This window comes from Macaca nemestrina, chromosome 20 (assembly GCF_043159975.1).
Source record: "Macaca nemestrina isolate mMacNem1 chromosome 20, mMacNem.hap1, whole genome shotgun sequence".
NCBI classification, from domain to species: domain Eukaryota; kingdom Metazoa; phylum Chordata; class Mammalia; order Primates; family Cercopithecidae; genus Macaca; species Macaca nemestrina.
In genome coordinates this window covers 48431333-48500101 of record NC_092144.1, presented here as the reverse complement: position 1 = coordinate 48500101, position 68769 = coordinate 48431333, and the positions used below count along the sequence as shown (strand labels likewise).

General features: G+C 48.7%; 5 protein-coding genes and 2 pseudogenes across 5 annotated transcripts; 4 read left to right on the top strand and 3 right to left on the bottom strand.

The window, feature by feature from the left end:
- Positions 1–4618: 4618 nt before the first annotated feature.
- Positions 4619–6898, bottom strand: LOC105495377 (interferon lambda-1). Its single transcript, XM_011764819.3, has 5 exons — positions 6713–6898; positions 6420–6497; positions 5186–5335; positions 4997–5080; positions 4619–4901 (listed from the first exon to the last, which is right to left on the bottom strand). The coding sequence occupies exons 1-5, from the start codon at positions 6881–6883 to the stop codon at positions 4776–4778; spliced, it is 609 nt and encodes a 202-aa protein (XP_011763121.2). The 5' UTR covers positions 6884–6898; the 3' UTR covers positions 4619–4775.
- Positions 6899–32611: 25713 nt separating this feature from the next.
- LOC139360284 (interferon lambda-3-like) lies at positions 32612–34064 on the bottom strand. The gene is made up of 6 exons (XM_071086923.1): positions 34055–34064; positions 33775–33956; positions 33402–33479; positions 32993–33142; positions 32804–32887; positions 32612–32710 (listed from the first exon to the last, which is right to left on the bottom strand). The coding sequence occupies exons 1-6, from the start codon at positions 34062–34064 to the stop codon at positions 32612–32614; spliced, it is 603 nt and encodes a 200-aa protein (XP_070943024.1).
- Positions 34065–35659: 1595 nt separating this feature from the next.
- Positions 35660–38050, bottom strand: LOC105495631 (interferon lambda-4-like). The gene is made up of 5 exons (XM_011765394.2): positions 37953–38050; positions 37605–37854; positions 37071–37142; positions 36662–36736; positions 35660–36517 (listed from the first exon to the last, which is right to left on the bottom strand). Exons 1-5 carry the CDS (start codon positions 38048–38050, stop codon positions 36419–36421), a joined length of 594 nt encoding a protein of 197 aa, XP_011763696.2. The 3' UTR covers positions 35660–36418.
- A 9277-nt stretch (positions 38051–47327) lies between these two features.
- On the top strand, positions 47328–47792 carry LOC105495632 (methionine-R-sulfoxide reductase B1 pseudogene; annotated as a pseudogene).
- Positions 47793–54168: 6376 nt separating this feature from the next.
- Positions 54169–56736, top strand: LOC105495379 (interferon lambda-4). The gene is made up of 5 exons (XM_011764821.2): positions 54169–54624; positions 55057–55128; positions 55200–55343; positions 55587–55661; positions 55814–56736. Exons 1-5 carry the CDS (start codon positions 54475–54477, stop codon positions 55910–55912), a joined length of 540 nt encoding a protein of 179 aa, XP_011763123.1. The 5' UTR covers positions 54169–54474; the 3' UTR covers positions 55913–56736.
- Positions 56737–57903: 1167 nt separating this feature from the next.
- LOC105495378 (interferon lambda 3) lies at positions 57904–59702 on the top strand. The gene is made up of 6 exons (XM_011764820.2): positions 57904–58086; positions 58185–58366; positions 58660–58737; positions 58995–59144; positions 59250–59333; positions 59427–59702. Exons 1-6 carry the CDS (start codon positions 58077–58079, stop codon positions 59523–59525), a joined length of 603 nt encoding a protein of 200 aa, XP_011763122.2. The 5' UTR covers positions 57904–58076; the 3' UTR covers positions 59526–59702.
- A 6523-nt stretch (positions 59703–66225) lies between these two features.
- Positions 66226–68769, top strand: part of LOC105495633 (interferon lambda-3-like) — a 6308-nt pseudogene continuing 3764 nt past the window's right edge.

The following is a 68769-nucleotide window of genomic DNA, read 5'->3' as shown; positions in this document are numbered from 1 at the left end:
CACAGTGGCTCATGCCTGTAATCCCAGCACTTTGGGAGGCTGAGGCAGGTGGATCACCTGAGGTCAGGAGTTCGAGACCAGCCTGGCCAACATGGTGAAACCCTGTCTCTACTAAAAGTACAAAAATTAGCCATGCATGATGGCGGGCGCCTATAATCCCAGCTACTCAGGAGGATGAGGCACGAGAATCACTTGAACCCGGGAGGCGGCGGTTACAGTGAGCCAAGATCATGCCACTGCACTCCAGCCTGGGCGACAGAGCGAGACTCTGTCTCAAAAAAAAAAAAAAAAAAAAAAAAATATATATATATATATATATATATATAGCAATAGAAACCCGGGTGTACTATGCTGAAAGATTTTTGGAGGAGGAGGTGATATTGTGGAAATGAACCAGGTGAAGACTTGGTCGTTGGAGAGTGTCCTAAGTAGAGGGAACCACTGAAGCAAAGGCCACCATGAGAGAGGACAAGGAAAAGCTTGTTACTGTGCTCTGGAGATGCAGTGCTTGCTCTGATTGATCAAATTGGAGTCATGTGTCCAGCCAAATGAGGGAGTGGGAAAGGAGGTCATTTCCAAAGGAAAACTGAAGAGCTATTACCAGGAGTAATGGATGCTGGTCAGGCAAAACTAAAATATATCCAGTTCAAAACCTCTTCCGTAAAGCCTTGGCATCTCCAAGCAGAGATCTGCAACCTCGTTTTCTTCCATTGCAACATTCATAATTGAAGAGACTCATATGCCTGGGCTCGGACATGTCCTATATGACTAAAATTTTTATGAAATATTAATTGACCACCTTCTCTGGGTTCAGTGCTGGCCATGCAGAGATGAATTCGTGGGGATACATTTGGCTGCAAGAAACAGAAAAATCCAATTAACATGACCTAAGCAATAAAGACATTCAGTTATGTCATCTAAGTAAGTGTGGAGTTAGGGGTTTCTGAGGTTTGGTGCAATGGCTTATTAATATCAGCAAGGACCCCGTTTTCTACTCTTTTGGTCTACTTTCCTCAGAATGATAGCTTCACACCCTAAACTTGTTGCCTTGTGGTCACAAAATGGTTGCCATAGCTTTGGGCCTCACATCCTTATACCAATGAACTAAGCCGGAAGGAAGGGAACAAGTGGGAAAGAGTTCTGTTTGTATCAAGGAAGAAAAATATGTTAAAATAATGAGAGTTAACAGCAACAAACACATGTATGGGGCTCACCCTTTGCCAAGCTGTGTTACATTTTTTACATAAATTACCTTTTTTTTTTTTTGAGACGGAGTCTCGCTCTGTCACCCAGGCTGGAGTACAGTGGCACCATCTCAGCTCACTGCAACCTCCGCCTCCTGAGTTCAAGCGATTCTCCTGCCCCTCAGCATACCGAGTAGCTAGGATTACAGGCATGCGCCACCATGCCCGGCTAATTTTTTTTTTTTTTTTTTTTTTTTGAGACGGAGTCTCACTTTGTCTCCCAGGCTGGAGTGCGGTGGCGCGATCTCGGCTCACTGCAAGCTCCGCCTCCCGGGTTCACGCCATTCTCCTGCCTCAGCCTCCCAGTAGCTGGGACTACAGGCGCCCGCCACCACGCCGGGCTAAGTTTTCGTATTTTTAGTAGAGACGAGGTTTCACCGTGTTAGCCAGGATGGTCTCGATCTCCTCACCTCGTGATCCGCCTGCCTCGGCCTCCCAAAGTGCTGGGATTACAGGCGTGAGCCACCGCGCCCGGCCATCCGGCTAATTTTTGTATTTTTAGTAGAGATGGAGTTTCGCGATGTTGGGCAGGCTGGTCTGAAACTCCTGACCTCAAGTGATCTGCCTGCCTCAGCCTCCCAAAGTGCTGGGATTACAGGAGTGAGCCACTGCGCCCAGCATAAATTAATTTATTTAAGAAGCCCTTAATTTCATGGTCACTCTGAGCTGCGAGGGAACCTGGGAAAGCAGGTATCAGGCAAAAGAGACAGAAATTCGTGTCCTGGGCGGGGCACCATGCTGCCCCCTACCCAAACTGAGGTTCTGCTAGTCACAGACTTTATAATGTAGTGGGAATGGTTGTGAGGTTGTGTGTGAATTTTTAAAAAATTTACAAATAACTTTTTTACGTTTAACTCCTCTTTCTTTCTCCCTCAGCTTCCCTTCCCTCCCCTCCCCTTCCCTTCCCTTCCCCCCCTTCCCTTCCCCCCTCCCCTCCTCTTCCCTTCCCTTCCCTTCCCTTCCCTTCCCTTCCCTACCCTTCCTTTCCCTTCCCTTCCCTCCTCTCTCTCTCTTTCTTTCTTTTTTTGAGACAGTCTTACTTTGTCACCCGGGCTGGAGTACGGTGGCACGATCATGGCTCACTACAGCCTCAACGTCCTGGACTCGAGCCATCTTCCTGGGACTGGGATTACAGGCACGTGCTACCATGCCTGCCTAATTTTTGAGTTTTTTTTGTAAAGATGTGGTCGCTATGTTGCTCAGGCTGGTCTCTAACTCCTGCGCTCAAGCAGTCCTCCCACCTAGGCCTCCTAAAGTGCAGGGATTACAGGCGTGAGCCACCACACCTGGCCACATTTAACTTGCTTTTGGTTATCAAGGAGAATGCTTCAACTTTTGCCCGTTGGTTGTATGTAATTTCTGCATATGCCTGTACTTCTGTCCTCTGACTCCTAATCAAGAAAATCCTCAAGAATGCAATGGAGGCCAGGCGCAGTGGCTCATGCCTGTAATTCCAGCACTTTGGGAGGCCGAGGCGGGAGGATCACTTGACACCAGGAGTTCGACACCGGTCTGGCCAACATGGTGAAACCCCGTATCTACTAAAAATACAAAAATTAGCTGGGAGTGGTGGCACGTGCCTGTAGTCCCTGCTACTCGGGAGGCTGAGGCAGGAGAATCGCTTGAACCCAGGAGACGAAGGTTGCAGTGAGCTGAGATCTTGTCACTGCACTCCAGCCTGGGCGACAGAGCCAGACTCCGTCTCAAACAAACAAACAATACAAAGAAGTGAGAGTTATAGGATGATAAGAATGGAATTTTGTTCTGAAACCCCTGTAATGTAACAAAAAGTCAACCATTCAGAAACTTTGTTGGGGCTGGGGCGGTGGCTCACGCCTGTAGTCCTAGCACTTTGGTAGGCTGAGGCAGGAGGACTGCTTGAATCCAGGAGCTCGACACCAGTCTGGGCAACATAGCGACACCCCGTTTCTACAAAAAATACAAAAATTAGGTGGGGGTGGAGGCACACACCTGTAGTCCCAGCTGCTTGGGAAGTTGAGGTGGGAGGATGGTTTGAAACTGGGAGGTGGAGGTTGCAGTGATCTGAGATAGATCTTACCACTGCACTTCAGCCTGGGTGACGGAGCCAGACGCTGTCCCCCTCTCCCCAACCCCCCCAAAAAAACTCTGATGGGTCATTTTGGTAATAAATTTCTCGTGACACACCTCACAGTGAATTGTGATGGGCTGGTGGCTGTCTCACCGTTCCAATGATTTATTGCCTTATAACAAACCAAACTTACTGGCATAAAACAAATATTATTATGCTCACAGTTTCTGTGGGTCAGGAACTTAATCAGGGCCCAGTGAGGATGGCTTGTCTCTGCTCCAGCTGGGACCTAGAGTCATGTAAACGCTTCTTCACTCGCATGTTTGGTTCCTGAGCTGGGGTGAATCAGAAGCTGTGCTGGGATTATCATATGGAGTACCTATATGTGGCCTCTCTGTATGTCTGGGCTTCCCACAGCATTGCTGTTAGGTTCCAGGATGTAGCACCCTGAGAGCTTTTCTTTTCCTTCCTTTCCTTTCCTTTCTTTCTTTCTTTTTTTTTCTTTCTTGAGACGGAGTTTCACTCTTGTTGCCCAGGCTGGAAGGCAATGGTGTGATCTTGGCTCACCGCAACCTCCACCTCCCTGGTTTAAGTGATTCTCCTGCCTCAGCTTCCCTAGTAGCTGGGATTACAGGTATGTGCCACCACGCCTGGCTAATTTTTGTATTTTTGGTAGAGATGAGGTTTCTCCATGTTGGTCAGGCTGGTCTCAAACTCCCGACCTCAAGTGATCCTCCCGCCTTGGGCTCCCAAAGCGCTGGGATTACAGGCCTGAGCCACCGCGCCTGGCCTTTTTTTTTTTTTTGAGACAGAGTTTCGCTCTTGTCAGTCAGGCTGGAATGCAGTGGTGTGATCTCAGCTCACCACAGCCTCCACCTCCCGGGTTTAAGCATTTCTCCTGCCTCAGCCTCCCAAGTAGCTGGGATTACAGGGGCATGCCACAACTCCTGGCTAATGTTTGTATTTTTAGTAGAAACAGGATTTCACCATGTTAGCTAAGCTGGTCTCAAACTCCTGACTTCAAGTGATCTGCCTGCCTCAGCCTCCCAAAGTGCTGGGATTACAGGTGTGAGCCACCATGCCTGGCAGTGCACACACATACTTGCACACATGTGGGCATGAACATGCACAGTTACGCATCTTTGGTTAGATTCAAGTTTGGGCAGACACTCATTTACATACAAATACACACACAGTCACAGAAGTCAGGCACACACAAATATATACAATCAGTCACAAATTTTGCCTGCATCACACAGACATCCACACCCAGTCACAGACCCACAATCGCACACACACTCAAGGATTCACCTATCACAGAAGGTTCCAATTCCTTGTTGTTTATTTGTGCATAATGTATAAAAGTAAAACAATAAACTCAGTCCTATGTCTCAGTCAGGGCTGTAGCTTCATAAATAAAGGGTGAGAGGAAATAATTTAAGGAAGGAGTAGGGCTCAGTGCATAAATAAGGTGTGGGGTGTCAGGTGGATTCGGGATGGGTTGACGTTCTCAGACACAGGTCCCCATTGGCGACACATGTCAGGTCCCGTATGAGTAGGCGGAAGAGGTTGAAGGTGACAGACGCCTCAAGGCAGCCAGGGGACTCCTGTAGGGGAGGAGGGGATGGGTCACGGGCTGTCCCAGGGTCTGGGCTCCTATTGGCTCCTCAGACCCTGGTCCTCCTCTTCCTGGGTTGCTCACCTTTTCGGAGGCCTCCTGGAGCCGGTGTAGCCAGTGGTGGAGGCGGCCCCGGGTCCTGGGCCCTGCTGTGGGCTGAGCCTGGATCTGTGGGCAGAGGAGGGCGGTGTGTGAGGCGGAGCCTGAGCCACCACAGGGGAAGGATGCTGCTCAGAACTCACAGACCTGAGCGCCCAGGCCCCGATGACTCACACAGGCCTGGAGCTGGGAAAGGATGTGCTTCAGGGTGTGAAGGGGCTGGTCTAGGACGACCTCTAGGGCCGAGTCAGTGTCAGCGGCAGCCTCCAGGACTTTCAGCGTCAGGGCCAGCTCAGCCTCCAAGGCCCCGGGGCGCTCCCTCACCTGAGGAGAGGTGAAAAAGAGCATGTGAGGGAGAACAGGCAAGAAGACCCAGTTAGTGGGGACAGGTAGGCAACCCTGGGGAAGGACGGTGACACAGTGCATGTGGTGGGGACAGGTGAGGGGTCTGGGGAGAAGGAGGCAGGAGGGGGAAGACTTGAGGAAGGACACAGGGGAGGCAGGATGGTCAAGGAGGCAGGTGAGAGGATAAGTGAAATGGAGACAAATGAAAGGGGACTTACGGGGGTCACAGAGGTTCCCTGGGACAGGGTGGGGACGGGTGAGGAGAAAGCAGGTTGGGGCGCAGTGAGAGAGGGACAGTTGCATGCACAGAGAAGAAGGGTGCGGACAGGTGTGGTGGCTCACGCCTGTAATCCCAGCACTTTGGGAGGCCGAGGCAGGTGGGTCACCTGAGGTCAGGAGTTCGAGACCAGCCTGGCCAACATGGTGAAACCCTGTTTCTACTAAAAATACAAAAATTAGCTGGGCATCATGGCACATGCCTGTAATCGCAGCTACTCAGGAGGCTGAGGCAGGAGAATTGTTTGAACCCGGAAGGAGGAGGTTGCAGTGAGCCAAGATCATGCCACTGCACTCCAGCCTGGGCGACAGAGCAAGACTCTGTCTCAAAAAAAAAAAAAAAAAAAAAAAAAAAAAAAAAAGAAGGGTGGATGGAGGGGAGCATGAGTTGGATGAATGTCAGTGAAAGATGATGAGGGACAGGTGACAGGGGCGGGTGAGAGGGAGAGGGAGTCAGTGTTGGGAACAGACAGGGGGAAGTGGAGTAGGATGAAAGGCACAGGCGGGGGACAGACTGGGGACATTTGGGAGAGAAATGAAGAGTGAGAGTGGAAGTGACAGGGACAGGTGAGTGAGCTAGGGCAGTGGGGCCAACGGGAGATGATAGAAGGGACCCAGGGGAAGGACAGAGTCAAGAGAGCTGTTGAGAAGTGGCAAGGGCACAGGACAGGGGAGGAGAGGTCCAAGAGAGTGAAGGACAAGGGAGACAAAGAAAGCTAAGGGGCCACTTAAGGAGAGAGGGGAAAGGGTCAAGGGAAGGGTGAAGGGGGCCTGACTTCCAACTCACCTGGAGAAGCCTTAGGTCCCAATTCCCGGGGAAGACAGGAGAGCTGCAACTCCAGTTTTTCAACTTGAGGGACTCTTCCTAGAGAGTAAGGGCAGGGGTTAGCCCACAGCAGGATGGCTGGAAGCTAGCTTCTAGCAGCAAGGATCAAGTTAGCCTGACAGCATAGGTTTAACCCAGTGCAGAAAGGATAGAGGTTCGCCATAGTTGGAAGGCTAGAGGCTAGCCCACGGTAGCAGGGCAGTAACTGGGACACCTGTAGAAGTGGAGGTTAGCCCCTAGCAACAGGAACTCACCAAGGCGTCCCTGGCCTTCTTGAAGCTTGCCAACTCCTGCGGTGACAGAGATTTGAACCTGCCAATGTCGCAGCCCTTCCCAGTTGTGGTGGGCTTGGAAGTGGGGACAGGGCCTGCCACGGCCAAGCCTAGCACCAAAGTCACCAGCACCACGATCCAAGCTGCAGCCATGGCTAAATCGCAACTGCTTCCCCAGCGGCATGGCTCTCTGCTTTTTAGCCAGGCAAAATGAGCAATCCACGATGATGTGTGTAAAGTGAAAAGGTAATTGGAAATGAGAATTTCCACTTTGACTTCAGAGGCATGAGTGGGTGGGGCCAGTCTGGGAGCCTGGTGAGGGAACAGGTGTGGGCGGGGCCAAGTGAGCTGGGAGCTGCATCAAGAAGGAAAGAGAAACTGAAATCCTTAGAACTCTCTGGGCAGCTTTCAGTCAAATGGCCTTGAGAAGTCCCTGATGGAGGCTGAGATTAGGGATAAGACTACCTGAATGGCAGGGAGAAAGCTTCTTTTTTATTCTAAATTAGCCAGGAGTGGTGGCAGGCACCTGTGGTCTCAGCTACTCAGGAGGCCGAGACATGAGAATCGCTTGAATCCGGGAGGTGAGGTTGCAGTGAGCCAAGATCATGCCACTGCACTCCAGCCTGGGCGACAGAGTGAGATTCTGTTTCAAAACAAAACAAAACAAAACAAAACAAAAAAAACCTAGTTTTTAATTTTATTATTATTATTATTTTTTGAGACGGAGTTTTGCTCTTGTTGCCCAGGCTGGAGTGCAATGGTGCAATCTTGGCTCATTGCAACTTCTGCCTTCCAGGTTCAAGCTATTCTCCTGTCTCAGCCTCCTAAGTAGCCGGGAATACAGGTGCGCACCATCACGCCTGGCTAATTTTTGTATTTTTAGTAGAGACTGGGTTTTACCATATTGGTCAGGCTGGCCTCGAACCTCTGACCGCAGGTGATCTGCCTACCTTGGCCTCCCAAAGTGCTGGGATTATAGGCATGAGCCACCGCCTTATTTTATTATTTATTTATATTTGTAGAGATAGGGATCTCACTATTTTGCCCAGGCCAGTCTTGAACTCCTGGCCTTAAGCCATCCTTCTGCTTCAGCCTCCCAAAGTGCTAGGATTATAGGCATAAGCCACTGCTCCCGGCCAAGAAGGAGCTTCTGCCATTGATTTAAGAGTGTCCCATTAACAGCCGGGCACGGTGGCTCAAGCCTGTAATCCCAGCACTTTGGGAGGCCGAGGCGGGCGGATCACAAGGTCAGGAGATCGAGACCATCCTGGCTAACATGGTGAAACACCGTCTCTACTAAAAAATACAAAAAAAAAAAAACTAGCCAGGCGAGGTGGCGGGCGCCTGTAGTCCCAGCTACTCGGGAGGCTGAGGCCGGAGAATGGCGTGAACCCGGGAGGCGGAGCTTGCAGTGAGCTGAGATCTGGCCACTGCACTCCAGCCTGGGCGACAGAGCGAGACTCTGTCTCAAAAAAAAAAAAAAAAAAAAAAGAATGTCCTATTAACTAACTCAGTTCATGCTCCTAATGTTTCTCTCAGTAGTTATTTTTATAATTGTGATTATTAATTTTAGGTGTCACCTTGACTGGTTAAGTTTACCAGATAGCTGGTGATGCATTAATTCTGGGTATGACTCTGGGGTGTTTCCAGAAGAGATTAGCATTTGAATCAATGGACTGAGTAAGGAAGACCCATTGTTACCCAATGTGGTGGGCACCATCCAATTGGCCGAGGGCCTGAATAGAACAAAAAGGAAGAGGAAAGGTGAATTTGCTCTATCTTATGAGCTGGGACACCCTGCATCTGCCCTTAAACATCAGAATTCCAGGCTCTTTGGCCTTTGAATGCTGGGATGTGGAGCCGGGCATGGTGGCTCACACCTGTAATCCCAGCAGTTTGGGAGGCTGAGGCAGGTGGATCACTTGAGGTCAGGAGTTCGAGACCAGCCTGGCCAACGTGGTGACGCCCCATCTCTACTAAAAATACAAAAATTAGCCAGGTGTGGTGGCACAGGCCTGTAGTCCCAGCTACTCGGGAGGCTGAGGCAGGAGAATTGCTTGAACTCTGGAAGCGGAGGCTGCAGTGAGCTGAGATCATGCCATTGCACTCCAGCCTGGGCAACAGAGCAAGATTCCATCTCAGAAAAAAGTTGCTGGGACTTACACTAGCTGCCCCCCAAGTCCTGAGGCTTTTGTTCTTGAACTGAGCTGAACTACAAGCTTCCCTGGTTCTCCAGCTTGCAGATGGCCTGTCATGGAACTTATTAGCCTTCCTAATTGTCTAAGTCAATTCCCCTAATAAATCCCCTCCTCTCTCTTTCTCTCTCTCATCTATCTAGTCTCTATCTATCTATTTATCTCTCTCTACGTATGTATGTATGTATGTATGTATCTAGTATCTATCATCTATCTATCTATCTATCTATCTATCTATCTATCTATCTATCTATCTATCTATCATCTATTTATCCAACCATCCTATTCTGTCTCTCTGGAGAACCCTAATACAATAATCATGCCCATTTTACTGGTGAGACAACTGAGGCATAGGAAGGCAAAGTGACTTGCCTAAGGTCCCACAGAGGGTTAGAGGCAGAGAAGGGGTATGATCAGAGTCCTATGCACTTGCTCCCTATTCCATATGCAGTCCAGGTAGAAGATGAGAACCTCTGGGGTAGCAGGCCCACTTCTCCTTTCTGTCCCTCTGGGACGCATGGAAGGGGTAGGGAACTCCTTATTCGCTGGGGGCAAGCGCATTTCCTGGGGACTGGAGGGGCTCCCTGGAGAGAAGGTGGGCGGTGAGTCTGTTTGCCTTGCTATCATCATCCCTGCAGTAATAATAATTGTGTAGCGGGTAAGAAACTGCTCTGATGTGCAGACGTTTCCTATTTTCCACTCCTTTATTTATTTTTTTCTTAGCCCTTTGGTGCAGAAAGTTATTAATCATACTCTTCAGATCTTAACACAAGATCACAATTGGCCCACGAAAGACCCTCCAAGGCTTTTACTCCTCCATTGCCAATTCCCATTCCCATCGCACCCCCACAGACACCTACTACAATGCACTTGATAAATAGCTGCAAAGATGTATCTTTATAATTTGTGATTTTGTGTATGTGTTTCCAATTTACATAAGTGGAATTGTGCTATAAATCTTCTACTTCTTTCTTTCTTTCTTTCTTTAACCCTAACACTGGTTCTGAGATCTCGTCACAAGCTGTGTACATCAAGTTTCCTGTGCACTGTATTTCATGGTGTACACAACCACAGCACTTTTACTTATCTATTCTCCCAGTGATGGACACTTAGATTGCCTCTAGCTCTCCATTACCATAGGCTCACACCTGTCCTCTGGATGGGAGGCTTTCTGGAATATACAGTAGCACACCAGCTGATGTCCTCTACTGTATCCCCTCAGCTTGTGGATACAGTGGTCAGTTTCCACACAGGCTGACAGTTTCCTGCTTCACGTGCTCGGATCTTTCTGCTTCTCTGCTGGAGACCGAGGCCTTTCTACTGTCTGCATGCAGAACGGACTGGAAGTAGCAGGATTGAGTCCCCCAGTAGCAATCCTCAAACAGTGAGGGCTGAAAACAATGGAATAAATACTGTGGCTTCCCTTTTCCTCAGAGGGTCCATTCTCAGGTGACTTCTACGTGATTCCTTGATCTTCTGAGGGTCCCCAGAACAAATGACCTCTAGCTGCTCATAGGAGTAGCCTTTCTGGGGGTTGGAAGTAGGGTGGGTCAAATTAGGGAACCAGAGTCAAAATTTAAGCAGGGGGCCAGGCGTGGTGGCTCGCACCTGTAATCCCAGCATTTTGGGAGGCCGAGGTGGACAGATCACCTGAGCCCAGGAGTTCGAGACCAACCTGGCCAACATAGAGAAACCCTGTCTTTACTTAAAAATACAAAAATCAGCTGGGCGTGGTGGCACGTGCCTGTAATCCCAGCTACTCAGGAGGCTGAGGCACAGGAATCACTTGAGCCTGGGAGGCTGCAGTGAGCCGAGATCGTGCCACTGCACTCCAGCCTGGGTGACAGAGCGAGACTCTGTCTCAACAAACAAACAAACAAACATTAAGGAGGTGCTCACTCTGAGTCAGGGAAGTGCTTTAGGTGCCTCCCTCTACTCCAGACTCTGCACCATTTGTTGGCTTTTTGCTCTTCCTGGCTCTGTTTCCCCACTCGCTTGTGCTTCTGGGGAACAGCTCCCAAATAAGCCACCTGCACCTTTGGCCTCAGGGTGTGCTGTTGGGAGAACCCAAACTGAGGATTGCTGGGTCACAGGGCATACCTGTGCTTGTATGGTCTAATCAGTACTGTTCATTAGAACTTTCTGCAATGACAGAAATATTCTGCATCTTTACTGTCCAATGTGGCTGTTGGGTATTTAACATTTGGCAAGTGCAATGCAGGAACTGAATTTTCATTTTATGTCATTTTATTTAAATTGAATTACTATATGTGGCTAGTGGCTATCATGATGGGCAGCACAGCTCTACATATTCATCCTTGGCTATCCCAAATAGCTGCACCTGCATCCCTCTCTCCAGAAGTACTCAAGGGTCCTATATCCTGGCAATACTGTAGCCTCCCCAACACTTGCATCTGATTTAGATGATGAGATCCTGGGGCTTGCATCTGAGCCTGCCATAGTAGATGAGATTTTTGAGGCTGAGGAAAGACATGAGTCTATTTTGCATGTGGAAGGAATATAAATAATTTGTGGCTAGCCGGCTGACTGTTAAAACATGTCTTTGGCCTGGCACGACTGTTCGTGCCTATAATCCCAGCACTCTGAGAGGCCGAGAAGGGAGGATTGCTTGAGCCCAGGAGTTTGAGCCCAGCCTGGGCAACACAGCAAGACCTCATCTCTACAAATTAAAAAAAAAAAAAAAAAGGGCTGGGCGTGGTGGCTCACACCTGTAATCCCAGCACTTTGGGAGGCTGAGGCGGGTGGATCACCTGAGGTCAGGAGTTCGAGACCAGCCTGGCCAACAGGGCGAAACCCTGTCTCTACTAAAAATACAAAAAATTAGCCAGGCATGGTGAGGCTACTTGGGAGGCTGAGACATGAGAATCGCTTGAACCCGGGAGGTGGAGGTTGCAGTGAGCTGAGATCATGCACTCAGCCTGGGTGACAGAGCAACAAAAAAAAACTCAAACCAAAAAAAAAAAATGTTTTCAAAGTCTTTGGCCCTTTCCCCATTGAGAAGTGAGTTTGACCCCTTCCCTTGAGTCTGGGCTGGCCCTAGTGGCTCATGTGTAACCACAGGTGCTGTATGACCTCCAAGGTGAAGTTAGAAAAGGGTAAGAATCTTTTGCTTAGTTCTTTTGAGACTATCACTCTGGGAAGGCTGGGGACCATGCTAGAGGGCTCTGAGAATACTATGCTTCCACTTTCACTTGGCATCAGCTGCCAACCATGTGACTTAGCCATCTTGGATGTTACTAAACTTTGGATGTTTGTCCCCTCCAAATCTCATGTTGAAGTTTAATCCTGGCCGGGTGCAGTGACTCACGCCTGTAATCCCAGCACTTTGGGAGACCAAGGCGGACAGATCACTTGAGATCAGGAGTTCAAGATCAGCCTGGTCAACATGGTGAAATCCTGTCTCTACTAAAAATACAAAAAAAATTAGCCAGGCGCGGTGGCACATGCCTGTAGTCCAAGCTACTTGGGAAGCTGAGGCAGACAATCACTTGAACCCGGGAGGTGGAAGCTGCAATGAGCTGGGATCATGCCACTGCACTCCAGCCTGGGTAACAGAGTGAGACTCTGTTTAAAAAAAAAAAGTTTAATCCCCAGTATGGCAATGTTGGGAGGTGGAGCTTAGTCGGAGGTGTCTGGGTCATGGCGGCAGATCCCTTGTGAATGGTTTGGTGCCATCCTTGAGGTAATGTGTGAGTCCTCACTTTATTAGATTTCTCAAGAGCTGCTTGTTCAAAAGAGCCTGGCACCTCTCATCTCTCTTGCTTCGTATTTTGCCACACGGTCTCCACGTATGCAGCTCCCCTTTGTCTTCCATCCTGAGTGGAAGGAGCCTGATGCCCTCACCAGGAGCAGATGCCCGTGCCATGCATCTTGTACAACCTGCAGAACTGTGAGTCAAATAAGTCTCTTTTCATTATAAGCCTCAGGTATTCCTTTATAGCAACACAAATGCCCTAAAACAGATACACAGCCCAGCTTCCAGGTCACCTAAACTATGGTGGGGGCTCTATCACCTCTGATTCACACCCCACCAAGGACCCTACACAGCCATTTTTACTCTACTTCTGTCCTAGGGCCTAAGGAGCAAAGGAATTATACCTGCACACGTAGACAATTTCTTCTTTTATGTACAAATGGGCTTTGTGTGTGTGTGTGTGTGTGTGTGTGTGTGTCTCGTTACAATTACTATGTAACAAATTACCCAAAACTTATGATTTGGTCACTGTGTAAGGTGATTAGCACCAGAAATGTGTGAACAGAGCTCTGATTATTGCCTCAGCAATGACAAGATTAAAAAAGAAACCAGCATTTCATAATGCAATGTCTCAAATATCCAGGATACAAGAGAAAATAACTTGTTATACTCCTCATCTCAAGAACCAGGAAAATCTCAAATGGAATGGGAAAAGCCAATCAATAGATGCCAACACTAAAATGATACAAATATTGAAATTATTGGACAATATATATTTTAAAAAATTATTTATTGGCTTTTTAAGATATGGGTGAAATCTCACTCCGTTGCTCAGGCTGGCCTCAAACTCCTGGCCTCAACTAATCTTCCCTCTTTGGCTTTCTGAGTAACTGGGATTACAGGTGTGAGCCACCATGCCTGGCTCTCTGACAATAATTTTAAAGTAATTGTCATAAAAATGCTTCAACAAACAATCATGAATACTTTTGACACAATCTTTTTTTTTTTTTTTTTTTGAGACGGAGTCTTGCTCTGTTGCCCAGGCTGGAGTACAGTGGCACGATCTCAGCTCACCGCAAGCTCCACCTCCCGGGTTCATGTCATTCCCCTGCCTCAGCCTCCCGAGCAGCTGGGGCTACAGGCACCCGCCATCATGCCCGGCTAATTTTTTATACTTTGAGTAGAGACGGGGTTTCACTGTGTTAGCCAGGATGGTCTCAATCTCCTGACCTCGTGATCTGCCCACCTCGGCCTCCCAGAGTGCTGGGATTACAGGCATAAGCCACTGCACCCGGCTGACACAAAAATTTTTAATGGAAAGTTTCATCAAATAAATAGTAGATATAAAGAATTGGGTGGAAATTTTAGAAGAGAAAAATATAAGGACTGAAAAATATAAGAACTGAAGTAAAACTCACTGAAAGGGCCAAATAGCAGAATGGAGATGACAGAAGAAAGAATCAGTAAACTTGAAGATAGGTCGATAGAAATTACTCATTCTGAACAACAGAGAGTAAGTAGTAAATAGATTGAAGTATGAACAAAAGATAGAAAGTAGATTTTTAAAAATGAAAAGAGCTCCAGGGAGGTGGAGGTTGCAGCGAGCCGAGATCATGCCACTGCACTCCACCCTGGGGGACAATGTGAGACCCTGTCTCTAAAAAAAGAGAAAAGAAAAGAGCTCCAGGGACCTTTGGCACATTAGGTTTTAACACTCACATCACTGAAGTTCCAGAAGAACAGAAAGAAGGTGGGGATGGGCATGGTGGCTCACGCCTGTAATTCCAGCACTTGGGGAGGCCAAGGTGGGTGTATTGCTTGAGTTCAGGAATTTGAGACCAGTCTGGGCAACATGGTGAAACCCCATCTCTACCAAAACTACAAAAATTAGCCAGGCATGGTGGCATGTGCCTGTGGTCCCATGGTGCCAGCTACTTGGGAGGCTGAGGTGGGAGGATCACCTGAGCTAGGGAAGTGAGGCTGCGGTGAGCCATGACTGCACTACAACTGGAGTGATGGAGCGAGACTCTATTCCCCCTCACAAAATAAAGATAGCTATATTTTTATAAATCAGGGAGGATAAAGGGACCTAAACTGTAATGTTTCCTTCATTTTATTTGAAGTGATAAAATATTAATACTATTGCATGGTGATGTTATATATATATTGTAATTCCAGAGCAACCACTAAAAAACTATGTAAAGAGATATACTAAAAAAAAAAAAAAAAAAAAAAAAAAAAAACTACAGATAAAGGTAAATGAAACACTAAAAAAATGCTTAGTAATCCACAGGAGGGCAAGGAAAAGGAAACAAGAATAAAAAACAAAAGGAACTGAAGAAAAATAAGATGAGAGACTTAAGTTCTAATAAATCTGTAATTGAATGCAAATGGTTTATATACAGAGATCAGCAGAATATATTTTTAAAAACTGTACACTGTCTACAGGAAACTCATTTCAAATATAATGACATAGGTAGGTTAAAAGCAATGATGGAAGCCAGGCATGGTGGGTCACATCTGTAATCCCAGCACTTGGGAGGCGGAGGTGGGTGGCTTACTTGAGGTTAGGAGTTCAAGACCAGCCTGGCCAACATGGCGAAACCCCATTTCTATCAAAAATACAAAAATTAGACTGGGCAGGGTGGCTCATGCCTGTAATCCCAGCACTTTGGGAGGCTTGGGGAGGGCTGATCACCTGAGGTCAGGGGTTCCAGACCACCCTGGCCAACATGGAAAAACCCTATCTCTACTAAAAGCACAAAAAATTAGCTGGGTGTGGTGGCAGGAGTCTGTAATCCCAGCTACTTGGGAGGCTGAGGAAGGAGAATCACTTGAGCCTAGGAGGTCAAGGCTGCAGTGAGCAGTGATAGCACCGCTGCACTCTGGCCTGGGTGACAGAATGAGACACTGTCTCAAAACAAAACAAAACAAAACAACAACAACAAAAAAACAAAACAAAAAAACAGGAAGAAAAAACCCCCAAAACTTGTGGGATATAACTAAAGCAGTCTTAGAGAGAAGTTTATAGCACTAAATGCTTATATTAAAAATGAAGAAAAGGCTGAATGGATGTGGTGGCTCACGCCTGTAATCCCAGCACTTTTAGGGAGCTGAGGTGGGTGAACCACTTGAGGCCAGGATTTCAAGACCAGCCTGGCCAACATGGTGAAAACTTGTCTCTACTAAAAATACAAAAATTAGCCGGGTGTGGCGGTGCACACTTGTAACCCTAGCTTCCCAGGAGACTGAGGCACGAAAATTGTTTGAACCTGGAAGACAGAGGTTGCAGTGAGCCGAGATGGCGCCACTCCACTCTAGCGTGGATGACAGAGCGAGATTCTGTCTCAAAAAAAAAAAAAAAAAAAAGAAGGAAAAGTCTCAAATTACTAAACTAAGCATTCTCCTCAAGAAACTAGAAAAAGCTAAATAAACTCAAGTCAAGCAGAGGGAAAGAAATCATAAAGAGGTGGAGAAATCAATTACACAGAAAACAGAACACAATAAAGACAAAATCAAAAGCTGGTTCTTTGAAAAGATGAATAAAATTGATAAACTTTTAGCAAGATGGAAGAAGAGAAAAGAGAGAAGACACAAATGACCACTATTACTACAGACCTCATGGACATTAAAAGAATAATAAGGAAATACTGTGAATGAGTCTATGCATATAAACTCAACTTAGACAATATGGACAAATTGCTCAAAACCACAAACTACCAAAGCTCACCTAGGATGAAATAGATATTATGAGTAGTCTTATAAATATTTTAAAAACTTGATCTCTAATTAAAAGGCTCCCAAGAATGAAATCTTTGTGTCCAGATGGTTTCATTATAGAAATCTAGCAAACATTTAAAGAAGAATTGATACCAATTCTTTAGTATCGATTCCAGAAAACAGAAGAGGAAGCAATACTTTTCATTTCATTTTATAAAGTCAGTGTTATCCTGATTCCAAAACCAGACAAAGACAGAATGAAAACAAATAAGGAAAAAAGGAAGCTATAGACTAGTATTTTCCTTTTCTTTTCTTTTCTTTTTTTTTTTTTTCTGAGACAAGGTTTCACTCTGTTACCCAGGCTGGGTGCAGTGGCATGATCACAGCTCTCTGCAGCCTCAACCTCCTGGGCTCAGGTGGTCCTCCCACCTCAGCATCCTGAGTAGCTGGGACCACAGGTGCCCACCACCATGCCTAGATAATTTTTGGATTTTTTGTAGAGACAAAATTTCGCCATGTTGCCCAGGCTAGTCTTAAACACCTGGGCTCAAGCGATCCTCCCGCCTTGGCCTCCTAAAGTGCTAGGGTTACAGGTGTGAGCCACTGTGTCCAGCTTAGACCAATATTTTTTATGAATGTTCATACAGAAAAAAGCAGATCTTATACAGCAATAAAAAATACGTAAAAATAAGTATGTTACCATAAGAATTGAACAAGGACTTCAGGAGGCCAAGGTGGGCAGATCATTTGAGGTCAGAAGTTCAAGACCAGCCTGGCCAACATGGAGAAATCCCATCTCTACTAAAAATACAAAATTAGCTGGGTGTGGTGGCTCATGCCTGTAATCCCAGCTACTCGGGAGGCTGAGGCAGGAGAATGGCTGGAACCCGGGAAGCAGAGGCTGCAGTGAGTCAAGATTGTGTCACTGTACTCCAGCCTGGGCAACAGAGCGAGACTCCATCTCAAAAAAAAAAAAAAAAAGAACTGAACAAGGACTCATGCAGACACTTGTAGACCTATATTCACAACACTATTATTCACAAAGATGGAAACAACCCACGTGTTCATGAACAGATAAGTGAAAAAACAAAATGTGGTATGTACATACAATGAAATATTATTCATGTAAAAAAGAATGAAATTCTGATACATGCTACTATGTGGATGGTCCTTGAAACCATTATGGCTAAGTGAAGTAAGCCAGACACACAAAAGACAAATATTTTATGATTCTACTTATAGGAAATATCAAGAATAGGGAAATTCATAGAGGCAGAAAGGAAATTAGAAATTACTTAGGACTGGGTGAGGAAGGGATATTATTGCTTTACACATATAGGTTTTCTGTTTGGGGTGTTGAAAAAATTTTGAAAACACATAGTGGTCATGGCTGCACACCATTGTGAATGTAATTAATACCACTAAACTGTACACTTAAACATGGTTAAAATGGCAAATTTTGTGTTATATTAGGTTGATGCAAAAGTAATTGTGGATTTTGTCATTAAAAGTAATGGCAAAACCGCAATTACTTTTGCACCACCTTATTACATATTTTACTGCATTTAAAGGTGGAAAAGTCAATCTCACTGGACGAATGATTGTCCAAAGTAAATAAAGATGTTTCACATCAAAGAAAAATTATACATCATGACTAAGTGGGATTTATTCCAGGAATGCAAGGTTAGCCAAATATTTTGAAACTTCTCAATAGGATTCATCATATTAACAGGCTAGAAAAGAAAATCATGCATAAAAAGCATTTGACAAAGTATAACATCCACTCCTGATAAAAAAAAAACTTTCAGAAAACTAGAAATTGAAGGAAACTTTCTCAGCCTGATAACAAAATTTATGAAAAACCTTCAGCTAGCCTCAAAGTGGTGAAATACTTGTTGCTTTTCCTCCTAAAATTTTAGTTTCCAAATATTTATTGCTGGTATAAATAAATGTGATTGATTTTGTGTATTATGTTGTATCCTGTGGCTTTGATCAACTCACTTATTAGTTCTAGGAGTTTTTGTAGTTTCCTGGAGCTTTATATATAATCATGCCATCTACCAATAAGGAGAGTTTTGTTTATTCCCTTCCAATCTCTGTGTATTTTCTTTTATTTTTGCCTTATTGCACTGCCTAGGACTTCTGACACTATGCTAAATAAGAGTGATGAGACATCACACACATTGAGATGGCTACAACCAAAACAGAAAATAACAAATGCTGACAAGGACATGGAGAAATTGGAACCCTTGTGCACTGTTGGTGAGATGTAAAATGATATAGCCATTATGGAAAACACTATGGCAGTTTTCCATAATCACAAGCATGGCAAGGATATTCATTCTCACCCCTCATTATTTCATTATTTTCATTGGGATGAAATACACATACTATAAAATTTACTATCGTAACCTTTTTTTTTTTTTTTTTGAGACAGAGTTTTGCTCTTGTTGCCTAGGCTGGAGTGCAATGGCACGATCTCAGCTCACTGCAACCTCTCCCTCCTGGGTTCAGGTGATTTTCCTGTCTCAGCCTCCTGAGTAGCTGGGATTACAGGCACGTGCCACCACGCCTTGTTAGTTTTTTGTAGTTTTAGTAGAGACTGGGTTTTACTACGTTGGTCAGGCTGGCCTCGAACTCCTGACCTCAGGTGATTTGCCCACCTTGGCCTCCCAAAGTGCTGGGATTTACAGGCATGAGCCACTGTGCCCAACCTATCATAACCATTTTTAAGTATACAATTCAGTGGCATTAAGTACATTCGCATTGTTGTGCTACCATCAGTACCATCCATTTCCAGAACTCTTTTCATCTTGCAAAACTGGAAGTCTTTACTTATCAAACAATAACTCCCATTCCCCTCTCCTCCAAGCCCCTGGTAACTGCTATATTACTGTTTCTCTCTAGAATTTCACTACTCTACATGCCTCATATAGGCAGAATCATATATTTGTCCTTTTGTGACTGGCTTATTTCACTTAGCACAATGGCCTTAAGGTTCATTCATATTGTAGCATGGGTCAGAATTCTTTCTTTTTTTTTAAGGCTGAATAATGTCCTGTTGCATGTATATATCACTTTCATCTTATTCATTTATCAGTCAATAGACACTTGGATTGTTTTCACCTTTTAGTTATAGCAAATAATGCTGCTATGAACATGGGTGTACAATTACCTCTTTGAGTCCCTGCTTTCAATTCTTTTGGGTATATACACAGAAGTGGAATTGCTGGATCATATAGTAATCCTGTTTTTAATTTTTTGGGGAAGCCATACTGTTTTCCATAATGGCTTCATCATTTTACATCTCACCAACAGTGTACAAGGGTTCCAATTTCTCCATGTCCTTGTCAGCATTTGCTATTTTCTGTTTTTGTTGTAGCCATCCTAATAGGTGTGATGTCTCATCACTCTTATTTAGCATAGTGTCAGAAGTCCTAGGCAGTGCAATAAGGCAAAAATAAAAGAAAATACACAGAGATTGGAAGGGAATAAATAAAAATCTCCTTATTTGTAGATGGCATGATTATATATAAAGCCCCAGGAAACTACAAAAACTCCTAGAACTAATAAGTGAGTTGATCAAAGCTACAGGATACAACATGAATACACAAAATCAATTATATTTATTTATACCAGCAATAAATATTTGGAAACTAAAATGAAAAATACAATTCCATTTACAATTACTAAAAAATACTTAGGTATAAATCCAACAAAACATGAATAGGATTCCTATGCTAAAAACTGTAAAACCTGGATGAAAGATATACAAACATATCTAAATTAAGGGACAGACATACCATGTTCATGGATTGGAACGCTCAACATAGTAAAGATGTCAATTCTCTTCAAAGTAATCTATAATTCAATGCAATTCCCATAAAAATTCCAAGTTGTTTTGGTTTGTATAGACAAGCTTATCTTAAAATTTATATGGAAAAGCAAAGGAACTAGAATAGCTGAAACAATATTTAAAAGGAAGAATGTAGGAGGAATCACACTTGATAATTTTGAGATTATTATATAACCGTGATAATCAAGATAGTATGATATTGGTGGAAGCACAGACACATTGGTCAATGAAACAGAAGAGAACCCAGAAATTGAACCACATAAGTATGCCCAAATGAATTTTGACCAAGGCACAAAAGCAACTCAATATAGAAAAGATAGTCTTTTCAACAAATGGACAATGAGACATCAATAGTGAAAACTATGAATCTCAGCCTAAATCTCATATCTTATATAAGAATTAACTCAGGGCCTGGCACAGTGGCTCATGCCTGTAATCCCAGTACTTTGGGAGGAGGCCAAGGCAGGTGGATCACCTGAGGTCAGGAGTTTGAGACCAGCCTGCCCAACATGGTGAAACCCCATCTGTAATAAAAACACAAAAATTAGCCTGGCATGGTGGCAGAGGTCTATAGTCCCAGTTACTTGGGAGGCTGAAGCATGAGAATCACTTGAACCTGGGAGGCAGAGGTTGCAGTGAGCCAAGATTGTGCCACTTCATTCCAGCCTGGGCAACAGAGTGATATTCTGTCTCAAAAATAAAATAAAATTAAATAAAAAAATTTAAAAAATTAACGCAGAATATATCATAGATCTTAATGTAAAATGTAAGACTGTAAACTTTAAATACAGAACATAGGAGAAAATCTTTATAACTTAGGGTTAGGCAAAGAGTTTCTAGACTTGATACCAAAAGCATGATTTTTTTTTTTTTTTTTGAGATGGAGTTTCACTCTGTCACCCAGGCTGGAGTGCAGTGATGCCATCTTGGCTCACTACAACCTCCCAGGTTCAAGTGATTTTCTTGTGCCTCAGTCTCCTGAGCAGATGGGATTACAGGCACATGCCACCACAGCCAGCTGATTTTTGTATTTTTAGTAGAGGCAGGGTTTCACCATGTTGGCCAGGCTGGTCCCCCAGGTTCAAGCGATTCTCCTGCCTACGCCTCCCAGGTTCAAGGCGTAGGTTCTTCAACCTACACCTCCCAGGTTGAAGTGATTCTCCTGCCTCAGCCTCCGGAGTAGCTGGGATTACAGGCGCCCATCACAACGCTCAGCTAATTTTTGTATTTTTAGTAGAGACAGGGTTTTGCCATGTTGGCCAGGCTGGTCTGGGACTCCTGACCTCGGGTGATCCACCCGCCTTGGCCTCCCAAAGTGCTGGGATTACAGGTGTGAGCCACTGCGCCCGGCCATTATGGAGCTTTTCACCTTTCCGATTTGCTTCAAATGCCGAAAAACCATAGAATGGTCGACGTCGAGTTCTTCAGCAACTTCTTGCGTAGTTGTAAGAGGATCAGCTTTGATGATTGTTCTCGGTTGTTGTCAGTTTCCTATGGCTGGCCACTACCCTCCTCATCTTCAAGGCAAAACTTCTCCTTTCCAAAACTTCTTGAACCACCACTGCACTGTACGTTCATTAGCAGTTCCTGAGCCAAATGTGTTGTTGATATTGCGATTTGTCTCCGCTGCTTTACAACCCATTTTGAACTCAAATAAGAAAATTGCTCGAATTTGCTTTTTGCCTAATATCACTTCCATAGTCTAAAGTAAATATAAAATAAACAGCAAATAATAAGTCATTAGCAAAAAAAAAAAAAACATAAAGCAAGAAATGGACATTAAAATGATGTATACCATAACCACATTTATTTAAGAATGTATTCCAATATCAAATGACATATTTCGACAATGCAAAAACCACAATTACTTTCAGCAATTAATAGGATTCAACTATTGATACACACAACCTTGATGGATTTTAACCATGTTTTGCTGAGTAGGGAAAAAAGTCAGTCTCAAAAAGTGACATGCTGGTTGGGTGTGGTGGCTCACGCTTGTAATCCCAACACTTTGGGAGCCTAAGGCAGGCAGATCATGAGGTCTGTAGCTCAAGATCAGCCTGGCCAACATGGTGAAACTCCGTCTCTACTAAAAATACAAAAAAATTAGCCGGGTGTGGTGGCACATGCCTGTAATTCCAGCTACTCGAGACAGCTACTCGAGAGGCTGAGGGAGGAGAATCGCTTGAACCAAGGAGGCGGAGGTTGCAGTGAGCCAAGATTGCACCACTGTACTCTAGCCTGGGCGACAGAGCAAGGCTCGGTCTCAAAAAAAAAAAAAAAAAAAAAAAAAAAAAAAAAAAAGTGACATGCTATATGATTCCATTTATGTAACATCCTTGAAATGACAAAATTACAAAGCTGGAGAACAGATTAGTGGTTGTCAAGGGTAAGAGAAGGAGAGGGAGGATATGACTGTAAAGGTGTGACGTGTGCATTTCTTTGTAGTAAGGAAGCAGTTCTGTATTTTGATTGTGGGATTTATACCTGTGATAAACTGTCACTGAATTATACACAAAGACATGCAGAAAGAAATGAGTGCATGCAAAAACTGGTGAAATCCCAGTAAAGACTGTAGTCGAGTGAATAGTATTGTGACAATGTCAGTTTCCTACTTTTGAGAATTACTGTAGTTATGCAAGATGTTACTATTAAGAAAAGCTGCGTGAGGGATATGGGAAACGCTTCTGTGGTATTTTTGCAACTTCTTGTAAGTCTGTAATATTTTATTTATGTTTTTGAGACAGGGTCTTGCTCTATTGCCCAGGCTGGAGTGCAGTGGTGTGACAACAGCTCACTGCAGCCTCCACTTCCTGGGCTCAAGTGATTCTCCTGCCTCAGCCTCTCAGGTAGTTGGGACCACAGGTGTGCCTGGCTAGTATTATTATTATTATTTTTGTAGAGACAGGGGTCTGGCTATGTTGCCTATGAGCCACTGAGCCCGGCTGGCTGCATCTTCTTCTTCTTCTTTTTTTTTTTTTTGAGATGGAGCCTCACTCTGTTGCCTAGACTGGAGTGCAGTGACACCATCTAGGCTCACTGCAACTTCCGCCTCCCAGGTTTAAGCAATTCTTCCGCCTCAGTCTCCTGAGTAGCTGGGACTACAGGTGCACGCCACCATGCCTGGCTAATTTTTGTATTTTTAGTAGAGATGGGGTTTCACCATATTGGCCAGGCTGGTCTCGAACTCCTGATCCTGTGATCTGCCCGCCTTGGCCTCCCAAAGTGCTGGGATTACAGGCATGAGCCACCACTCCTGGCCAGATGCATCTTCTTGATGCTCTGGGTCCTCATCTGTAAAGTGGGACTAACTGTAAGACCTACATCATAAGGTGGTAGTAAAGATTAGATGGATTAACTTAATTCATTTAATTCCTTGCATAGGAGATGCACCAAATAAACTTTTGCCATTTTGTTATTATAATATGATTTATTACTATGATGATGCTCCATAGGCAGACGTGGGAGGGGCGTGTGGAGAAGGCTGTGTAGGAAATGGAGGTTACAGTGAGGTTGGGATCTGGCTGTGGGATCTGAGGTTTTGCAGGGCAAGCTGGCAGGCCCACTCCACCTGGTCTACCCCCAGCTGCACAACATCAGGGGTTGAACCTAGTGCTTCTTCAACTTTCACATGTGTAGAATTACCTGGAAATATTGTTAAAGTGCACATTTCTTTTCTTTTTTCTTTTTTTTTTTGAGACCGGGTTTCACTATGTCACCCAGGGTGGAGTGCAGTGGCACAATCACTGCTTGCTGCACACTAGACCTCCCTGGGCTCAGGTGATCCTCCTGCCTCAGCCTCCCAAGTAGCTAGGATCACAGGTGCACACCACCACATACGGTTTGTTTGTTTGTTTATTTATTTATTTATTGAGATGGGGCTTTACCATGTTGCCCAAGTTGGTCTCAAACTCCTGGGCTCAAGCAATCTCCCTGCCCCCACCTCCCAAAGCCACTGTGCCAGCCTAACCTGCACATTTCTGATTTAGTGGGTCTGGGCTAGGGCCTGGGATTCAGCATTTCTAACACTCTGCCAAGGTCACGCCAGTGTGGTTGGTTCTATGGTTTAGCAAGACCCTAGCTGATTCTGATGTGCTTTAAAGTTTAGGAATCACTGATAGAATGTAATGATTAAGACCAATCACATCTCTGGGATTACAGGCCAGACATCTTTTGAGTTCCCTAGGTGATTACGAAGTAAGCAAGGGTCATGAACCACTGGATTGGCCAATCCCAGCTGATGAAAGAAAAGCAAACACACCTCCTGAAATTGGAATGTGCCACCAGGGCAGGGCTGGGGAAGCTCAGATAGGCTGTGGTCAGGAGATGACAGATGACAGACTGAACTCGAAAGAGAAACAGAAAGGAGGCTAGACAGCAGAGAGCTTGGAATTCTTCTAGAAAGAGATCCCTGCCTGGAAAACCCTCAGAACCCATAAAGTGGTGAAAGGAAAGGACATCACCCCGAGTCACCCCAATTTCCCAGCAGTGGTGAAATCACAAACGAGTTGGGGGCAGATGTTTCTGAAGCAACTGGGGCATGGCAGGGGCCTTTCTTGGAATCTTAGGGGACACATGTACAGTTTTGCAGGGGCTGCCAGAAGAAAGATGATGGGTTTGGCTGACTTGTCTCAAACACACCCAGTGGGCTGGGCGCGGTGGCTCACACCTGCAATCCTAGCACTTTGAATGGCCGAGGCAGGTGGATCATTTGAGCCCAGGAGTTCGAGACCAGCCTGGCCAATGTGGTGAAACCCTGTCTCTACCAAAAATACAAAAATTAGCTGGGCATGGTGGCGCGTGCCTGTAATCCCAGCTACTCAGGAAGCTGAGGCAGGAGATTGCTTGAACCCAGGAGGTGGAAGTTGCAGTGAGCTGAGATCGTACCACTGCACTCCAGCCTGGGCAGCAGAGCAAGACTCCGTCTTAAACAACAACAACAACAAAAACAACAACAACGACAACAACAACAACAAACACACCCAGAGGAGACTAAAATAACTCCATCTTGGATGCTAATCTGCCATCTTAACTTATTATTATTATTATTATTATTTTGCAACAGGGTCTTGCTCTGTCGCCCAGGTTGGGTTGCAGTGGCACGATCGTGGCTCACTGCATCTTGACCTCCCAAGGTCCAGCAATCCTCCCACCTTAGCCTCCTGAGTAACTGGGACTACAGGCATGCACCACCACACCCAGCTAATTTTAAATTTTTTTTGTAGAGACAGGGTCTCACTATGTTGCCCAGACTGGTCTTGTACTTGTGGGGTCAAGCGATCCTCCATTCTCGGTCTCTCAAAGTGCTGAGATTCAGGCCCATGTTGACTTTTGATTAACTCCAGTTCTGGGAATGCCTCTAAGATTTCTACTTTCATGTACTTCCCAAAAATCTTGCCCTTAGGTCAAGACAACCTTTATGTTATCATAAACACATACTTACCATAAGTCCTGCCTTAAGGCAAATTTCCTATATTGTATGAGCCCTACATTTGTGGGGTAACAGTGTGGGGTTTCCACTCTCTCTTCCTAGGGCCACCTGAGACAGGGCGTCGTTTTGTGAATTCCTCTTAAACGTTTCCTTCTAAGAAATTGGATTTGTCAGCCAGGTGCGGTGGCCGATGCCTCTAATCCTGGCACTTAGGGAGGCCAAGGCGGGCGGATCACCTGAGGTCAGGAGTTTGAGACCAGACTGGCCAACATGGTAAAACCCCATCTCTACTAAAAATACAAAAACTAGCGGGGCATCGTGGTGGGTGCCTGTAATCCCAGCTATTCGGGAGGCTGAGGCAGGAGAATTGCTTGAACCCGGGAGGCGGAGTGAGCCGAGATCGCGCCACCGCACTCCCGCCTGGGTGACAGGAAATTCTGTCTCAAAAAAGATGAAGAAGAAGAAAAAAAAAGAAACTGGATTTGTCAGCCTCTTTCTCCCTTGGCCTTTAGGGGTAGGTTTGCACAGACCTGCTCACCTTAGAACACATCTCATAATGAATAACGTTGACAGTGACTGTATTTCATGAAATGTGCTAAGTGCTTTATACCCACAATTATATAGATTCCCCACAACACATCTCAGCAGTGAGTATTGTTCTCCTTTTCCATTGATGAAATTGAGGCTTCATTGTAACCATCAGGCCATCCTTCGCTCTCTCTCACGCCTGCAGGCACATGTGCACACACGCATACACAATCCCACTTCATTTTCAATTCATCAGTAAGTCCCGCTGGCCGTACTTTCAAAGCGTTTCCAAATTCACCCACTTCTCACCCTCCCCATACATCTTGTCTACCTGTCTACTGTCACCTCCTGCCTGGATGATCACAACAGCTTCCTCCTGCTCACCCCCCACTCCCACACCCTCTTTCCCACCTACAGTCAGAGATTACATCCCCGCTCTATTCAAAACCCTCTTGTGGCTCCCATTCTGCTTCGAAAAAAATATCCAACCCCCTGCCTTCCCTTACAAAGCTCTTGGAGGTCTGGACCCGCCCCCTCACAGCTCCACCACACTGGCCTCATTGCTGTTCCTTTCTTTCTTTTTCTGAGACAGAGTCTCGTTCTGTTGCCAAGGCTGGAGTGTAGAGGCATGATCATGGCTCACTGCAGCCTTATCTCCTGGGCTCAAACGAGCCTCCACACTTCAGCATCCTGAGTACTTAGGATGACAGGTGGGTGCCACCATGCCTGGCTAATTTTTAAAAAACTTTTATTTATACTTTTTATAGAGATGAGGTCTCAGTGTGTTGCCCAGGCTGCTGTCAAACTCCTGGGCTCAAGTGATCCTCCTGCCTCAGTCTCCCAAAGTGCTGGGACTGCAGGTGTGAGCCACTGTGCTTAACCTGCATTGCTGTTTCATGAATGAAGAACCCATTCCTGGCTGCATAGGTCAGGGCTCTTAGCACAGAGTCCACACTGGCTAATTTGAGCAGTCAAGGGCATTGGGAAGTTCACAGGTGATCAGTGAGGGCAGAGAGGCAGATTATGAAGCTGTTAAAGCAAACTAAACATGGCCTGAGAAGGAGACTCCGTACTTCTATATCGGAGTCCTTGTGGATGAACTGTAACCTAGCTTAATAGGCAGACAAGATTCAAAACCTAATTTAGGAATATGTGCCTGTAACAATAGCTGAGGGTTCGCCAATCCCAGTGGCCATACTTCAACCACTCATAGATTGTTAAGTGTTCGAACTGTTTTCAAATAAGGCAAACGCCAACCTGCAGCCAATCCAGCTGTTTCTGTACCAAACTTCCAATTTCTGTACATCACTTCTCTTTTTCTGTCTATGAATTTGTTCTGATCACGAGGCAGCGCTGGAGTCTGAATCTTCTGTGATTCTGGGGGCTGCCCGATTCACAAATCATTCATTGCTCAATTGAACCTCTTTTTTTTTTGAGAGGGAGTCTTGCTCTGTGCCCCAGGCTGGAGTGCGGTGGCGCTATCTCAGCTCACTGCAAGCTCCGCCTCCTGGGTTCACACCATTCTCCTGCCTCAGCCTGCCAAGTAGCTGGGATTACAGGCGCCTGCCACCACGCCCGGCTAATTTTCATGTATTTTTAGTAGAGACGGGGTTTCACCGTGTTAGCCAGGATGGTCTCGATCTCCTAACCTCGTGATCCGCCCGTCTCGGCCTCCCAAAGTGCTGGGATTACAGGCTTGAGCCACTGCGCCCGGCCCTGAACTTCTTTAAATTTAATTTGGCTGAACTTTTTCTTTATTTTTAAATTATTATTATTATTTGAGATGGAGCCTTGCTCTGTCACCCAGGCTGGAGTTTAGTGGCACAATCTTGGCTCACTGCAGCCTCCACCTCCCAGGTACAAGAGATTCTCCTGCCTCAGCCTCCCGAGCATTTGGGATTACAGACACCCGCCACCACGTCCGGCTAGTTTTCGTATTTTTAGTAGAGATGGGGTTTTACCATGTTGGCCAGGCTGGTCTTGAACTTCTGGCCTCAAGTGATCTGCCAGGCTCGGCCTCCCAAAGTGTTGGGATTATAGGTGTGAGCCACTGCCTGGCCAGCTTTCTGTGAATTTCTTCTACAAATTTGCCTATTCTGAATAGTTCATAAAAATTGAATCATAATGTGTGGTCTTTTGTGCCTGACTTCTTTCACTTGGGATAGTGTTTTATTTTTCTTTTATTTATTTACTTATTTCATTGCTTTTTTTTTTTTTTTGAGATGGAATCTTGCCCTGTCACCCAGTCTGGAGTGCAGTGGTGCAATCTCAGTTCACTGCAGCCTCTGCCGCCTGGGTTCCAGTGATTCTCCTGCCTCAGCCTCCTGAGTAGCTGGTATTGCAGGCACGAGTCACCACATCTGGCTAATTTTTGTATTTTTAGTAGAGACGGGGTTTCACCACGTTGGCTAGGCTGGTCTCGAACTCCTGACCTCAGGAGATCCTCCCGCCTCGGCCTCCCAAAGTGCTGCTATTATAGGCGTGAGTCACCGCACCTAGCCTTTCTTGCTCTTTTTTTCTCCTCCCAAATCAGATGTCAGGCATAGAGTTTTCAAGGTCCACCTATGTTGTAGCATGCATTAGTATTTTGTTTATTTTGGAGTCAGGGATTCATTCTGTCACCCAGGCTGGAGTCAGTGGCACGATCATCGCTCACTGTGGACCGGAACTCCTGGTCTCAAATGATCCTCTTGCTTCAGTCTCTTGAGCAGCTGGGACTACAGGCGTGCACCACCACCTCTGGCTAATTTTTATTTTTGGTAGAGACAGAGTCTCACTATGTTGCACAGGTTGGTCTCGAACTCTTGGATTCAAGTGATCCTCCCACCTTAGCCTTGGAAATAGCTGAGATTACAGGTGTGAGCCACTGTGCCTGGCCTTATACAAGTTTTATTTATTTATTTTTATTATTTTATTTTAGATAGAGTCTCTCTCTGTCACCCAGGCTGGAATGCAGTGGCACTATCTTGGCTCACTACAACCTCTGCTTCTCAGGTTCAAGTGATTCTCCTGCCTCAGCCTCCCAAGTAGCTGGGATTACAGGTGCTTGCCACCACGCCAAGCTAATTTTTGTATTTTTAGTCGATACGGGGTTTCACCATGTTGACCAGGCTGGTCTTGAACTTCTTGCCTGCCTGCCTTGGCCTCCCAAAGTGCTGGGATTATAGGCTTGAACCACCGCACCTGGCCGGGCTGTCTATTTATTGAACCGATAACCCACTCTTTGTCCCGTATACCTGTCCTGGAGCTGCTTTGGCCCAAGCAGCACATGGAAGTGAGAACTTGTTTCAAAAAAGCAAAAGAAACCCCAAAAAGAACAAAACAGCCCCCCTCCCCCCCACAATTGCCAGTGATTTGTAATTTCTCAAGATTCTCAGGTGGCCAGGTGGTTCTTCCACTGGTGTTTTCTATCCCACTCACGAGGCTTAAGGCGTCAGCAGACCTGGTTCTTTCTGGAAGCTGCGGGGGAGATCTCTTTCCTTGCCTTTTTCAGTTTCTGGGGGTGTCCGGCATCCACTGGCCCCTGTTGCTTTCCTGACATCACTCCAGCCTTCTGCTTCTGCGATTACATCTTCTGCTAATGATGCTGACCCCCTGGCTCCTTCTTAGAAGGACTTTTGTGACGAAATTGGGTACAGGTGGTCAACCCAGGAAAACATCCCCATCCAAAACTCTTAACTTACATCTGCAGAGGCCCTCGTGCCATGGAACATAACATATTCCCAGCTCCAGGGATCAGGAACACTCTGGGGACAGGCTTCCGTCTAGTACAAATCCATTACAAATGCAGGCAACACACCACAACAGTGTTAGCAGAACTTGTGACTTTGTCACCAAAAAAAAATCACAGACATTTCCTATCACGTTATCTTCCAGCAGGCACCTTGAAATATCATTTATGCTCATCTCTGCTTCCAAGTCACAGTGGTTATTAAAGCTGCCACGGGTGATTTTTTACTTAATGCATTAATGAAGAAGCACATGAATTGCTATGTCACAGTGTGAAAAAATATTTTGATCACTGTATTACAATCAGAGTTGGATTCCTTTGTCCTGCACGTGTTCTTTCATTCTGAGAAGGGTCCGTAGGCTTTTCAAGGCTGCCGTCGGGTCCGGTGGGTGAAGATGGTGAGGGAGCCCTGCCCCGGGGACTGTGGAGCACAGAACTGCCAGGAACCAGGGCCCCTGGATGACTGGGTGGGGCCATCCTACCAGGGGGAGCGCTCACCTTGGGAGGAGGAGCTCTTGGAGAATGACACTCTGTGGTTTGTAATCCACGGTCACTGTATTTGGGGGACTCTTTGTTCCAGCAGTTCAGCCAACTGTACTCAGCAGGGATCCCTGATCCAAGTTGTCCTCCTCATTTGTGGGGGCCGATCCAGGGTCAGTGAGACCTCATGTTTGCTTATACAATTCAAGGGCTTCTTGGAAAGAGAATGGGCTGGACTCAGTGGCTCAAGCCTGTAATCCCAGTTCCAGGAGGGGCTGGGGTGGGTGGAGGATGGTGCTGAAGAGAGAGAATCACTCGAGCCCAGGAGTTTGAGGCTGCAGTGAGATGTGATCGTGCAAGAGACAGGGTCCTGCTGTTGCTCAAGCTGGTCATGAACTCCTGGCCTCAAGCAATCCTCCCATCTCAGCTTCTGCCAGTAGCTGGGATTATGGGCTTGTGCCACCACGCCCAGCCAATTCTTTAATTTTTTTGTAGAGGCAGGATCTTGCTATGTTGCCCAGGCTGTTCTGGGCTCAAGTGATCCTCCCAACTCAGCCACCCAAAATGCTGTGATTACAGGCTTGAGCAATCACATCCAGGCTCTAAATTAATTTTAAACATGTTTCATTTCACCCAATACATCCAACGTGCTCTCGTTTCAACATCTAATGAATATATAAATTATAATCCAGATGTTTTACATTTTTTTTCCCTACAGTACATCTTCAAATTCTGGGGTTTGTTTTAGACTCACTGCACAAATTAGGTTGCACCACGTACATTCTGGGTGCTCGACAGTGACAATGTGGCCTGGGGACCCCAGTGGATAGCACAGCCCTCAATGAACCTGCCGTTCTAGATGTCTCACCATGGATGCTAATGAAAGTTCTTATTACCAAGGCGTTTCTAGCTCCTGTTACTTTACTTATAGCACAATGCATTCTAAATGATCCCTCACACACTCTGAGGTAGACGAGACACACACACAATCTGTAACTACAATGACACACAATCAGAAGCACAATCGTACATACACTGTAGGAGGCCGAAGATGCCACCCCAAAAACACCCAGCACCGCATACCTGGACCCTGTGCGTATCTTATGTGACTCGGCAAAGGAGCTTTTCAGATACGATAATGGCGTGTGGACTGACACTGGGGAGATCACCCTGGATGCCAGTCTAATCACCTGAGCCCTGAAACGTGGAAGACTTTCCCTAGCTGGAAGCACAAGAGAAATGTGGCAGGAGAGGTCAGAGAGGTTCCAAGCATGAGAAAGGTTTGAGGCACCGTTGCTGGCTCTGAGTTGGAAGGGCCCATGGGCAGGGACCACGGAAAGCCAGAGAAGCCTGGATGGAGAAATTTCAGGGCAGTGAAATTATTCTGTCTTGCACTGTCATGAGGGATAGAATACATTATGTATTATGCCTCAGATCTCAGGTCCTGGGGAAGAAGCGGGAGCAGCACCTGCAGTCCATCTGCAGGAGTGACTCTTCCTGGAGAGCAAGGGCACAGGTTAGCCCCCAGCAGAAGGGGTGGAGGTTAGACCACTCCGGTGAGATTAGAGGATGGCTGATAACAGGATAGTGGAGGTTAACTCCCGGGAGGATGTCAGAGGACCCTCCGCTGCAGGAGGACACGAATCAGCCCCTAGAGTAGGAGCACGAGATAGCCCACTGCAGGGAGGGTGGAGGTTAGCCCAGTGAGAGAAGTGGAGGTCCCTTTCAGCAGAGTCAGCTCAGGATGGACCCACAGCCAGGAGGAGGCAGGAACCTTAGCCCTACAGCAGCAAGGAACAGTGATCTGCCGACAATGCGACTGACCCTGGAACGAATTTCTCTTCAGAGCCCCCAGTAAGAGGCCAGCAGCAATGCTTGGATTCCAGCCTGTGAGTCCCACAGGAGAGAAACTGGCCAGGTCCAGCGAGCCTCTGACCTGTAGACTCCCAGCTCATCAAGTGTGTCTTTGGAAGATGCTACTTTTAGCATTGTTATGGCAGCAACGCAAAGGAAATACACACCAACACACACACAGTCCCACGTCATGGGTGTCTTTTCCTCATTGTTTATTTCAACAAGGGTTATAAAAAGTAGAAAAATAAACATTTTCCTGGAGGTGAGTTGGGTTTATACCCACAAATACATAAATAGCGATTGGGTGGCAATAAATTAAGACAAGCGGTTAATTTATAAATAAAATCTCAGATTGGATGACTGGTGGGAGAGTCAAACACACAGGTCCCCGCTGGCGACACATTTCAGGTCCCGCGTGAGAAGGCGGAAGAGGTTGAAGGTGACAGAGGCCTCGAGGCAGCCAGGGGACTCCTGTAGGGAGAAGGGGATGGGTCAGGGGCTGTCCAGGGTCTGGGCTCCTAGTGGCTCCCCAGACCCCAGTCCCTCTCTTCCCGGCTCACTCACCTTTTTTGGGGCCTCCTGGAGCCGGTGCAGCCAGTGGTGGAGGCGGCCCCGGGGCCTGGGCCCTGCCGTCGGCTGAGGCTGGATCTGTGGGCAGAGGAGAGCCGCGTGTGAGGTGGGGCCTGGGCCACCACAGGGGAAGGACGCTGCTCAGAGCCCACAGACCTGGGTGCCCGGGCCCCGAGGACTCACACAGGCCCGGAGCTGGGAGAGGATGTGGTGCAGGGTGTGAAGGGGCTGGTCCAAGACATCCACCAGGGCCCAGTCAGCGTCAGCGGCGGCCTCCAGAACCTTCAGCGTCAGGGCCAGCTCAGCCTCCAAAGCCACGGGGCGCTCCCTCACCTGAGGAGAGGTGAGAAAGAACAGGTGAGGGGGCAGGTGAGGGGAACAGGTAGGGGGAGGAGGATAGAGAGGAACAAGTGAAGGTGACAGGCACAGGGGAGAGGGCACAGCCAGTGTGGTCAGGTGGGAGCAGAGGGAAGGGGGAGCAGGTGTGGGGAGAGGAGCGAGAGACCAGGGAGAAGGAGAAGGTGAAGGGGCCACTACAGAGCCAGGTGAGCGGGGTCGGGAGGGCAGGCGTGGGCCTGACTCCCCCTCTCACCTGCAGCTGCCTCAGGTCCCAGGTCCTGGGGAAGAGGCGGGAGCGGCACTTGCTGTCCTTCAGCAGAAGCGACTCTTCCTAGACAGCAAAGGCACAGGTTAGCCCCAGCAGGAGGGTTGGAGGTTAGACCACTCTGATGGGAATTGGAGGATGGCTGACAACAGGATAGGGGAGGTTAACTGCTGGGACGATGGTAGAGGACCCTCTTCTACAGGAAAACATGAGTCAGTCCCTGTAGTAGGAGCATGAGAGAGAGCCCACTGCAGGGAGGGTGGAGGCTAGCCCAGTGAAGGAAGCTGGGACTAGGAAAGCATGGTGACCCTTGGAGTGGGGGTGGAGGTAGCCCATGGCAGGAGGGCAGGGGGAGACTCACTAAGGCATCTTTGGCCCTTTTAAAGGCCTGCAGCTCCTGTGGAGACAGGGACTTGAACTGAGCTATGTGGCAGCCCCTTGCATCCGGGAGAGCCCCGTGGAGCCTGGCGACAGGAACTGCTCCAGTCACGGTCAGCACTGCGGCCATCAGCACCAGCACTGGCATGCAGCCCCCGCTCATGTCTGTGTCACAGACAGAAAGGGAGCTGAGGGGATGGCGAGGCTGCCCCCTGAGGGCAGGGGCTGCAGGAGCTGAGCACGGACAGAGATGTGGGACTCACCTAGTTTCATTCCTGATCTCTGGTCTTTGTCAGCAGAAGAAACACTCTGAGGCTGTCACCCGGGGTCCGTTTGGGTCTTGTTTGGAGTCTCTGTTCTTTTCCGTCTCCCCTCTGGATCTCTGGCTGTGTCCTGGCCTCGACTCTTTCTGTCAGTTTTGAGCTCTGTCTGAGATGTAACTCCTGCCTGAGCTCCATGGGGCGGCTTTTATCCCTGACAGAAGGGCAGTCCCAGCTGATGTGGGAAAAGTGAAAACACCACCTCAGGTAAGACACCGGCCACCAGGGGAGCCCCAGGCTGGGAAAGCCCAGAGCAGGGCAGGGCCAGTGAGCCAGGTGAGCAGCTGGAGGGAAAGAGAAACTGATGGAGACTCAGGGTACCTACAGGAAGGTGTGTTCCCAAGAGGATTCCACCTGCTCTGCTTTTGTTGTTGTTGTTGTAGTTTAAGATAGGGTCTCACTCTGTCACTAGAGTGCAATGGCGTGATCATAGCTCACTGCAGCCTCAAACTCCTGGGCTCAAGCGATCCTCCTCATCCAGCCTATTAAAGTGCTGAGATTACAGGCCTGAGCCACCACTCCTGGTCAATATAGATACATACATATTTTTTGAGACAGGGTCACGTTCGGTCACCCAGGCTGAAGTCCACTGGTGCAATCTAGGCTCACTCCAACCTCCACCTCCTTGGTTCAAGCAATTCTCTTGCCTCAGTCTCCCAAGTAGCCGGGATTACAGGCACGTGCCACCATTCCGAGCTAATTTTATATTTTTAGTAGAGATGGCAGCTCACCAACTGGCCAGGCTAGTCTCGAACTCCTGACATCAAGTGGTCTGTCTCGGCCTCCCAAATTGCTGGGGCTGCAGGCATGAGCCACTGTGCCCAGTGGCCTTTCTTTCTTTCTTGAGACGGAGTCTTGCTCTGTTGCCCAGGCTGGAGTACAATGGCACCATCTCGGCTCACTGCAACCTCTACCTCCTGGGTTCAAGAGATTCTCCTGCCTCAGCCTCCTGAGTAGCTGGCATTACAAGCGTGTGCCACCTTGCCCAGCTAATTTCTGCATTTTTAGTAGAGACAAGGTTTCACCATGCTGGCCAGGCTGGTCTCGAACTCCTGACCTCATGATCCACCTTCTTTGGCCTCCCAAAGTGCTGGAATTACAGGCATGAGCCACCGAGCCCGGCCAAGGCCAATATTTCTTAATTACCCAGGCAAGGAAGGACTCAGGAATATGAGGCGCTGCTCAAGAATTGAGGTGTGATGAAGGACTTGAAGGACACCACATGGGTGCTGTTTTACTTACGGACATTCAGGCAGTGGTCAAGAGCATGCGTCTTGGAGCTGAAGGGTCTGGAGTTCAAACCTGGTTCTGACCCTCACTAGCCGTGTGACCTTGGCAAGGAGGGGTGCATTCAGCAACACAGAGTGCTAATGCACAGATTTGGAGAAAAAACAACCAACTGCTTGTATATTTATACGAGTGATTATTTAATGGAATCCACTCATTAAGGCCATACCAGGACTTGAGCTGGAGAGTTTAAAACGTGATATCAATGTACACTACTCCTCCACAAGGCAAGTATACTAACCCATCCTACAGGTGAGGAAATACAGGCTTAGAAAAGTAATTTGCCCTGAATTACACTGTAATTAACTGGCAGGGTCAGAACTGAAACTCAGGCCACCTGAGTCCCTGGCTTAGCCTCTTTTTTTTGCAGTAAGGCGCACCTCACAATCATCACACGGAAAACAACCAATGCAATCAAAACGCTCTTCAATAATTGGCAATAAATTTAAACCAGGACACAAGAAAAGCAAATACACAGGAATTTCACAAATACAAACAACACACGTTAGGGAATCCAAAGAACCACAGTCAGTTAAGGACTCTTGGGCCTTTCACTACCAAATCCCTCATGGATTGGTGTCCCTTAGATGCCTGATTCAACAGTCACAGATTCATAGCATCCCAAAGCTGGCTGTGGGGCTACAAATCCGGGGTTAGGACCTGGTGTTGGGGGTGTCCTGGTAACCACACAAGGAGGAACTGGTCCCTGTTGCTTGGGGGTCAGCGACGGTTTCCAGAGCTCAAGTCTCTTTCAGTCCCAGCAATCCTTGGAGGGCCGTACAATATACCCCGAGGAAATATCGCTGCTTCCTGGAGAACTGCACTCTCTTGACCCTGTAGAAGGACCCACTCATCTTGTATCTGAGACAGTAGACCAAAGTCAGGCCCAAAGCCGCAAAGAAGTTCTCGTGCCTCAGCACCCATTGGCTGAGAGCCTTGTCTGGCCACTCCAATGGGCGACAGGAGCCGCTTTCGGCAGCCAATGGCGTGGAGGTTTAGGTGGTGCCGGAGGGGGCGGGGTCAGAGGCAAGTCCCCCAGCTCGCAGCCTGCCTGAGCTCGCACATGAGCAAGCGCAGGAGGTTGAAGACCACGGTGACTTCGCGACGCCGAGGTGAGTCCTGGAGCCCAGGAGGGAGCGCAGCGGGGCTAAGCCTGGCTCTTCCCTCCCAAGAAGACCCATCCAGTCCCGCTGCTCCCAGCCTCAGTGTCAACCTCGCCCGATCCTCCCTGCAGGCTAACCCTGTATTGCCTGCTGCACTCACAGCTCTCCGCGGTTTATGACGCCTCCTCGGGGCCCCGGGGACCTTCCTGGACGAGCCTGGCCGTGCCAGCTCGAGCTGGAGGTGGGACACGAGGCAAATGGAGAAGGCGAAGAACGGAGCCCCCCCTCTGCATCTGCCCGTGGCCCTCCCAGCCGCAGACCCGAGCCTGGATTTGTGGACACCCAGAGGACCCGAATCGGGTCTGGATCGGTTTTTCCGCTAAGCGGGACAGATTCGCACAGCTCTGGGACTCGCCGTGGGCCTGAGGATGCAGAGAAGCTGGCGAGGGGGAGGGGCGGCGGGGCGCGGCCTGGGCGTCCGCGGTGCTCCTGGCCACATGGCGGAGCCGAGCAGGCGTTAGAGGGGTCGCTCCCGGGCCGTGCCTCCCCCGCCCGCTTCCGGGCCTCACCGACGGCCGCGGAGGATCCCTCCAGGGGCGGAAGGAACAGGTGCGCGGCCCCCAGCTCAGCGCCTCTTCCTCCTGCGGAACAAGCGGCGCTGATCGCGTATGGCTGGGCCCCCTCGCCAGGGCTCCTGGTTAGAAGGAGCACAGTCTCCTGCACAGACTCCTGCACAGTCTGGGATTCCTGGACGTGGTTGGAGAATGGCCGTGTAAGGTCATGTCTGACGTATACTGAACCGGGGAGCTCCCCGAGTGCGTGAACGGAGGCCGAATTGCACCCCGCGCTCCCCTGGCAAAGCCCTGCGCCCCCGACCTGGAGCTGAGTCTGCCCGCCAGGGCGCCCTTCTGTGACTGACCCTGAGCCTGCGTTCGCGCTGACGACTGGGACTGCGGGGGGTCTCATGGTGGGAATTGTGGGCGCTGACATGCGAGAGGCGCCTGCTGGGCGCTAGGACGCAGGACCCCTCCGGACAGGGACGGGTTTGTGGGAACCCGGCGGGGCCAGTGTACCGGGGGCGCAGAGGCTGGGCGGTCACTCACGTAGCAGACCCTTAGCCCCTTGACCGCCGCCAGGGTCCAGGGCTCCAGCGAGCGGTAGCGCGAGAGCAGGCAGCGCCGGGGGGCGGGGGTGGGGGTCGCCGCACCCACCGTGCACAGGATCCACAGTCCCGCGGCCACTGCAGCCCAGACACTCTCTGCTCTCTGCTCCAGGCCGCATCTCTGCTCCTGAGGGATGTCAGGGAAGCCAAAGAGAGGGTCCCGCGTGTCCAGTCTCCCGCCTTGGGTTAGGCTCACAGGGAAGGCGCAACACACACAGGGGGAGAGAGAGAGCGGGAGCCGGCCGCCTCCTCGGCTTGGCCTCTGCCCTCACGCCTCCCTGCAGTGCACCCTCTGGGTCTCGTGCTGCAGCAGGTGCTGCCGTCCACTGTCCCCTGGGAGGCGTCCAGAGCAGTCTCCACCTGGGCAACAGTGCCTCGATGGTCCATGGTGGCTTTTATGTGCAGGGCTGAGAAAGGGTTTGCAGCCGGTCCCTGTCCTGGACAAGATTTCGGAACGTCATTGCTGGCCCCAGGCCTCTGGGATCTCAGTCGGGATGTGAGGACTTTAACCCGCGTTGGGCCTATGCCAGGGATGGCTGGCCTCCAACTCTCTATCCTGAGCCAACTGCTTGTGTCTGTTTTCTGGACATCTGTTTGTCTTTCTTTGCCTCTGTCTTATCTCTCTTCTGTACTCTAGGAATGAACCGAGACACTTCTTCCTTCTCTTTGAAGCTACAGGCTTGGCAGAGCTACCAAATCATTTAAATGGCTGCCCTCAGGCGTTCACACCTGGCTTTCCAATGCTGTCTGCTTCCTCTTTCTCTGCTTTCTCATTACATTTCTGTTTGTCTGTCCCTGTCTTTGTAACTTTCTTTTTCTTGTCAATGAATGAGAAGAGTCATACTCTGTAAAAAAACACTTGAAGAGATTTATTCTGAGCCAAATATGAGTGACCAATGGCCTGTGACACAGCCCCCAGGAGATTCTGAGAACCATGTGCCCAAAGTTGTCAGGCCACAACTTTTTTTTTTCTTTTTTTTCTTGACAGGGAGTCTGGCTCTATCGCCGAGGCTGGAGCGCATTGGCACGAACTTGGCTCACCGCAACCACAACCTCCCAGGTTCAAGTGATTCTCCTGCCTCAGCCTCCTGCGTAGTTGGAACTACAGGCAGGTGCCACCATGCTAACTTTTGCCTTTTTAGTACAGACGGGGTTTCACCATGTTGGCCAGGCAGGTATCAAGCTCCTGACCTCAGGTGATCTGCCCGCCTCGGCCTCACAAAGTGCTGGGATTGCAGGCGTGAGCCACCACGCCTGGCCCACAACTTGGTGTTATACACTTTAGGGAGACATAAGGCATCAATCAATACACTTAAGATGTACATTAGTTCCATCCAGAAAGGCAGGACAAGTGGAAGCCAGGGTGTGCTTCTAAGTATAGGGGGATTCAAAGAGTTTCTGATGGGCAATTGGTTGAGTTACTATCAATAGAAAGGAATGTCTGGATTACCATAATGGGTTGTGGAGACCAAGGAAGGAAGGAAGGGAAGAAAAATGCAGAGATCTTGTGCACTCTTTACCCAGTTTCCCCCAATGGTAAGATCTTACAAACCTCCAGTCCAATACCACAACCAGGATACTGATATTGATACAATCCACCTATCTTATTCAGATATCCTGTTTTACTTGCATTGAGTGTGTGTGCAGATGAAGCCTCCAGATAGCAGGCTTCAGAGAAAATAGATTGTAATTTCTAAAAAATCAGACTTAAAGGTCTCTTCTATTGGCAATTCCAAAAGGAAGGAGGCTATGATGAGGCATGTCCCACACCCCCTTACAATTATGGCCCAAACTGGTTTTTCAGGTTAACTTTGGAATGCCCTTGGCGGAGAGGACAGTGTCCATTCAGATGGTTGCAGGGGGCCTTAGAATTTTATTTTTGGTTTACACCCTGAATACTCCCCCTTCTTTTCTGTTTTGTTTCTTTTCTTTCTTCTTTTTTAGAGACAGGGCCTCACTGTCTCTGGGCCCAGGCTGGAGTGTAGTGGTGAGATGACAGTTCACTGTTACATCAATCCTGTGGGCTCCAAGGCTCTTCCTACTTCAGCCTTGAGTAGTCCCTAAGTAGCTGGGGCTGCTGGCACCCACCACCATGCCCGGATAATTCCTCTTTTTTATTTTTTATTTTGTAGAGATTGGGGTCTCACTGTGTTGCCCAGGCTGGTCTTAAATTCCTGGCCTCAAGCTGTCATCCCACCTTGGCCTCTTAAAGCACTGGGATTACAGGCGTGGGCCACTGCACCTGGTCCCCTCTGTCTGATTTTTGTTCATCTGTGTCTCAGACGAGCTGTCTCTGGCTTTCATATTATTATATGAATATAATATTTATTCATTTGCCACTTAATAAAGCATCGTTAGTTTGCTGTTGAAAATCGGAATTACAGACATGTTTTTCTCAACTACTGTTAATAATAAATATATATATATAAAATTTATAGCTAATATATACTCAGCACTTCCTGGTTCCATTCTAAGCTCTTCTCATGTAAATATCTGTTTTTTTTCCCCTCCCCAGCAACTGTTAGGTAGTTGACTGGTTACTGGCTGACATTTTATAGATGAAAGAATGTGGCACAGAGAGGTTATGAATGAAACACGAGCTCACACAGCTTGTAGGCGTGAAATGGGGATTTGATCCCAGGCTCCCTGGGTTATTGTTGGCAATGCTCTGACATCTCTCATCTGTATGACTGATCTATCTCACACAGAATAGCCTGCATATGTTTTTTGTTTGTTTTGAGATACAGTCTTTCTCTGTCCCCAGGCTGGAGTGCCTGTGGTATGATCACAGCTCGCTGCACCCTCAACCTCCTGGGCTCAAGCGATCCTCCCATGTAGCTGGGACTACAGGTGTGTACCACCACATCAGCTAGTTTTTAAATTTTTTGTAGAGACGGGATCTCAGTATGTTGCCCAGGCTGGTCCAAACTCTTGGCCTCAAGCGATCCTCCTGCCTTAGCCTCCCAAAGTGTTGGGATTACAGGTGTGAGCCACTGCACCCAGCCCTAGGTATGTTTTGAGTAAGTCAGGCACGCTTCCTACTTGAGACCACTTTTAATTAATTCTAATTAGGTTTATTTATAAATATTGATAATGGGCCGGGCGCGGTGGCTCAAGCCTGTAATCCCAGCACTTTGGGAGGCCGAGACGGGCGGATCACGAGGTCAGGAGATCGAGACCATCCTGGCTAACACAGTGAAACCCCGTCTCTACTAAAAAATACAAAAAACTAGCCGGGCGAGGTGGCGGCGCCTGTAGTCCCAGCTACTCGGGAGGCTGAGGCAGGAGAATGGCGTGAACCCGGGAGGCGGAGCTTGCAGTGAGCTGAGATCTGGCCACTGCACTCCAGCCTGGGCAGCAGAGCAAGACTCCGTCTCAAAAAAATAAATAAAAAATAAATAAATATTGATAATGAAGGGTAACTAGTGACTTTTTCATGGTTATATGTCTTCCTCAGCATGGGTATGAGAAAAGCGTTTTATGGTTTGCCAGTGCGTATTTTCCTATTCAAAGGCATAGAGGTTTTAAGAACCAGCAAAACCTGGCCAACGTGGTGAAAGCCCGTCTCTACTAAAAATACAAAAATTAGCCAGTCAGGTGGCACGTGCCTGTAATCCCAGCTACTCAGGAAGCTGAGGCAGGAGAACTGCCTGGACCAGGGAGGGGGAGGTTTCAGTGAGTTGAGATGGTGCCACTGCACTCCAGCCTGGGTGACAGAGCAAGACCCTGTCTCAAAAAAAAAAAAAAAAAAATTCACAAAGTGTCCATGGAGTATACTTTCCAAGCTTCTATCACCTCTCCCCAATCTTTCCTGGGATCCCCCATTTCAGTTGGGGAGCCAAATAGTTTTGGGAAGATGATTTAACCCCCTCCCCATCCCTGGGATGGGGTATGTGATCTGGCTATAGCCATTTACATCAGTTTGTCTTCCTAGCCGCAGTGATTAAGTTTGTGGTGGTCTTGTGACCTAATCCAGTTCAATCACAATGATCCTCAGTTCTGAACATCTTGGGAAAAAGATGCTGCTTTTTTTTTTTTTTTTTTAAATCTACTGAAGAAAAAAAAAATAAAACCTGAAGCCTGAAGCCTGGGAGGCTGCTAGACCCATCTTGGATTTACAAGAGTAAACAGGCTTCTCATCAGCATAAGGGAGACCTGAAGTATTTAAAAGCAAACAAACCGAGGCTGGGCGCGGTGGCTCACACCTGTAATCCCAGCACTTTGGGAGGCTGAGGCAGGCAGATCACCTGAGGTTAGGAGTTCAAGACCAGCCTGGCCTACATGATGAAACCCCATCTCTACTAAAAATACAAAAATTAGCCAGGCACGGTGATAGGCACCTGTAATCCCAGCCACTCAGGGGGCTGAGACAGGAGAGTTGCTTGAACCCTAGAGGCGGAGGTTGCAGTGAGCCGAGATCATGTCACTGCACTCCAGCCTGTGTGACAGAGTGAGGCTCCATCTCAAACAAACAAACAAAAAACCAACTGGGAGGTTACTGATGTCTTAAGCTGCTAGATCAAACTTAACCTGAAGCCTCACCACTAACCCTAGGCTTCTCAGTTTTGTAAGCTCATAAATTCTCCATTGTTTAAGCCAGCATGAGTTGAGTTTTTGGTTATTTACCACCCAAAGTGTCCTAACTGATAGATACCATGAGGCCGTAATAAAATTATATATGTCTCCAAAGACTGAAGAACTAGAAGGAAAATTAGTAATGGCAGGAAGAATGGAGGGCCATGGATTGGCTGGAGGAAAGTACCAGGTGCAAATTATTGGCAATCAGTGATCCAGCTCTGAGCGCCACAGTGCAGGTTATTTGCAATAAAAAATTAAATTTAATGCTGTCCCAGTAGAAAGGTGTCTTGTGATCCACTGCTTGAGACCCCTATTCTGTTACAAACACTACTTCGGGAATTTTTGGGAATTTAAGAAATAACAAAAAGCTTTGGAGAACATTTATGTGTGAGTATAACTCAAAAATGATCTAGGAACTGGATCACTCATCCATTGCTGGTGGGGATGGAAAACTGGTGTAGCCATTCTGAAACAGTTCGGCAGTTTCCTGTAAAAGTAAATATGCAACTCCTAGTCAGCCCAGAACGGTATGCCTGGACTTTTATTCCAGAGAAATGGAAACTTATGTCCATGCAATAATATAGTTATTTGCTTTGCAAATGTTCATAGTGACTTTATTTGTAATAGCCCAAACTAGAAAGCCCAGTTGTCCTCCAAAAGGTGTGTGGTTACACAGATTCTAGTAAATATATATCATCAAATAGGAATGAACTATTGATATATGCAACAAGTTGGATGAGTATCCAGAGAATTATGCTGAGTGAAAAAAGCCCATCCCGGAAGGTTACATACTACATATATATTATATGTAATACAAAAAATTATATATAATATATATAATACAAAAAATATATATATATATTAAATACAAAAATTATATAATACAAAAATTTTATATATATATGTATTTTTTTTTTTTAATTGAGAGTCTCGCCCTGTCACCTAGGCTGGAGTACAGTTGCAAAATCATGGCTCACTGCAGCCTTGACCTCCTGGACTCAAGCAGTCCTCTCACTTCAGCCTCCAGAGTAGCTGAGACCACAGGCACATGCTGTGAGCGGCAAGCCAGCCAGGTGCCGAGGCAAGAGGCTGAAGGCACAGGCTGTTCCAGTATAATAAAGAAGATAATTACAATAAGAAAAGTTATACTAGAAATAGGATATAGATACGATTATATATGAATATTATCAATCATTAGTTTGTAGTATTACTCTGTTTTATTGTTATAATAATTTCCGTTTTATTATTATAATAATTTGTTTTATAATTATAACCGAAGAGCAACCAGACCATACAGAGTCAGGAGCTAAAGGGACACTGTGAGAGGTGACCAAAAGACAAGTGTGAGCCCTCTGTCACACCCGGATAAGGGCCACTTGAGGGCTCCTTGGTCTAGCAGTAGCGCCAGTGCCTGGGAAGGCACCCGTTACTTAGCAGACCGGGAAAGGGAGTCTCCCTTTCCCTGGGGGAGTTAGAGAACACTCTGCTCCGCCAGCTTTTGTGGGGGGCCTGACATTAGCCAGGCCTGCCCGCGGTCATCTGGAGGCTTAAATGTTTCCCTGTGGTGCTGTGCTTCAGTGGTCACGTTCCTTGTCCATTTTCATGTTCCGCCTGTACACCTGGCTCCTCTTTTTAAGTTCTTAGAAGATGGCAGTAACAGAATTAGTGAAAGTATTAAAGTCTTTGATCTTTCTGATAAGTGCATAGAAAAAATGCTGACGTATGCTGTCCTCCCTCTCCGCCTTGGCTACCAAAAAGGAAAAGGCATCCTGTCACATGGACATGTGACTCACGTGACCTTATCAATCACTTGAGATGACTCATACTCCTTACCCTGCCCCCTTACCTTGTATACAATAAATAGCAGCGTGTCCAGGCATTTGAGGCCACTACCAGACTCCGCACATTGGTGGCAGTGGTCCCCTGGGCCCAGTTGTCTTTCCTTCTATTTCTTTGTCTTGTGTCTTTATTTTCCTATGATCTCTCGTCTCTGCACACAAAGAAAAAACCCACAGGCCCAGTAGGGCTGGACCCTACAACATGCCACCGTGCCTGGCTAATTTTTATATTTTTTTGTAGAGACAGGGTCTCCCTATATTGTCCAGGCTGGTCTTGAATTCCTGAGCTCTAAGTGATCCTCCCACCTCAGCCTTCCAAAGTGCTGGGACGACAGGTATGAGTCACTGCACCTGGGCTATATAACATTTTTTAAATGAGAAAAATTTGAAAGTGGAGGATAAATTAGTTGTTGCAAGGAGTTAGGGAAAGATGGTGGAGGGAGGAAGGTGGGTGTGGTTATAAAAAAGGGTCAGGCACGTGGCTCACACCTGTAATTCCAGCACTTTGGGAGGCCAAGGCGGGCAGATCCCGAGGTCAAGAGATTGAGACCATCCTGGCTAACATGGTGAAACCCCATCTCTACTTAAAAAAAAAAATGCAAACAATTAGCCAGGTGTGGTGGCGGGCATCTGTAGTCCCAGCTACTTGGGAGGCTGAGACAGAAGAATGGTGTGAACCTGGGAGGCAGAGCTTGCAGTAAGCTGAGATTGCGCCACTGCACTCCAGCCTGGTGACAGAGCAAAAAAAAAAAAAAAAAAAAAAAAAAAAAAAGATGGCCCCAAGGGCGTTCTTAGTGATGGAACTCTTCTGTGGTGATGCATACATAAACCTATGCATGTGATGAAATTATATAACTAAATTGCATATAGTGAACTGTATGACTAAATACACATGCAAGAATACACAAACACACTCAATGCAAATAAATCTGGGGATATTTGAATAAGATGGGTAGACTGTATTAACGTCAATATCTGGTTGTAGTATTGGACTAGCATTTTGTAAGATATTACCATTGGAGGAAACTGGATAAAGGGTGCACAGAATCTCTCTTTATTATTTATTTCTTTCTTTTTCCTTTTGAGACAGGGTCTCGCTCTGTCACCATGCTGGAGTGCAGTGGCACCATCACAGCCCACTGCAGCCTCCACCTCCCAGGCTCAAGTGATCCTCCCACTTCAGCCCCCTAAGTAGTTGGAACTACAGGTGGGTGCCACCACACCCAGCTAATTTTTGTATCTTGTGTGTGGAGATGGGCTCTTGCTATGTTGCCCAGGCTGGTCTTGAACTCCTGGACTCAATCCTCCTGCCTTGGCCTCCCAAAGTGTTGGGATCATCAGCATGAGCCACTGAGCCTAGCCTGAATTTTTGCTTATAACAGCATGTGAGTCTTTAATGACCTCAGTCTCAAACATTTCTGTTAAGAAAACTCAGGGGGAAAAAACAGAAATCCTCAGGAAGTAGATGACCTACTTGAACGTTTAAGCAGGGGAAAAGTGGGCAGGGTTAAGGAAGACACAAGAGGTAGTGGTGCACCCAGAGGCCAGTAACAGGGGGAGCTGTTAGCACTCCTAGGCATGACAGGACAAAGACTGTGGCTGTCAATAGAGGATGACAGCCACTGTCAAACTCCAGACTTGCAGGGGGCAGCCAGCAAATAGAAGAATAAATACCCCCACCTTGCTCTCTGCCCTCCCTCAATCTCCTGTCAGCACCTCCACTGGCTAAACACAACCATAAGCCAGAGGGCAGGCAAGCCTCAGAGGTACAGATCAGGAGGGGTCAGTGAACACCAGCACAGCAGCAAAGGGGCAGAGGGTAAGGACAACGTTTTACAAAGCCATTATCAGAAGCTCTAGAGAACAGTTTCTCCCGGTGCAGGGACTCTCACACCTGTAATCCCAGCACTTTGGGAGGCCAAGGTGGGTGGATCGCTTGAGGTCAGGAGTGCCAGACCAGCCTGGCCAACATGGCGAAACCCCATCTCTACTAAAAACACAAAAATTAGCTAGGTGTGATGGTGGGTGCCTGTAATCCTAGCTACTTGGGAGGCTGAGGTAGCAGGATTGCTTGTACCCGGGATGCAGTAAGCTGAGATTTCGCCACTGAGTTCCATGCTGGGTGACACAGCGAGACTCTGTCTCAAAAAAACAAACAAAAAGAGAAGCTCTAGAGGTTGGATTAATGTACTTTTTAAGAAAGTCTCACAAATGATCTACCCAACCAGCAACTGAAGAAGCAGCGAGCTACCATTTCCTTCATATCCAGTGAGTTTGTTTTGTTTTACTGTTTAGTTAGGTAGAATTCATTCTCCTTGTAAGAAATTAAAATATGGCTAGGTACAGTGACTCATGCCTGTAATCTCAGCACTTTGGGAGGCCGAGGTGGGCAGATTGCCTGAGGTCAGGAGTTCGAGACCAGCCTGGCCAACATGGCGAAACCCCATCTGTACTAAAAATACAAAAATTAGCCAGGCATGGTGGCGCATACCTGTAATCCCAGCTACTTGGGAGACTGAGGCAGGAGAATCGCTTGAACCTGGGAGGCAGAGGTTGCAGTGAGTGAAGATCACGCCACTGCACTGTAGCCTGAGCAACAGAGCGATACTCCGTCACAAAAAAAAAAAAGAAAATATTATTGATAAATTTAAATATTTCAATGATCATCTCCTCAGTTCCCATGCACTCTCCAGTGATAAATAACTCACTATTAATCAGTTTGGGATATATCCTTGCACACTTTTTTATACATTTTTAAATATTTTATATATTATCCATATTTTATATATTTGCATAATGCATGTATAGCTCCCTAGGAAATATGTCTGTGTGATTGTTTTAATTAGAGTTTTTACTTTGACATAATTGTGGATTCACATGCAATTGTAAGAAATAATACAGGCCGGGCGCGGTGGCTCAAGCCTGTAATCCCAGCACTTTGGGAGGCCGAGACGGGCGGATCACGAGGTCAGGAGTTCGAGACCATCCTGGCTAACACGGTGAAACCCCGTCTCTACTAAAAAATACAAAAAACTAGCCGGGCGAGGTGGTGGGCGCCTGTAGTCCCGGCTACTCGGGAGGCTGAGGCAGGAGAATGGCGTAAAAACCCGGGAGGCGGAGCTTGCAGTGAGCTGAGATCCGGCCACTGCACTCCACCCTGGGCGACATAGCGAGACTCCGTCTCAAAAAAAAAAAAAAAAAAAAAAAAAAAAGAAATAATACAAAGAGATTGGTTCTTGGGAGGCGTGGGGAGGTGGGCGCGGGTCCCAGTGGTCATGGGGTCGGCGGCCTTGGGTCTGTTGGAGGGGCAAGTGCACGGTGGTCCTGGCAGTGCCATGTTGTTCTGCAGCTTCTTCAGGGGCGAGGTTTTCCAGAATCACTTTGAGCCAGGCGACTATATCTGTGCCAAGTGTGGCTATGAGCTGTTCCCCGGCCGCTCAAAGTGCGCATACTCATTCCCCTGACCGGCGTTCACCAAGACCATCCACTCTGACAGCGTGGCCAAGCGCCTAGAGCGTAATCGTCCTGAAGTCTTGAAGGTGTCCTGTGGCAAGTGTGGCAATACATCGAGCCACGAGTCCCTGAACCGTGGCCCCAAGCTGTAGCAGTGCCGATTCTGAATGAATATTCAGCAGCTCGCTGAAGTTTGTCCCTAAAGGCAAAGAAACTTCTGCTTCCAAGGGGCACTAGGCGGGCAGCCCACATCCACCCCAGATGGCTACGGCACTAAGGCCACACGCTGGCCATTCTACCACGGAATCAGAGCCCTGGACACTGAGACAGGAAGGCAGGGCACAATGGCTGAAACATCAAGAAGGCTCCCAAGGCCCCAGCTCTGAACAAGATCTTGTTTCTTGGAAAAGTCACTCTTGCTGATGGTTCCTGCCTTCTGGTTCCTGGGCTGTGCGGCCACACTGTCAGCTGACTCAGCCTCCTGCTCACTCGATAAGGCATCTCAGGGGTGTGGTCTGGGTGCAGTTGGTCTTTGAATGATGTTACGCCCCAACCTTCGACCTTTTCTTCCTGGTCCTGCCTCTGGACTCACCCCTGTGGGGCCCAATTCCAAGACAGACTCTCATCCTCACCAAAGCTTAGGCCCACATCTCCCAGGCTGCTTACGAGACAGAATGGAAATGGAGGCTGCCCCTGACAGCTGCCCCGGCTCTGGTCGCCACATGATCCGCTGTGTCCAAGCCAGCCAGGTGATGATGGTCGTGACCCACCAGGAAAGCAGGCTGATGGGACAGACCCTCTTGTGCAAGAGGGGAGAAACCTAACCCTGTTTCACAACCTGTGCAGAAGTAGCTTGGCTCACTCGGGCTTAGGAAAGTGACAGTCACCTCATTACCCAGCATAGGGCTGGGGGCCTGCAGTTCACCTGCAGAGAGGTCCCCAAGATGTAACTGTGTCTTACTGTACATATTCGGAGGTCTTCCCATAGAGGAAGGTGGGCGATGCTGAAATCAACCCCCTGCCTATCTTTTTTTTTTTTTTTTTGAGACGGAGTCTCGCGCTGTGTCACCCAGGCTGGAGTGCAGTGGCGCGATCTCGGCTCACTGCAAGCTCCGCCTCCCAGGTTCACACCATTCTCCTGCCTCAGCCTCCGAGTAGCTGGGACTACAGGCGCCCGCCACCACGCCCGGCTAGTTTTTTTTTTTTTTTTTTTTTTTTTTTTGTATTTTTAGTAGAGACGGGGTTTCACCATGTTAGCCAGGATGGTCTTGATCTCCTGACCTCGTGATCCACCTGCCTCGGCCTCCCAAAGTGCTGGGATTACAGGCTTGAGCCACCGCGCCCGGCCCCCCCTGCCTATCTTAAGCATCTTAAGTAATTACTTTCTGGAGTAATCAGGCGAAAATCAATAAACAAATGAAATGTGCAAAAAAAAAAAAATGCGAAGAGATACTGTGTACCCTTTACCCAGTTTCCCCTAATGGTAACATCTTGCAAAAATCATGGTACTATATCACATACAGAATATTGACATTGGGTATTAGTCCCTTCTCATACTGCTATAAAGATGCTACATGAGACTGGGTAATTTGTAAAGGAAAGAGGTTTAATTGACTCGAAGTTCTGTATGGTTGGGGAGGCCTCAGGAAATTTACAATGATGACGGAAGGGAAAGCAGGCACCTCTTACATTGTGGCAGGAGAGAGAGACAGTGAAAGGAGGAACTTCCAAATACTAAAAACACCATCGGATCTTGTGAGAACTCACTCACTATCACAAGAACAGCATGGGGGAACCACCCGCACGATCAGATCCAATCACTTCCCACCAGGTCTCTCCCTCAACACCTGGGGATTACAATTCAAGAGAGATTTAGGTGGGCACCCAAAGCCTAACCATATCACATTGATACAGACAAGATACAAAACACTCCATACTCCAAGATCCCTTGTGTTGCCCTTTCAATAGCCACGTCCACTCTTCTCCCATCTGACCCCTTCCTTAACCTCTGGCAACCACTAATCCACTCTCCATTTCTCTAATTTTGTCATTTCAAGCATGTTGGAATGGAAACATACCAGCCTGGCCAACAAAGTGAGACTGCATCTCTGGGGAGAAAAAGAAAATTAGCCGGGCCTGGTGGCACGTGCCTACTACAGGTAGCTGGTGTCCCAGCTACTTGGGAGGCTGGGGTGGGAGGATGGCTTGACCTGGGAGATGGAGGCTGCAGTGAGCGGCAATTGTGCCACTACTATGCTCCAGCTTGGGCTACAGAGTGAGACCATGTCCAAAAAAACGAAAACAAAACACAACCTCTGTTCTGCAAAAGACACTGTTGAGGGAATGAAAAACCTACCACCCTACCAATCGGGGACTGGTTATTAAATGGTCCTGCTGGAATGGAAGCTCTAATAGTGGTGTGGGGGTGGGGGATGTCTTCCATTTGCCCCTCCTTATCTACTGTCCCTGCTTCTCCACCTTACTCTGGGCCCCAGGTAGAGGGGAGAGGAGGTCAGGTGTTTGTTCACCAGGGTTCCTCCCTGCACTGGGCCACCACTATTCGTCTGTTTCCTCCGTCAATCTAAGTTACTCTCTCCTCCCCAAGTCAGGCAACCACATGCACACCCTCAACCCTCTCCCCTTCCTTCAGGCCTGTGAATGAGGCCCCTCACCTGTGCTGGCCCCAGGAGCTTGCACTAGCTCTTGTCATTTGCCTTTACTATCCAATCGCTTTATAAAGGCTTCTGGTATCAACCCCACCTCAAATTATCCTAAATTGACGGGCCCATCTGTTTCCTGCTGGGCCCTAACTGATACACTATAATTAAAGATGTGGGAGAATGCAAATGAGAGATAATGGTAGGACATAAAAAGCTAGCTACCAAACTGTATACAGCATGGTTCCAATTTGGGTGAAATTGCTCACAGAAAGGAAAACAAAAGGAGGAACAGTGACAAATTGTTAAAAAATATTTACCTCCAGGAGGTGAAATATAAGACTTACTTTAACTCTCCAAGTTGTATGTTTCGTATTGATGGAATCTTTTTACAAGGAACAAGTGTTACGTTGACAGTCAGAAAACATATGCACAAATAAACACATGGAAAATTCCTATGTATTGGGACGAATTGTTCCAGAAGTGGGATGAGGGATAAGAGGAGGATGGTGAAGTTATAGGTGATGCTTTTTCTCTTTTATGCTTTTGTGTATTTTTCAAGCTTTATCCACTGAACATGCATGGCTAATTTTATCAGAAAAAGTAGATTTTATGTTTAAACTAACAAAAAGAGATTGATTGAGACAGACAGAGAGACCCGGGTCAGGATGCTTGTTGGAAAAAATGAATAAGAAAGATGGAGTCACACAAAGCCAGAGACAGACAGGAAGAGAGAGAGAGAGAGACAGACAGACAGGAAGAGAGAGAGAGAGAGAGAGAGAGAGAGAGAGAGAGAGAGAGAGAGAGAGAGAGGGAGAGAGAGGAGGATACGCTGAAAAAGATAAGTAAGGGCAGTTATGGCATAGAGAACAAGCTTTGAAACTGGGCAGTGTGTGGGTTCAAACCCCACCTCTGCCATTTATTAGCTGTGTATCTTGGAACAGTTCCTTTACTTTACTGGGCCTCAGTGTTCCAGCTGTAAAATAAGGTAATAGAACCTCCCTTTTGTGTCTTTTTTATTTTTTGAGATGGCGTTTCACTCTTGTTGCCCAGGCTGGAGTGCGATGGTACGATCTCGGCTCACTGCAACCTCTGCCTCCCAGGTTCAAGTGAGTCTCCTGCCTCAGCCTCCCGAGTAGCTGGGATTACAGGCATGCACCATCATGCCCGGCTAATTTTGTATTTTTAATAGAGATGGGATTTCTCCATGTTGGTTAGGCTGGTCTCGAACTCCCAACCTCAGGTGATCTGCCTGCCTCGGCATCCCAAAGTGCTGGGATTACAGGCATGAGCAACTGTGCCTGGCTTGTGTCTTTTTTTTTTTTTTTTTTTTTGAGACAGTCTCTTACTCTGTTGCCCAGGCTGGAGTGTGGTGGCACAGTCATAGCTCACTGCAGCCTCAACCTCCCAGACTCAAGAGATCCTTTCATCTCAGCTGCATGAGTAGCTGGGACTACAGGTGCATGCCACTGTCAGAGGCATTTGAACCAGAGCGACTCCATCTTGAGTGAGGGCTAGGAAACATGAGGCTGGGACCTGCTGAGCTGCATTTCCAGGAAGTTAGGCTTTCCCAGCCTCTAGATGTTTACTGTTAAGGGAACAGATTGATAACGTTTACTAAACAGACCCAGACTCAGGAATGTCCTGAAATCCCGTTATCTTGAGAACAGAAGCATTCCTCATTTTGCTTTAAAGATAGTAATATCGGTTCTTGCAAAATATGGTAATTAATAAATTTAATCCTTTATCATCAACCCTTGCAGCAGAGCACATCGCCCCATGATATTTTTTGTTATTCAACATATAAACAAGCATTGTACCTAGGGTGGGCCCATTCCTCTTACTTTCAGGAACACCCTACTTTGTCTATGGAGTAACTATTCCTTCACCACTTTGCTTTTTTTTCCTCACTCTGTTGCCCAGGCTGGAGTGCAGTGGCATTGCCATCTTGGCTCACTGCAACCTCCGCCTCCTGGATTCAAGCAATTCTCCTGCCTCAGCCTTCCGAGTAGCTGGAACTACAGGTGTGCACCACCACACCTGGCTAATTTTTTTGAATTTCTAGTAGAGACAGAGTTTTGCCATGTTGGTCAGGCTGGTATTGAACTCCTGACCTCAAGTGATTCACCTGTGTTGACCTCCCAAAGTGCTGGGATTACAGGTGTGAGCCACTGCACCCAGGCACCACTTTACTTTTTAAAGTAAACTTGCTTTTGCTTTGCACTGTGGACTCGCCCCAAATTCTTTCTTGCACAAGATCTAAGAACCCTCTCTTGGGGTCTGGATTGGGACCCTTTTCCAGTAACACCACCATGTCCAGGGAATTTTTTAATCCCTTTTTTAGAGACAGGGTCTCACTATGTTGCCCAGGCCGGTCTCAAACTCCTGGGCTCAAGCAATCCTCCTTCCTTAGCCTCCCAAAGTACTGGGATTACAGGCCTGAGCCACTGTGCCCAGTTTTGTGTCATTTTTGACAATGAAACTGTCACCTGTAAACGGAGTTGTTTCCTTGCTCTGCATTGGTTGCAAAGAAAGAACACCCGGTTGGAAACAAAAAGGCAAATAGATTTTATTCCTGGCTAGGATGGGGAAGGAGAGAACTCTTACTCTAAAGACACCTTATCCCTGGGTGCGCTCATGCCTGTACTCACATCACTTTGGGAGGTCAAGGTGGGCGGATCACCTGAAGTCAGGAGTTTGAGGCCAGCCTGGCCAACATGGTGAAACCCCATCTCTGCTAAAACTACAAAAAACTAACAAGGCGTGGTGGCATGTGCCTGTAATCCCAGCTACACAGGAGGCTGAGACAGGAGAATCCCTTGAACCCGGGAGGTGGAGGTTGCAGTGAACCGAGATTGTGCCACTGCTCTCCAGCTTGGGCAACAAGAGTAAAACTCCATCTCAAAACAAACAAACAAACAAACAAACACCTTATCGCCCAGCGGTAGGGAGCTGGGAAATTTTAAGGAGTTAGCTATGGGGTGGGATGGTATGTAAGCTTGTGCAGGAAGCAACTCCAGACACAGGTCGGATCATAAGCATGCCTCTTCATATGATGTATGTTCAGCAAATGGTGAGCATATTTTCCTCCATGGGTAGGGAGTTTAGCATGATAATTATATATTAATGATCTAAAGGTAACCATGGGTCACTGTGTCTGGTTTGCACTTGTTTTGCCTCAGCCTTATCTTCCTCCAGTAATAAGCAAAGGAAACATTCTGAAGATCCTGTGGCCTTTTTGGCCATCTGCAGTTCTTTTAAGCAATGCACCTATAGATAAAGAGACTAGAAAAAAAACGGTTTAAGAAAATAATGAGGCCAGGTGCAATCCAGATTACACCTGCAGGCCAGGTGCAATCCAAGCATTTTGAGAGGCTGAGGCAGGCAGATGGCTTGAGCTCAGGAGTTAGAGACCAGCCTGGGCAACATGGTGAAACCAGGTTTCTACAAAAAATGGTGGTGGCGCCCACCGGTAGTCCTAGCTACTTTGGAGAATGAGGTGGAGGATTGCTCCAGCCTGGGAGGTTGAGGCTGCAGTGAGCTGTGACTGCACCACTACTACAGCCTGGGCAACAAAGCAAGACCCTATCTCTAAAATAAAATAAATAAAATAAGCGTTCTCTTTCTCAGCTACACCTCCAGGGCTGCCCTGGTACAAAAATGAGATGATATGTCTGTGTCAATTACATAGAAGAGGGCCTGATGTATAGTCAACACTACACAAGGGCTGGTTGTGATTGCAGAACGAAGATAAGGACAACCAGGGTGAAGCAAAGAAAAAGGAAACAGACAGTAGAAACAGGGACAGAGACAATTTGGAAACCGAGTGTTGGAGGGTAGCCATCCCGGGCACAGGCCAACCTTGGGTTGAAGTCCTCACACCCGACTGGGATCCCAGAGGCCTGGGGCCAGCTCTGATGTTGGGAAAGCTTGCCCTGGACAGGAAAGTCCGGCTGCAAACCCCATTCTCAGCCCTGCACATAAAAGCCAGCATGGACCATCGAGGCACTGTTGCCCAAGTGGAGACTGCTCTGGACACCTCCCAGGGCATAGTGGACGGCAGCACCTGCTGCAGCACGAGGCGCAGAGGGTGCACTGCAGAGAGGAGTGAGGGCAGAGGCCAAGGCGAGGAGGGGACCGGCTCCCGCTCTCTCCCCCTGTGTGTGCTGCGCCTTCAGGCTCCGAGCATCGCCTCCCCTGCGAGCCTAACCCAAGGCAGGGGTCTGGACGCGCGGGACCCTCTCTTTGGCTTCCCTGACGTCTCTCGCCTGCTGCAGAAGCAGAGATGCGGCCGAGTGTCTGGGCCGCGGTGGCCGCCGGGCTGTGGGTCCTGTGCACGGTGGTCACAGCGGCCCCCCGGCGCTGCCTGCTCTCGCACTACCGCTCGCTGGAGCCCCGGACGCTGGCGGCGGCCAAGGCGCTGAGGGACCGCTACGTAAGTCACCGCCCAGCCCCTGCGCCCCCTGGGACTCTGGCCCCACCGGGTTCCCATACACCCGTCCCTGTCCCCAGGGGTCCTGCGTCCTAGCGCCCAGCAGGCGCCTCTCGTATGCCAGCGCCCGCAATTCCCACCACGAGACCCCCGCAGTCCCCGTTATCAGCGCGAACGCAGGCTTAGGGTCAGTCACAGAAGGGCGCCCTGACGGGCGGACTCGGCTCCAGGTCAGGGCGCAGAGCTTTCCTGGAGGAGCGCGGGGTGCAATTCAACCCGGGTTCACGCCTTCGGGGAGCTCCCTGGTTCAGTATACGACAGGCACGACCGTACGCTGCCAGTACCCATCCACGTCCAGGAATCCCAGACTGTGCAGAGGTTAGGGGCCCTGGCGAGGGGGCCCAGGATACGCGAAAAGCGCCGCTTATCCCGCAGGAGGAAGAGGCGCTGAGATGGGAGCCGCGCAACTGCTCCTTCCGCCCCAGGAGGGATCCTCCGCGGCCGTCGGTGAGGCCCGGGAGCGGGGGGGAAGGCATGGACCGGGCGCGGCCCCCTCTAACGCCCTCTGGTCCCCGCAGTCCTGCGCTCAGCTCCGCCACGTGGCCCGGGGCATCGCGGACGCCCAGGCCGTGCTCAGCGGCCTGCACCGCCCGGAGCTGCTCCCGGGCGCCGGCCCGATCCTGGAGCTGCTGGCGGCCGCGGGGAAGGACGTGGCGGCCTGCGTGAGTGACGACCGCGCCCGCCGCCCCTCGCCCTCGCCAGCTTCTCTGCATCCTCAGGCCCACGGCGTGCCCCAGCGCTTTGCGAATCTGTCCCGCTTAGCGGAAAAACCGATCCAGACCCGATTCGGGTCCTCTGGGTGTCCTCAAATCCGGGCTCGGGTCTGCGGCTGGGAGGGTCACGGGCAGATGCAGAGGGGGGCTTCGTCCTTCGCCTTCTCCATTTGCCTCATGTCCCACCTCCAGCTCGAGCTGGCACGGCCAGGCTCCTCCAGGAAGGTCCCCGGGGCCCCGAGGAGGCGTCACAAACCGCGGAGAGCTGTGAGTGCAGCAGGCAATACAGGGTTAGCCTGCAGGGAGGACCAGGCGAGGCTGACAAGGACGGGACTGAGGCTGGGAGAGCGGGACTAGTGGGGGCTTCTCGGGAGGGAAGAGCCAGGCTTAGCCCCGCTGCGCTCCCTCCTGGGCTCTAGGACTCGCCTCGGTGTCGCGAAGTCAGCGTGATCTTCAACCTCCTGCGCCTGCTCACATGGGAGCTCCGACTGGTTGCGCACTCCGGGCCTTGCCTCTGACCCCGCCCCCTCCGGCACCACCTAAACCTCCACGCCATTGGCTGCCGAAAGCGGCTCCTGTCGCCCATTGGAGTGACCAGACAAGGCTCTCAGCCAATGGGTGCTGAGGCACGAGAACTTCTTTGCAGCTTTGGGCCTGACTTGGATCCACTGTCTCAAGATACAAGATGAGTGGGTCCTTCTAGAGGGAAGAGAGTGCAGTTCTTCAGGAAGCAGCGATATTTCCTCGGGGTATATTGTACGGCCCTCCAAGGATTGCTGGGACTGAAAGAGACTTGAGCTCTGGAAACCGTCGCTGACCCCCAAGCAACAGGGACCAGTTCCTCCTTGTGTGGTTACCAGGACACCCCCAACACCAGGTCCTAACCCCGGATTTGTAGCCCCACAGCCAGCTTTGAGATTCTGTGAATCCGTGACTCTTGGATCAGGCATCTAAGGGACACCAATCCATGAGGGATTTGGTAGTGAAAGGCCCAAGAGTCCTTAACTGGCTGTGGTTCTTTGGATTCCCTAACGTATGTTGTTTGTATTTGTGAAATTCCTGTGTATTTGCTATTCTGTCTCCTGGTTTAAATTTATTGGCAGTTATTAAAGAGCGTTTTGATTGCATTGGTTGTTTTCCGTATGATGATTGTGAGGTGCGCCTTACTGCAAAAAAAGAGGCTGAGCCAGGGACTCAGGTGGCCTGAGTTTCAGTTCTGACCTTGCCAGTTAATTACAGTGTAATTCAGGGCAAATTACTTTTCTGAGCCTGTATTTCCTCACCTGTAGGATGGGTTAGTATACTTGCCTTGTGGAGGAGTAGTGTACATTGAGATCACGTTTTAAACTCTCCAGCTCAAGTCCTGGTATGGCCTTAATGAGTGGATTCCATTAAATAATCACTCGTATAAATACACAAGCAGTTGTGTTGTTAATTTTTTCTCCAAATCTGTGCATTAGCACTCTGTGTTGCTGAAAGCACCCCTCCTTGCCAAGGTCACACGGCTAGTGAGGGTCAGAACCAGGTTTGAACCCCAGACCCTTCAGCTCCAAGACCCATGCTCTTGACCACTGCCTGAACGTCCCTAAGAAAAACAGCACCCATGTGGTGTCCTTCAAGTCCTTCATCACACCTCAGTTCTTGAGCAGCGCCTCATATTCCTGAGTCCTTCCTTGCCTGGCAATTAAGAAATATTGGCGTCTGGGTGTGGTGGCTTACCACTGAAATCCCAGCAATTTGGGAGGCATAGACAGAGAGATCACTTGACATCAGGAATTCGAGACCAGCCTTGCCAACATGGTGAAACGCCATCTCTACTAAACATAAAAATTAGCTGGAAATGTTGGCACAAATCTGTAATCTCAGCTACTTGGGAGGCTGAGGCAGGAGAATCGCTTGAACCCAGGAGGCGGAGGTTGCAGTTAGCCAAGATTTTGCACTGCACTACAGCCTGGGTGATCAAACAACATCCTGTTTAAAAATATATATATATATATGTATATATAAATATATTAAAATATAAATATATATACACAAATATATAAAAATATATATACACACACACACATATACACACACACACACACACGCGCGCATGCGCCCAATGCCAGGAGTGGTGGCTCAGGCCTGTAATCTCAGCACTTTAATAGGCTGGATGAGGAGGATTGCTTGAGCCCAGGAGTTTGAGGCTGCAGTGAGCTATGATCACGCCATTGCACTCCAGTGACAGAGTGAGACCCTATCTTAAACTACAACAACAACAACAAAAGCAGAGCAGGTGGAATCCTCTTGGGAACACACCTTCCTGTAGGTAATCCGTGAGTCTCCATCAGTTTCTCTTTCCCTCCAGCTGCTCACCTGGCTCACTGGCCCTGCCCTGCTCTGGGCTTTCCCAACCTGGGGCTCCCCTGGTGGCCGGTGTCTTACCTGAGGTGGTGTTTTCACTTTTCCCACATCAGCTGGGACTGCCCTTCTGTCAGGGATAAAAGCCGCCCCATGGAGCTCAGGCAGGAGTTACATCTCAGACAGAGCTCAAAACTGACAGAAAGAGTCGAGGCCAGGACACAGCCAGAGATCCAGAAGAGGGGACGGAAAAGAACAGAGACTCCAAACAAGACCCAAACGGACCCCGGGTGACAGCCTCAGAGTGTTTCTTCTGCTGACAAAGACCAGAGATCAGGAATGAAACTAGGTGAGTCCCACATCTCTGTCCGTGCTCAGCTCCTGCAGCCCCTGCCCTCAGGGGGCAGCCTCGCCATCCCCTCAGCTCCCTTTCTCTCTGTGACACAGACATGACCGGGGGCTGCATGCCAGTGCTGGTGCTGATGGCCGCAGTGCTGACCGTGACTGGAGCAGTTCCTGTCACCAGGCTCCACGGGGCTCTCCCGGATGCAAGGGGCTGCCACATAGCTCAGTTCAAGTCCCTGTCTCCACAGGAGCTGCAGGCCTTTAAAAGGGCCAAAGATGCCTTAGTGAGTCTCCCCCTGCCCTCCTGCCATGGGCTAGCCTCCACCCCCACTCCAAGGGTCACCATGCTTTCCTAGTCCCAGCTTCCTTCACTGGGCTAGCCTCCACCCTCCCTGCAGTGGGCTATCTCATGCTCCTACTGCAGGGACTGACTCATGTTTTCCTGTAGAAGAGGATCCTCTACAATCGTCCCAGCAGTTAACCTCCCCTATCCTGTTGTCAGCCATCCTCCAATCCCATCAGAGTGGTCTAACCTCCAACCCTCCTGCTGGGGCTAACCTGTGCCTTTGCTGTCTAGGAAGAGTCGCTTCTGCTGAAGGACTGCAGGTGCCGCTCCCGCCTCTTCCCCAGGACCTGGGACCTGAGGCAGCTGCAGGTGAGAGGGGGAGTCAGGCCCACGCCTGCCCTCCCGACCCCGCTCACCTGGCTCTGTAGTGGCCCCTTCACCTTCTCCTTCTCCCTTGTCTCACTCCTCTCCCCACACCTGCTCCCCCTTCCCTCTGTACCCACCTGACCACATTGGCTGTGCCCTCTCCCCTGTGCCTGTCACCTTCACTTGTTCCTCTCTATCCTCCTCCCCCCACCTGTTCCCCTCACCTGCCCCCTCACCTGTTCTTTCTCACCTCTCCTCAGGTGAGGGAGCGCCCCGTGGCTTTGGAGGCTGAGCTGGCCCTGACGCTGAAGGTTCTGGAGGCCGCCGCTGACGCTGACTCGGTCCTGGTGGATGTTTTGGACCAGCCCCTTCACACCCTGCACCACATCCTCTCCCAGCTCCGGGCCTGTGTGAGTCCTCGGGGCCCGGGCACCCAGGTCTGTGGGCTCTGAGCAGCGTCCTTCCCCTGTGGCCGCCCAGGCCCTGCCTCACACACAGCTCTCCACTGCCCACAGATCCAGCCTCAGCCGACAGCAGGGCCCAGGCCCCGGGGCCGCCTCCACCACTGGCTGCACCGGCTCCAGGAGGCCCCAAAAAAGGTGAGTGAGCTGGGAAGAGAGGGACTGGGGTCTGGGGAGCCACTAGGAGTCCAGACCCTGGACAGCCCCTGACCCATCCCCTTCTCCCTACAGGAGTCCCCTGGCTGCCTCGAGGCCTCTGTCACCTTCAACCTCTTCCGCCTCCTCACGCGGGACCTGAAATGTGTCGCCAGTGGGGACCTGTGTGTTTGACTCTCCCACCAGTCATGCAATCTGAGATTTTATTTATAAATTAACCGCTTGTCTTAATTTATTGCCACCCAATCGCTATTTATGTATTTGTGTGTGTAAACCCAAGTCACCTCCAGGCAAATGTTTATTTTTCTACTTTTTATAACCCTTGTTGAAATAAACAATGAGGAAAAGACACCCATGACGTGGGACTGTGTGTGTGTTGGTGTGTATTTCCTTTGTGTTGCTGCCATAACAAATTACCAAAAGTAGCGTCTAGAACAGCAGGTTCGTTGAGGCTGTGCTGGCCACTGGGGTCCCCAGGCCCCATGTCACCATCGAGTACCTGGAATGCAAGTGGTGCAACCTCATTTGTCAGTGAGTGTAATACATACCCCAGAATTTGAAGATTTACTGTGGGAAAAAAATGTAAAACAGCTTAATTATAATTTGTATATTTGGCCGGGCGCGGTGGCTCAAGCCTGTAATCCCAGCACTTTGGGAGGCCGAGACGGGCGGATCACGAGGTCAGGAGATCGAAACCATCCTGGCTAACACGGTGAAACCCCGTCTCTATTAAGAAATACAAAAAACTAGCCGAGCGAGGTGGCGGGCGCCTGTAGTCCCAGCTACTCGGGAGGCTGAGGCAGGAGAATGGCGTGAACCCGGGAGGCAGAGCTTGCAGTGAGCTGAGATCCGGCCACTGCACTCCAGCCTGGGCGACAGAGCGAGACTCCGTCTCAAAAAAAAAAAAAAAAAAAAAAATTAAAAAAAAAATTAAAAAAATTTGTATATTCATTAGATGTTGAAATGATAGCACTTTGGATGTATTGGGTGAAATGAAGCATCTTTAAAATTAATTTAGAGCCTGGATGCGGTTGCTCAAGCCTGTAATCGCAGCACTTTGGGTGGCTGAGGTAGGAGGATTACATGAGCCCAGACCAGCCTGGGCAACATAGCAAGATTCTGTCTGTGCAAAAAATTAAAGAATTGGCTGGGCATGGTGGTGCAAGTCCATAATCCCAGCTACTTGCGGAAGCTGAGATGGGAGGATTGCTTGAGGTCAGGAGTTCCCGACCAGCCTGAGCAACATAGCAAGATTCTGTCTCTTGTGTGATCACATCTCACTGCAGCCTCAAACTCCTGGGCTCGAGTGATTCTCTCTCTTCAGCACCATCCTCCGCCCACCCCAGCCCCTCCTGGAACTGGGATTACAGGCTTGAGCCACTGGGTCCAGCCTATTCTCTTTCCAAGAAGCCCCTGAATCGTATAAGCAAACATGAGGTCTCACTAACCCTGGATCGGCCCCCACAAATGAGGAGGACAACTTGGATCAGGGATCCCTGCTGAGTACAGTTGGCTGAACTGCTGGAACAAAGAGTCCCCCAAATACAGTGACCGTGGATTACAAACCACAGAGTGTCATTCTCCAAGAGCTCCTCCTCCCAAGGTGAGCGCTCCCCCTGGTAGGATGGCCCCACCCAGTCATCCAGGGGCCCTGGTTCCTGGCAGTTCTGTGCTCCACAGTCCCCGGGGCAGGGCTCCCTCACCATCTTCACCCACCGGACCTCACGGCAGCCTTGAAAAGCCTACGGACCCTTCTCAGAATGAAAGAACACGTGCAGGACAAAGGAATCCAACTCTGATTCTAATACAGTGATCAAAATATTTTTTCACACTGTGACATAGCAATTCATGTGCTTCTTCATTAATGCATTAAGTAAAAAATCACCCGTGGCAGCTTTAATAACCACTGTGACTTGGAAGCAGAGATGAGCATGAATGATATTTCAAGGTGCCTGCTGGAAGATAACGTGATAGGAAATGTCTGTGATTTCTTTTGGTGACAAAGTCACAAGTTCTGCTAACACTGTTGTGGTGTGTTGCCTGCATTTGTAATGGATTTGTACTAGACGGAAGCCTGTCCCCAGAGTGTTCCTGATCCCTGGAGCTGGGAATATGTTATGTTCCACGGCACGAGGGACTCTGCAGATGTAAGTTAAGAGTTTTGGATGGGGATGTTATCCTGGGTTGACCACCTGGACCCAATATCATCACAAAAGTCCTTCTAAGAAGGAGCCAGGGGGTCAGCATCATTAGCAGGAGATGTGACCACAGAAGCAGAAGGTTGGAGTGATGTCAGGAAGGGAACCGGGGTCAAGGGATGCCAGACACCCCCAGAAGCTGAGAAAGGCAAGGAAAGAGATCTCCCCTGCAGCTTCCAGAAGGAACCAGCCCTGCTCTCACCTTGACCGTCAGAACTGTAGGAACAGAAATGTGCCTATGTTTTGTTTTGTTCTTTTTGTTCAGGGAATTTAAATATTTTTTTAAATAGTCGGAAACATATAAAATGTGCCATCTTATCCCTTTTAAAAAACATTGTTCAGTAGTGTAATTTTATTATTTATTTATTCTATTTTTATTTTTATTTTTATTTTTTTGAGACAGGGTCTTGCCCTGTCACCCAGGCTGGAGGGCACTGGCATGATCATACCTCTTTGCAGCCTCGACCTCCTGGGCTCAAGTGATCCTCCCACCTCAGCCTCCTGAGTAGCTGAGACTATAGGTGCGTGCCATTAGCCAGCCAGACGCCTGGCTAAATTATTGTACAATTTTTAGTAAGATGGGGTTTTGCCATGTTGGCCAGGTTGGTCTCAAACTCCTGACCTCAAGTGATCTGTCCCCACCTTGGCCTCGCAAAGCACTAGGATTACAGGTGTGAGCCACCTCACCTGGTCCTAGTAGTGTTTGCTATATTGTTCTGCAAGCAATCTCCAGAACTCTCTTCATCTTACAAAACTGAATCTCTATACCCATTAAACAACAACTCTCTCTTAACCCCTCCCACTACCCTGGCAAATATTTAGACACGTCTGTTTCTATGAATTTGACTCCTCTTGGTACCTCATGTAGGGGGAATCATACAGCATTTGTTCTTTTGAGACTGGCTTATTTCACTGACATAATGTCTTCAAACTTCCTTCCTTCCTCTCACTCTCTCTCTCTTTTTTTTTTTGAGACGGAGTTTCGCTCTTGTTGCCCAAGCTGGAGTGTAGTGGTGCGATCTCGACTCGCTGCAACCTCCACCTCCTGGGTTCAAGTGATTCTCCCGCCTCAGCCTCCCAAGTACCTGGGATTACAGGCGCCCACCACCACGCCCAGCTAATTTTTTGTATTTTTAGTAGAAACAGGGTTTCACCATGTTAGCCAGGCTGGTCTCAAACTCCTGATCTCAGGTGATCCGCTGGCCTTGGCCTCCCAAAGTGCTGGGATTATAGGCGTGAGCCACCGTGCCCAGACTCAATCTCTCTGTCTTTAAGTTTAGAGACAGGGTCTTGCTCTGCCCCCAGGCCAGGGTACTGTCGTGCAATCGGCTCACTGCAGCCTCAAATTCCTTGGCTCAAGTGATCCTGCTGCCTCAGCCTCCTGAGTAGCCGGCACTACAAGTGTGTGCCACCATGTCTGGCTAATTTTTAAATTTTTTTAGAGACGAGGCCTCAGTATGCTGCCCAGGCTGATCTGGAACTCCCGGATTCAAGCGATCCTCCTGCTCCAGCTTTGCAAAGTGCTGGAATTACAGGTGGGAGCCACTGCACCCGGCCAGAATTTCCTTCCTTTTGAAGGCTGAATCATAATCCATCATATGTGTAGACTATATTTTGTGCATCCATTTATCCATCCCTGGAAAGTGTGAGTTATTTTACATCACTAAGTTCGGGGTCATTTGTTACAGCAGGTGTAAGAAACTAATACATTCAGGAAATACCAAATTTTAGACAGAGGTTAGTGAGAATACACATGGTTTTTCCGCCCTTCCAAATCCACAGGCCCAGAAATTTTTCTGACAGGTTAGAAGACCTGCCCTGGAGATCGTTCTCACCTGCACAGCAGGATTCGGCTCTCAGACATGTCCAGTTTTCCAGTGGTGACAATAGGACACAGAGCAGGGACCACTCACCCTGTGTTTTAAGGCCTAGATCCTGGTGAGGGGTTAGTCGCATGGTCACCCATAGCACGCAGGATGCTAGAGAATGTAGTCTTGGGTTTGGTGCCAATACTAGTCTCCGTGTCTAATAATGCTGAGGATGGACGGGCAAGACGGTTTCGGAGCAACATGCACACAGCAAGGTCGGCCCCAGGTTTCCTCAAGGGACTTCTTGGATGGGCAGAAGTCAGGTGACTAAGGACTCAGAAAAGTATCTTCAAGGAACTCAATACCTCTAGTGAGCACGGTAGCTCACGCCTGTAATCCCAGCACTTTGTGAGGCTGAGGTGGGAGGATCACCTGAGGTCAGGAGTTTAAGACCAGCATGGCCAACATGGTAAATTGAAGTCCAGAGCAGGGCAGGGCCAGGTGACGCAGCTGCCCCCAGGGAAAGAGAGTGACACGCGTCCGTGCCCGGGCTCTGTGTTTGCCTACAGGAAAATACATCTCTACTAAAACTACAAAAATTAGCCGGGCGTGGTGGCAGATGCCTGTATGAAAATACACATGGTTTTCCCCGCCCTTCCAAATGAAAATACACATGGTTTTCCCTGTCCTTCCAAATCCGCAGGCCCAGGAATACACATGGTTTTCAGCTACTCGGGGTTAGTAGAGACAGGGTTTCACCATATTGGCCAGGCTGGTCTCGAACTCCTGACCTTGTGATCTGCCTGCCTCGGCCTCCCAAAGTGCTGGGATTACAGGCGTGAGCCACCGCGCTCAGCCGCTTCTTCATTTTCAAGGTAGAAGAAAGCATGGTGCCTTCATCAGAGGTGTTGGGAGGATTCACTGCTCTTGCATGTGTAAAGCCTCCGGGACAGGGTGGCATCCGTGAGAGAAACTTGTTGTTGTTCTCACTTTGCACTGGTTGTTCCCGTTGCCGAGAATGCTGTTCCCTCCCTCCTCCTTTAGGTTTTCAACTAGATGTCCCCTTCTCTGGCTGCCTTAGAGCAGGCAACTTCTGTGTTCAGCCGACTCCATCTGATGCATAATTTTTCTCAAAAGCACTTCTTGCAGTGACATTGTACATATTTAACTTATTTTGTACATATTTAACTTATTTTAACTTATTATCCCCTCCTGGAGTTGTGGGTTGTGGAAGCTGAGGGTCTGTGCCTTCAGCCAGCTGGGAGAGTGACAGGGAGCCGCGGGCTCTGCTGCCAAAGCCACAGAAGTGCTGAGCAGGCACTGGGGGGCTGCGGTCCTGGGAGAGACGCGGGTATGTCAGCTCCTCGAGGGACAGGGAATTTTGTGTATTTTGTTATCTGCTGGGCCCTCAGTGCACAGGACAGTGTTGGCCTATGGTTCCTGCTCAATAAATACTTTTCGAATCAATGACAGATTCAATGAATGAATAAAGGAATTGGTCGGTTACAATCAACGTGCTTCCTTTGAAGCCCTCAGCTGTACCTGAATTCCTGAGTAGACACTGGCACTCCCCTGTTCCTGCCCCCACCCGCCCCGCTGATGGCAGGTTGGGTAGAGTTGGGAGTGCAGGGAGGGATCTCCTTTTTTTTCTTTTTTTCCTTGAGACGAGGTCTAGCTCTGTCACCTAGACTGCAGTGCAGTGGTGCAATCACGGCTCACTGCAACCTTGAACTCCTGGGCTCAAGTGATCCTCCTGCCTCAGCTTCCTGAGTAGCTGGGACTATAGGGGCATATCACCATGCCTGGCTAGTTGAAAAAAAAATTTTTTTGTAGTGACGGGGATCCTGCTATGTTGCCCAGGCTGGTCTCAAACTCCTGACTTCAAGAGATCCTCCCGCCTTGGCGTACCAAAGTGGCCTGTCCTTTTCTTTATACTCTGTGGTCTTGGCCTCACTGATTCCGTCCTCCCATCCCTACAGTGTCCCTTTCCCTGGGTGGTCTCCCCTCTCCTAAGCAGCCTCCTTATAGAATCCCCCCTTGCACCCCTCATGGAAATACTTTCTGGGTTCCCCTCAGCCACCCCCCTCCACATCTGAGCAGTCTGCAGACACACAAGCCCCCACCTGTCCCCCCAAAACCCTACTCCTGCACTGGGAGCACCTGTGGATCCTCCTCCTGAACTGAAGCTGCTACAGCACCAGGCAGGTGCGATTCAGGAAGTCACCTTCCTGTAGGAAAACGCAGATCCCCGCGGCGCGGGCTCCTGTCACTTTCTCTTTCCCACGGGGCAGCTGCATCACCTGGCCCCGCCCTGCTCTAGACTTCTCCAGCCTGGGCCTCCCCCCCACCCCGCCCCCTCCGGTACCTCACGCCGCTCTGCACCCGTGGGACTGGCCTCTGCCCGGCTAAACAGTGTGACCTGGAGCTCAGGCGGAAGTGATATTCCAGATGGAGCTGGAAATCAGAAACAGCTGAACCCAGAGCAGCAGGTGGAGATCCAGAGGAAGAGCCCGAAGCCAGAGACTTTGAATAAGACTGAATGGGCCGGGCGCGGTGGCTCAAGCCTGTAATTCCAGCACTTTGGGAGGCTGAGCTGGGCGGATCACGAGGTCAGGAGATCAAGACCATCCTGGCTAACATGGTGAAACCCCGTCTCTACTAAAAATACAAAAAAAAAAAAAAAAAAAAAAAAATCTAGCCGGGCGAGGTGGTGGGCGCCTGTAGTCCCAGCTACTCGGGAGGCTGAGGCAGGAGAATGGCGTGAACCCGGGAGGCGGAGCTTGCAGTGAGCTGAGATCCGGCCACTGCACTCCAGCCTGGGTGACAGAGCGAGACTCCGTCTCAAAAAAAAAAAAAAAAAAAGACTGAATGAGAGCCCCAAAGCTGTGGAGCCCAGGACACTGCATCCTCCTGGTGAAAAAGGCGCAGGAGCCAGACGTGAAGTCCATGCAGCTCAGGCTTTAATAGACAGAACAAGGCCTGTGTGAGTCTCCTCCTGCCCCTCTTGCCATGGGCGAGCCTCCGTCACCCTCTATGGGTCACCATGCTGACTTTGTTGAAAGAAGACCTCCAGCTTTCTTCACTGGCTAGCCTCCACCCTCCCTGCAGTGGGCTATCTCATGCTCCTACTGCAGGGACTGACTCATGTTTTCCTGTGGAAGAGGGTCCTCTACCATCCTCCCAGCAGTTAACCTCCCCATCCTGTTGTCAGCCATCTTCCAATCCCACCAGAGTGGTCTAACCTCCAACCCTCCTGCTGGGGCTAACCTGTGCCTTTGCTGTCTAGGAAGAGTCGCTTCTGCTGAAGGACTGCAGGTGCCGCTCCCGCCTCTTCCCCAGGACCTGGGACCTGAGGCAGCTGCAGGTGAGAGGGTGAGTCAGGCCCACGCCTGCCCTCCTGACCCTGCTCACCTGGCTCTGTAGGGGCCCCTTCACCTTCTCCTTCTCCCTGGTCTCTCGCTCCTCTCCCCACATCTGCTCCCCCTTCCCTCTGCTCCCACCTGACCACACTGGCTGTGCCCTCTCCCCTGTGCCTGTCACCTTCACTTGTTCCCCTCTATCCTCCTCCCCCCACCTGTTCCCCTCACCTGCCCCCTCACCTGTTCTTTCTCACCTCTCCTCAGGTGAGGGAGCGCCCCGTGGCTTTGGAGGCTGAGCTGGCCCTGATGCTGAAGGTCCTGGAGGTGACTGCTGATGCTGACTCAGCCTGGTGGATGTCTTGGACCAGCTCCTTCACACCCTGCACCACATCCGCTCCCAGCTCCGGGTCTGTGTGAGTCCTCGGGGCCCAGGCACCCAGATCTGTGGACTCTGAGCAGCGTCCTTCCCCTGTGGTGGCCCAGGCCCTGCCTCACACACTGCCCTTCTCTGCCCACAGATCCAGCCTCAGCTGACGGCAGGGCCCAGGCCCCAGGGCCACATCCACCACTGGCTGCACCGGCTCCAGGAGGCCCCGAGGAAGATGAGAGACCTGGGAGGGGGACTGGGTCATTTGGGTCCTGGGGGAGAATGGCAGGTGCACGAATTAGTATCTCCCCAACAGGAGTTCTGGGGCTGCTTGTGCCTCTGCCATCTTGAACCTTCCCTTTACCCTTCCCTTCTCCTTTTTTTATTTTTGTTTTAGAGAGACAGGATCTCACACTGTCACCCAGGCTGGAGTGCCGTGGTGTGGTCCCAGCTCACCGCAGCCTGGAATTCCTAGGCTCAAACAATCTTCCCTCCTCGCCCTCCCACATCGCTGGAATTACAGGCAGGAGCCACCACAGCTGGCCTTTTCTGCCTCTCTATTTGGGACTTGAAATGTGTGGTCAGTGGAGACCCGTGTGTCTGCCCCTGAGACCCACCTGCCACCTGTCTGTTTCAGTCTGTTTTCTATTGCTTACAACAGAATATTGAAACTGGATAATTGATCAAGAAAAGGAATTTATTCCTTACAGTTCTGGAGGCTGAGAAGTCCACGGTTGAGGGGCCTCGTCTGCTGAGGACCTTCTTGCTGGTGGGGACTCTACAGGGTCCCGAGGTGGTGCAAAGCATCACAGGGCGAGGACACCGAGCATGCCAACTCAGGTCTGTCTTCCTCTTCTTATAAAGCCACCAGTTGGCTCACGCCTGTAATCCCAGCATTTTGGGAGGCCGAGGTGGGTGGATCGCTTCAGGTTAGGAGTTTGAGACCAGCTTGGCCAACAGAGTGAAACCCCGTCTCTACTGAAAATACAAACAAATTAGCCGAGCGTGGTGGCTCGAGTCTGTAATCCCAGCTACTCGGGAGGCTGAGGCAGGAGAATCGCTTGAACCACGGAGGTGGAGGTTGCAGCGAGTTAAGATCATGCCACTGCGCTCTAGCCTGGGTGACAGAGCGAGACCCTGTCTAAATAAATAAATAAATAAATAGAGCCACCAGTCCCACCCTCATAGTAACACATCAACCTATTAATCCCTTAGTCCACTAATCCACAATCCAATCACCTCTTAGAGGCCCCACTTCTCAATTCTGCCAACTGGGGATTTGGTTCCCACATGAGCTTTGGAGGAGATGAATATTCAAACCACGGCACCATCCATTACCTTAGGTATTTATGCACCAACTACCTTGCCTAGATCACCACCTCCAGATCCCTATTTGTTTGTGAAGCCCACCAAAAATGTTGGTTCTTGTGCTTTTTATATAATTTGTGACAACAAACAATGAGAAAAACAATTTGTCTGTGACATTGACCTTGCTTGTATACGTGACTTCATTAATGACTGAACGTCACCTGTCTGCATATGTGACTGTAGCTGTGTGTGTTTGTGTGTGTGAGAGAGAGACAGAGAAGGAGGGAGAAAGCTGCGCATGATGGCTTATGCCTATAATCCCAGCACTTTCGGAGGCCGTCCTGGGAGGATTGCTTGAGCACAGGAGTTTGAGAGCAG

What these genes read in the sequence shown, in the direction of transcription:
- LOC105495631 (XM_011765394.2), bottom strand. Translation starts at nt 38,050, where the DNA reads ATGGACCATCGAGGCACTGTTGCCCAGGTGGAGACTGCTCTGGACGCC. An exon ending in AGGGGCTAAGGGTCTGCTAC is followed by an intron (nt 37,143 to 37,604) that starts GTGAGTGACCGC and finishes CTTGTTCCGCAG; the next exon opens with GAGGAAGAGGCGCTGAGCTG. An exon ending in GTCATAAACCGCGGAGAGCT is followed by an intron (nt 36,518 to 36,661) that starts GTGAGTGCAGCA and finishes CCTGGGCTCCAG; the next exon opens with GACTCACCTCGGCGTCGCGA.
- LOC139360284 (XM_071086923.1), bottom strand. An exon ending in AAAGGGCCAAAGATGCCTTA is followed by an intron (nt 33,480 to 33,774) that starts GTGAGTCTCCCC and finishes TTTGCTGTCTAG; the next exon opens with GAAGAGTCGCTTCTGCTGAA. An exon ending in TCCAGGAGGCCCCAAAAAAG is followed by an intron (nt 32,711 to 32,803) that starts GTGAGTGAGCCG and finishes TTCTCCCTACAG; the next exon opens with GAGTCCCCTGGCTGCCTCGA.
- LOC105495379 (XM_011764821.2), top strand. Translation starts at nt 54,475, where the DNA reads ATGCGGCCGAGTGTCTGGGCCGCGGTGGCCGCCGGGCTGTGGGTCCTG. An exon ending in GGGATCCTCCGCGGCCGTCG is followed by an intron (nt 55,129 to 55,199) that starts GTGAGGCCCGGG and finishes TGGTCCCCGCAG; the next exon opens with TCCTGCGCTCAGCTCCGCCA. An exon ending in GGAAGGACGTGGCGGCCTGC is followed by an intron (nt 55,344 to 55,586) that starts GTGAGTGACGAC and finishes TCCCACCTCCAG; the next exon opens with CTCGAGCTGGCACGGCCAGG.
- LOC105495378 (XM_011764820.2), top strand. An exon ending in AAAGGGCCAAAGATGCCTTA is followed by an intron (nt 58,367 to 58,659) that starts GTGAGTCTCCCC and finishes TTTGCTGTCTAG; the next exon opens with GAAGAGTCGCTTCTGCTGAA. An exon ending in TCTCCCAGCTCCGGGCCTGT is followed by an intron (nt 59,145 to 59,249) that starts GTGAGTCCTCGG and finishes CACTGCCCACAG; the next exon opens with ATCCAGCCTCAGCCGACAGC.
- LOC105495377 (XM_011764819.3), bottom strand. Translation starts at nt 6,883, where the DNA reads ATGGCTGCAGCTTGGATCGTGGTGCTGGTGACTTTGGTGCTAGGCTTG. An exon ending in GGGACCTAAGGCTTCTCCAG is followed by an intron (nt 5,336 to 6,419) that starts GTGAGTTGGAAG and finishes ACCTCTCCTCAG; the next exon opens with GTGAGGGAGCGCCCCGGGGC. An exon ending in TCCAGGAGGCCTCCGAAAAG is followed by an intron (nt 4,902 to 4,996) that starts GTGAGCAACCCA and finishes CCTCCCCTACAG; the next exon opens with GAGTCCCCTGGCTGCCTTGA.